Here is a 59596-nt window from a genome sequence, read left to right as displayed (position 1 = left end):
CTTAAAATTTGGATCCAATCATATATTGCAACAGAACTCTGAAAAGCCGGGAACCCTTTGCAAAATTTTTTTGGAGCTTAGTAGGGAATTAAGGGCCAAGGTCAAGTCTATGCATTGATATACTTTTCTTTTTTAACCCACAAATGCTAACTAGATTTGAAAAAAACACTTTTTTAATTATTAGAAAACTTTTATTTATAATAGTCTTAAGAAGAGAGTTTTGGAAAGGCTACTTGAGGTTAGTTCACAAAATTCTCTTCATGCTTAGGTTGTTGGTGTTACCTCTGTAAACTTGCTCAAAAGGCCCTGAGGTGCATCATGCTGGGGGGATAGAAGATGTGTCTGAGGGACAGTGGTAGTTCCTATGCACACCACGTATTTTATTGTTTGCCCTATAGTGTAGTGACCTGCTTGAGGGACTGGGTACAGCAGAGCAGCCCCTCAGCACGGACCTGTTTTGACTTCTTGTGCCTGTCAGTGCTTTTAGAGTGGAAGGTCATTTCCCTCAAAAGATGTTTTTGGGGTTGCTTCTTCAAGACAAGCTCAGCAGAACTCAAAGCACGTACAGCCCAAAATAGCCCTGGTTACAAACACAGCTGCCTTCCAGCTATTCCTACCCGTGCCTCTCTTTTCCTTGCTGCCAGACAGATAGCATGTTATCACAGTTCCAAACATAGCTTGTACTTCAATGTAACTTACAGGGCTTCTGAATTTATGACGTGCAACATTTTCCAGTGCTTCTAGAAGACTTCAGTCCCTTCTCTGAGGTTCTCAGTCCATTCCTCTAAGAGTGAAAAGGGCAGCAAGAGGAATCTGTTTTCTGTTTGAAGCATACTGAGGAAAAAAAGTCTGGTAAGAAGCTTAACAGTCAGCATGAAAATCTCCTAATTCTGAGCTACTCCCAAGTTTTCTGAGACTAAAGGAGAAGTTTGTCAGGAGAAGGGAGTATGGTTTTTGTGTGGGCTTTAACACCAAAGTGCAAACAATAGTAAATAAGTACTGATGGATTGTTAACTGGGGCCTGGTTTCCAGCAGTGCTTGAAAACTGGACAACACAGGTTATGTTACAACCCAAGATTCCTGAAGAACCTGTCATAGGGAAGCATTGAATGGAAGATGAGGGGTGTTTGGGAGGAGAGAGCTGCTCCAGCCCTTAATATATTCGAACAACACAATGATGTCTTATCTGTTGCTCTTCATTACTAAAAAGAGAAGATCTAAAAAATTTCATGTGCCCTTTTCCTTCAAATTTTGGTGGAATCTGGATTCAAAGTGGGTCTCAGTGTGGTAGCCATTTAGGAATATTTAGATTGTTAATGTGCTGATTATGCCTTTTTTTGCCACTTGGGGTCAGCTTTTCTAGGCACATGAAGCATAATAACCTGACACAAATTGCAGAATTAATGCAGAGATTGCTCACAGAGTACAAGTCATGTTTGCAGGGCCACTGTTCCAATGTAAGGAACCTGCAGTGTGAAGGGCAGAGGAGGAACAGTCCCACTACTGCAGTGACTGTGGCAGTGGTGACATACAATCGTGTGGTTGCACCCTTGGTGCTTTATGGAAGCAAGTGATCATGTTAAGAGTAAAGATGAGAAATCAGACTGAGCATCATGTCTGTGGAGATGTGCATATTTGGTGTGAGTGGATGGGAAAGTATGAAGGCAGCAGAGGGAAAAATTTTTGTGTTAATCAAGGATGCACTCCTTAAAAAAAAACAACAACAAACCAACTACAACAAAAGAAACCCCCAAATACCCACAAACAAACAAACAAAAAAACCACCACAAAAATCCATGAACTCCAAGAAAAAAACAAACCCACATTTCTACCTGGAATAATGAGTCCTTCTTATTAGAGTAGGTTTTAAAATCTCACTTGTCACTCTAGCTCTTTTATTACACTAGCTTTTTAATTGAGTTATGTGACTACTGAGTAACTAATTAAAAAGTACCATGTGATCTCATTGGGAAAATATTTCTCTGTTCAGAGGAAGGTGGGTTTTAATTAAACCTCTTTTGATGAAATAGTTTTGTGAATGTAACAGTGACAGTACTTTGCTACTTTAATATTTCTTGAAGTAATAACGTGGAAAATTTGAAAATAAAAATAGAAGAAAATCCATCAGGGGGAGTAAATGAGATCTGAAACTTTGAATATTCTTTGAGTACAGATTAATAAGTTCATTGCTATTTTAAACAAGCCGCTAAAAAAAGTAGGTGCAATAAGAAGGTACTCAAAGCAGTGCTAGCGAATGTTCTGGAAGTTATTGGCTTTATGACAGAGACCAAATGAAGCTGTAGAGTGTAAAACAAAAAAATGCTTCAATGATATTAGTATATTCTTGATTGTGATTAAGGGATATAGATTTATTCAGGTGGTATATTTTGATTTAAATGAGATCCTGCCCAGTTGTTTGCAGAAATGAGTCAATGGGTTTGTCTCTGGGGAAGAACAGGTAATGGAAGTGAGTAGGGAGATGGGGAAGAGGAATGGAAACATCACCAAAGGAACCAGGGGAAGTCAGGAGCAGAAACAACGCGAGCTTCTTACAGAAGCCAGTCACTAAAGTGTGTCACTAACAGGGCTCAATTTTTGACAAAATGTGAAATGGGCACAATCTCTGCAGTTGGACATATGAGACAGGATGTGGCTGTGAAACCCTGGAGGAAGTCCACGTGGCTGTATGTTTATAACTGGGTTTTATTGGAAGAAATCATCCTGAGGGAAATCTTCCTATGAACTTGACTAATTCAGCTACAGTTAAAGGCTGAGGAATTACAGGGAAAGGTGTTCATTCTCGTCTTTTGGGGGGATGCTGAAAGAGGCTCTGTGGGCTGAATGAGAACCTGTGCCAGAAGAAGCAGAAGGATCTCACTGGTGGGAAGATTTCTCATCATATGGTGTAAGGAAGAGATTTGCAGCACATGTCATGGTCTTTACACCTTGAGATTTTTTAATACTCCTGCTGTAGAGCACTGGAGGGCACACACCACCAAATAAGGGAAGAGCAGCCTTCTGTGGCAGTTTCTTTTTAAGGGAATGGGCGTACTGTGTCGGGGAGTGTATGCTGTGGTGAGTAACACTACACCTAAGAGTTGGGAAAGGATTTTCAGCTGGCCAGTTCCTGCTTCTGTCCTCTCTAGCAGGTTGTTCTTTTCATGTCATTCTCAAACATGAATGCAGGACAAACATAGACTATGGAAAGCATGGTTAGTTGTATGTGGATAAATTCTGTGTAATTAGAAGATTATTCAATTGACTCTTCGATCTGGTACTGTGTATTACAAGGTTCTGAAACTGCGAACCGCGTGGCAGTCACTACTTTACAAAACTGAACCGAGAGGGTAATCTATCACAGCTGTTTGTTCTCACAGTGCAAAAACTCTTTGTCCTGAGTTGTCACATAACTAGTGATACGAGTTGAGCTTATAATCACGTTCCTCTCTCACATGCCTCTCAGCAGGAGCCTTCTCACAGTGGAAAGCTGAGTCTGGCAGAAATAGATTAGCTAACCTGTTTGCTGCCATATCTATCATACATACATCTGTGAAGTCCTGTACCATTATTCATTTTAAGTAATGACTGTAATTTTATTGTCTGTAATGCTGTTAGGGCTGACAGCAAAGTAGCAGAACAGTATCAGCCTTTATTCACTTATGTGAAGAAGAATGCAATTTTAAAGCAGTACTATAAAACCAGAGTGGCTTATTATAGTATGCAATGTTACACATTCACTTGTACAAGGAGAGGACACAAATACTGTGTCATGGAACTATGAAAATGTATTTATCCACTTGAAATAGCTGGATAACTTTTCTGGTTGACAAGGAGCAAAGCAGAACAGGGGCATTGGGAGCCTTAGTAGGAACATGCTTGCTTACAGAACCCTGCTTAGAAGATGAGCCAGAAAGTTTAGTTGCATAGGAAAAGTCTTCCCTATATCCTATCATTTCCCTGGATGTCTGGCTCCATCTTAAATCCACACAGTGCTGAAGTGGCCACATGTGTGTTGTAGATAGGACCTAATCCTTCTCCCTGCTGACAATACCTTTACTGGTACAGTAACAACTTCTGCCCACTCTGATACTCTGAGAAAAATCTCTGCATAAAACATTTGGTGTGGGCTTACGGAAGTTTGCAACTAAAAAACCCATTTCTTAACTGTCTCCACAAAAAGCAAAAAACCTCATTGAAATAGGATCTGTGAACCCTGTGACTCTGGTTACTCAGCATTGTTGGATGATAACATACTGCAGCTAGGAAACAGAAGTGCTTCAGATTTCCAGGACTTGTGCAGTCATGGGGCACTCTTTTGCCACTTAAGGCACTTGTTTGCAAATGGGTATTCTCTTCCCGCCTCCCTCCCCAGCTTCTTCCCCCTTCCTTACCCCCTCCTTCTCCCCTCCTTCCCCCCCTTTATATTCAGAACAAACCAAAAATCTCTTTAAGTAATGAAGGATGATTTATAGCATCATTCTATGTAGTTTATAACAAGCAGCTCATGGTCTAGTTTAATAAATGTTACGCTGTAATCTACAGGCTTTCTTTTTCCTATTAGCTCTTCCCTTTTCTGAGCTGGGTAGTGAATGAAGCTGAGGAAGCAGAACATCACAGGAAGGGAAGTAATGATGACATCTTTGGAATGTTTTTAAATTTACTCCCACAGGCTCTCGTGTTTTTGATTGCTGTTGTAAGATTCTTTTTCCATACAAGGCTTATGCATCAGCAGAAAATGCATTAAGCATTTATTGCACAATATTAAGTATTAAGTAAATGGGGTTTTTTGGGGATAATGGTGATATTTGTTTTCTTCCCTCTGTAAAAAGAGGAATTCAAGAACGAAGAAAACTCCCATAAAATACACTCATACATTCACCGGAGTCTTAATCCATACATAGATGGTATCTGTAACACAGGGATAAAAAATATAAAATACAATTCTGTACGAACTGATAGATTGGACTATAAATTTTGTAAGGTATTCCTTGTCATGAATACAGGGGAATACACACCACTGTCAGAATCCCTATGTGATACATCCAGAGATGTCTGGTATGCTTTCCATTAGAATAAGAAGCTCTGAATGCAAACCCTGACTAATTGCTGACATAAGTGGACAGCCAAGACGTGACTCAGGACTTTTCAAAACCTTTCATCCGCTTGTGAACTGTGGCTTCTCATAGTTTTATTCTTACAGGCAGTAGGTGCCCTGGTAGTCTGTTTTGCAGAGTCCTGATTAGACTTCTGGCAGGTTGCCTACACTGCTGTCACAAAATAAGTTTCCTAAACATATTTTTAATTTAGTTCTAGAATAAAAACTGTACATTGTTTTGAAAATGAAAAGAAAGTCTTATTTTTCCAGTCACCTTTATTTCACTAGAAAAGTATAAATTATCAACATAAATACAGATATCACCAGTATAAAAGTTAGATTCTCGTTTATAAAATAAATATTAAAAGACAAAGCAACATCTACCTTCAAATCCCAATACCAAGATTATTTGAATCTATGCCACAGAAACTGTTCATTCATCAGCTGTTTAGTTAAAAATTACGTTCAAAATGTAGTAAATACTACCTATTCAGTGCTTGCATTAAGTGAGTTATTACTGACTCAAACCCTGCAAAGTATTTGTTCTAACACTTACTTGGAACTATCAGACTACCCTGTCAGTACAACTCTCAATGTAGTGTAATCTGGATATGCTTTCCAGAGGGATAGCGGGTACCTGCTCCAAGAGAGTTCCTTACAAGTCACTAGTAGAGTAGTTTCAGTTTGTTTACCTTCAGTTGTCTATATTCAAATATAAATAGACCAAGTTAATTTTATCCAAGAAGTGCAGAAATAATAGTAGCAATTTTGTCACATCTGAACTAACAGATCATTTCACCAGTTAATAATATTAAAAGGCAGATAAATACAGGTTTTGTTTCATAGAAACAGAATGATGTTCCTTTAGTTAGGTAAAGGACATGTATTTTTCAGAAGTAGTGTTCTTTCCCCTCACAAGTACCGTAAAGCTGTACCATCTTCTGGCTCAATAAGGCCATACTGATCAAGCCAAAAGTACCTTTAGTTCACAATCCTGTTTCAGACAGGACAATAGAAGTGGCTTGGGAACAGTCTATGACAAGGGTTGAGCTCTCTGCAGAGAGACCATAACAAATTAGAGAGATGAGCAATCACCAACCATATGAAGTATAACAAGGGCAAGTGCTGGATTCTGCACCTGGGACTGGGCAACCCTGGCTTTGTTTATAGACTGGGGAATGAAAGGTTGGAGAGCAGCACTGTGGAAAGGGACCTGAGGGTCCTGATTCATGGCAAGTTGAATATGAGTCAGCGGTGCCCTGGCAGCCAGGAGGGCCAGCCCTGTCCTGGGGGGCATCAGGCAAAGCATGGCCAGCTGGTCGAGGGAGGGGATTGTCCTGCTCTGCTCTGCACTGGGGCGGCCTCACCTTGAATATTGTGTGCAGTTTGGGGCACTGCAATATAAGAAAGTCACTAAGGTGTTAGAGAGCATCCAAAGGAGGGCGATGGTGAAGGGTCTTGAGGGGAAGCCATATGAGGAGCAGCTGAGGTCTGCTCAGCCTGGATAAGAAGAAACAGAGGGGAGGCCTCTTTGCCGTCTTCAGCACCCTCATGAGGGGAAGCAGAGGGCAGACATTGACTCTTCACTCTCGTTTCCAGTGGCAGAACTCAAGAAAATGGCATGAAGCCAAGTCAGGGGAGGTTTAGGTTGGATATTAGGAGGTGGTTTTTCACACAGAAGGTGGTTGGTCACTGGAACAGGCTCCCAAAGGAAGTGGTCACAGCACTAAGCCTGTCTGAGTTGAAGAAGTGTTTGGACAACGTTCTCAGGCACACTGTGTGTGCCTTGGGGTATCCTACACAAGGCCAGGAGTTGAACTTGATGATCCTTGTGGGTCACTTCCAACTCAGCATATTCTACAATTCTATGATTGTATCAGATCACCAGAATGCTCCTCCAGCCTCCAGCCACTAAAATTTGGGCTTCAAAATTCCTGTTTCAGAGAGCCTAAAAAGCTCCACCCAATTATCCAATTTATGGCTTTTTGTTGTAGTGGTTTTTTTGCCTTGGTGCTGCCATTAGTGTCCACGATACTTTTTCCTTAGACACCATTAAGTGGTTGCTTTTCTCTCGCAGCTCTTACTTTCTTGCGTTTACACAGAATCACTGGTAGGACAATGGCAAGAGTGATGACTGCAATTGCAATCACTGCTATGATGATAAAGACTTCTGCTCCATATTCTGTAGGGGAGGAAAAAAGTGCAAGATTCAGTTATCAGAATCCATAATGACACAGTGCTACAAACTCTTAGCACTCATTCCACTGAATGAAAAAAAGGCTTTCTATATTTTACAGTACCACAGAATTCAGTGTGAACTAAACACTTTTTAACATGAATTTGCTGAACTGAGGTGAAGCTTTATTTCACCTGGTTCACACTAGGTTTTAATCTAGTTTAGTTAGTGCACTAAAATACCATGCTAACACCACAAGAATAAATCAAACTGTTCCCCCTGTCCCTACATCATTTCCGTCCAAGTAGGAATTTATTCTAGGTTATAAGCTAGAAAACACCAAGAGAAGAGTTTTCTATTTAAGTTGTAATTAAATTGTAATTTATCACTATTGTGATAAACAAAAATACATATTTAGATAGGGAAGTTAATCTGAGTTCATCTGCCAATTTTAGAAGAGATTTTCTTATCTGGGGGAGAAGAAAGATACAGTACAGCAATGTGATATTATTTAAATAATATTGATGACTTTATATTGAAGAAAGTTTTATCCAGATTGTTTGTCTAAAATTTGACTGGCTGATTCACTGACCACTCCTTAACTTACCTACTAGTAAAGAAGTCAATCTGCCAACCTCTGACCTTGTAATAGTAAAGAAAGTCTTAGTCTCACCATCTGCTTTAGGGGTAACTAAAGGTCAGTTCAAACTAAAGTCAGTGGATAGGTTTCCAGCACTCGTATGTTTTAGAGCTAATCCTTCAAGCACTTACTATGGAACCTCCTATTGGAAGAATCTGAGGGAAACAATAGTGAAAAAAAACAAAGCTGAAGGCTAGTGATGAGATCTGAAGCCTCAGTGACCAGTTATCAATTCAGACAATTTAATCAACACAGTTGAGCAAAACCCTAAAACAAACTCTAACTAGCTGAAGATGGTGGACTCTGACTTGAAGTGAGTTCTTCGAATGAGTTTCCATGTTCTGACTGTGTCTTCTAACTTACACAGTAAATGGTTTATAACAGGCATCCCAATTTAAAGACATGTCTTTTTGTTAGAATGATAAAGACTGTGGTGTGACAAACGTCACCCGGTACCCACCGTCGAAGATGCCCCTTTCTGCAGTGGTGCAGTGCATCACGCTGGTTTGACCGTTACGGTCTTCTCTGCGGGACGGAATGAATCCCTGGACATAGAAGCAATAGTTCTTTGTGCTCTCAACACTTACTTCAAATGTATGGCTTTTTGTTGTTGCATCTTTCTAAAAGGAAAAAAAAAAATATTTCAAGTGTCAGCTCTTAAGGTAGCACAGAAATTGTGTAACTATAATACAGCTACAGAATATTAAAATTATTACAGAATGAAAACTAGAGTTAGACCTTACCTTTCCAGAACTTTGATCTTTCCAGTAGTAGAGTTTGTATTCCAGGTCATGCTGGAAAATATCTCGAATACTTTGAAAGCTTCCATTAGGAAACGTATATGGTGTAAGTGGATCTTTGATCACAACATTCAGTTCCGAACCTTTTTGTGTATAATTCTTTATCTCTGGTTTTCCGATAACAGCTAAACAAAGATTTTTAGAATTAAAAAACTGATATCATCTTTTCTACGCAACATGCTCTTCTTTCTTCCACTCTTTATTAACTTCCCGTCTCAAATCTATTCTGACTTTAAGAAGCCAAAGTAATAGGGTGAAGTCCTGGGTTGTAAACAAGTATCTTCATCTAGTACACAATGTTAACAAAAGCTTTATGCCTGAATGTCTTCTGCAGTATCAGCATGGCTATTGTAAGAATCTATAGAAAAAAACCTTTAAGCTCAATCTAAATCTTCTTTAGGTCAATGGAACTAGTCTTGAAAGGAAGTTTATAATAAGATTTAATTGGCAATCCTACTTACTCTGACTATAAGGAGTAAATTTTTCAGAAAGTGCATAAGGTGGTTCTTCAAAGTTATCCATCCCCGCAGGCATTACAGACAGTACGTGGGCTACGTAGGTCTCTTTTACATCCTTGAGCGCATCAGTAACATCACACTCTGTTTCTGTTGTCCGTATGCATTTTTTTTTAATGTCAGATGTCTGTCTGAAAAGAGCGAGAAAGAAGTGTCAACAGCTTCCAACCAGACACTTACATATTTAGATACACTGAAAAACATTTTCCCCTTAAACTGTATAGATCTCCCTCATCCGGTAGAACAGTCTTGCAGGGGTATTAGGCTGAAAAGAAGAGAACACTTGAAGAAAACCTATTGTGTACAGCTGTATTTCACAATTCAAAGTAGAATCAAGCAAAGTAAGTATGATCCATATGACAGAAATATGTTATTGGACCCATATATGAATTAAACATTAAATTTTTTATATTAATGGATAGAAACCATAAGTAGTTCTGATTTTGCATTTTTCTGCAGTTGCATAATTTATTTTAAAAAATGTAAGATGCATAAATTACTTTGAATGTGTTATCCTTGATGCATGTGAAAACTCTTGCCTTAAGAAACATCAGTTGCTATAGGAAGCTCTGTTGACACAGTTTAATGTGACAACAACGTCTCCGCATATATGTCACTTGGTTTTGCAACTATGCAGTGGCAAATGTTACTAAGAACCAAACAGTAGCAGCAAATTTCATTGCAGAATTATGATTTTAAAAACATTGACAAAAAACGCTTATCTTGATTTTTAAAGAATAGAAAACATGTCCATTTACCTGAGAACTAGTAATGAGATCAGGAAAAAAGTGTTAATTCCCCATTTTACTTCCTAACAAGAAGGATTGAAAAAAAACGTTATTACTCCATTTTTTTCCTTTTTTTTTTTTTTTTTGCTGGTGAATTAAGGAAAAGCAAAATTGTGTGATCTCAGCTGGAAGAGCAAGAGTGGTGACTTTTGAAATTAACAAATGAGTTTTTCTCAAAATAGATCACGTTTTATTTTCAAGAGTCACCTGAACTCCCTTCTTACTTCACCAGATTTCTTATGTCACAGATCAGTTATTGATAGTGTCACATGAGATGCTTTGAAAAGGGACAGAGATTTGATCTTTGGGATGAAACAAATGTATTCTGTAAATGTACAGACATGAGAAAGCAAACATTTAAGCACACTTTGGAACAGCAACTTGTTTAAAGAGGTGCCTGTGTTGCAGAACTACACCTGATTCTACACTGAATCTTGGGCAAACAGATTTCAATTTTTTGCAAGCAAAACCACTGGAAAGAAACTCCAGATTCACGAATTTAATAAAATTTGTTCTGCTAAGTGTGTGCTTTTAAGTCTACTAATCTAATCACTCCCTTAATGAAAGAGCACATTAGGCCATTGCACTGGTGTTTCATCCATTAGTCATGAGAGACAGCTCTCATGCCACTTTTAGTTAGAGACAGAAGAGACTACAGTACCACTTTTTCATTAATATGTAGGAGGTTTGATGATGCATTTTCCCTTTGGGACAAATTTAATAATATTCTATGTATTAAAATGGGAGCTAAGAACAACACAGATTTATTACTGAACTTCATGGAAGTTTTTGTGCAGTTCTGAAAGGTGTGTTAGACACTTTACATTAGCTGGCTACCTTTTATGTCCACAATATTTTATAGTTTACATAAAACATGATGACAGAGGACGTGTCGACAGAGGTAGAGGAACAAAGGTGATTTTTAGTGTTATCCAGCAAGACAAATTATTCATTTATTGTGATTCACCAATTAGAATAAAATGCAGATTCATTTATTAGACACCTCCCAAGACTGAAGACAAAAGACTCAGATCAGACACCTTGAAAAACATAAAAAAGGTAAAATTCTATCTAATACATGGTGTGTCAGACTGAGCATCAACTTCTTCGAAGTATCCTGGCCTAGATCTCTCATGCAGCTGGCCTGCACCAAACCCCAGAACTGAAATACTGATCTCTAGCTCAACTCTCCATTTTTTAGAGTGGGCAAAACCAGAAGCCTGAACCACATATTCTTATAGTTGGATACAAAAAATTATTAACAGCTGGGTAGGGAATTCTCTTAAGTCCTAATGTTTGGGCTCTTTTCCTGTTACATTTACTCTCGAACATATTCAAACATGGTCTATTTGCATCGTCTTCAATTGTCATTAATGGATATACCCTGGTGTTATCTACTTACCCGTGTATTTCTACAGTATAGAAGTAACCTGCTGGTTTTGGCTGCCACTGTAGTATAGTTTTAAAATTGATTGAAGACCAAGTTATATTGACTGCTGTCGGTAGCGCTGCATAGCCTTTAAATACAGAAAAGAGAAAAATATCAGTCATATGATATGTAATTCCTGTTTCCCTGCAGTTGCTGTTTAGTTAAATGAAGCAGTTGCTGTTAATTGCTACTCCGAAAAGTTGTTTTTGGGGAAAAAGCTCAGTCCTACCATCTGGGCTCATGCTCATCTTTACTAAAGGAATGTGTCCTGGCAGAAGTGAGAAATATGAGAATAATATTATTTTCTGTTTTACAACTCTCAAATCGATGAATTAACTTATTTGGAATTCTGTCTAATTAGCCCTTTTTGATTCAAGACCTCTGAAGACGATACAAAAGCCTGAACATGCAGAATGTTCAAGCAGCAAATAAATGTGGTGCAGTTCACCAGGACTCTTGGCCCCCACAAGCGGATGGGTGTCCGCCGCGATGATCCACGACAGCCACAGCTGCTTCGGGGAACTGTCTGGGAGGAAGCTGGATGGGAAAACCCCTCGCGCCTCTGTAACCTCTGGAAATCCAGGGTTTAACTGAGCGATATCCTACTCGTTTTCAAATTACCACCTTCTCTACCTCTTCGGCAAGCTCGGAGCTGGGGCAAGGGAAGGAAATCTTGCAAACCTTACCTGCAACCTACCGCGACCCCCGAGCCTGCCCCCGCTCCCCAGCAGCGCCCCGGCCGTGGACAGTGAGGAACATCCCCAGAAGCCATCCTTGGGCCCGAGCAGGCGGCCGCCGCGCCCAGGGATCCCGTGAGCGCCGCTGTCCCGGCGGCCACAGGCGCGAGTGCGAGAGCCGCTGCCCGGCCCAGTGCGCTGCCTCCTTCCCGCGGCTTTCTCGGGCTCCCCGGACCCGCCCAAGGGCCGAGGTCCGAGGGACCGAGTCAACAGGAGCCGATCCGCGCCGCCGCCTCCCCCCCCTGCCCCGCCGTCCGTCACGCACCGCGCGGCCAGGCGGCACAGCAGGCGCTCAAGCAGGCAGGCCGTCCCCGGGCGGCGACGCAGCACCTCGGGGGAGCGATCTGACGGGTCCCGACGGGTCTGAGGGCGATAGTGCGGCGTGACGGTGTCTAGTGTCATGTTGGCCGTAGCACGGTAAGCCGGTGATTGGGCGAGAAGCCGGCTAAATCGCAGGGAGAAGCGGGGACCGCGCTCGCCTCCCGCGGTGCAGCCGGCGCGAGCCGCGGGGGAGCGGCCGGGGCGAGCGCGGGGCGGCGGGACACGAAGGGGCAGGGAGTGTGGGCGGCGGAAGCGCCCGGGTTGAGCAAGCAGAGCCGGGGATCTTCGAGGAAAGCCGTGAGGAGAGGGGCCCTGAACCGCGACCACGGACACTCCTGGACGTGCCTGCAATCCGTGTCCCCCTGCCTGTTTGGTGTCCCCATACATTTGTACCTCCCCTCGCTTCCCCTCTTGGAATAGTGGTGAAACTGGACACCACTGGATAACCAGTTTCATCCACTGCCAACCTTTGGCTTGGCTGTCAAGGGGCAAACAGCACCCCAGCTCGGAAATGGCTGCTCTGTGAGGCAGCTGGTCATGCAGAAGTGATGTTGGGTTAATTAGCTTTGATTCTGTACATTCTGAAGGTCTAAATATGTCAGTCCTTGCCTCTCCATGCAGAACGTCGGACACGGGTGCTCAGTTAGATGACATGCTCTATTCCCTAAGGCCTGAGAACGCGCACCCTGTCAAGGCTCACCTGTCACACCAGACACCAAGTAAGTTTCAAGTGTTCAGGGCTTAGTACCTCACCTCTCCCACAAACCAGGGGCCTGTTAACCCTTTTCCTACAAGCTCACATTGGAAAGGTATGCAATTTTAACTGGTAACAGGGAATCTGCCTCTGACAGAGGGTTGTCTGAATCTCAGCCTTTGTGCCAGGCTCCCTGGCCCCTCTGGGATGTGTGTGGCTCTCACGGTGCTCCCTTTCTAAGCAGTTTAACCGAGATTCGGAGCCGGAGGGGTGCGCGCTGTAGTTCTGCCTAATACTCAAGCTCTAGAGGGAGCTGTGTTCGTAATGAGCTCAGGGATCTGCCTCAGGAAGGTGGGAAACAGACTATGCGGTAGAACCTGTGTCATAGTTCAGGCAGATATATAAATTTACAGTCTTAAGCTGACTCTTCTTTTTATTTTGATGCTGCTTTGTACGATGTATTTGGAATATATAGGTAAGAGACTAATTGGGAAGTTTCATATTTAATTGCCTTTAATTTTCATGATTAACACATACTTAGATGCAAGCAAGCAGTTCCATCTCATAACGCAGAATAAATGCATATGGACCAAACTACAATATCTATTCCAACCACAGCCTGCAATTCATATAATGTGTTTCAAGGCACACCTAAGCCCTGGATTTCTAAATTACCGAATCCAGCCATACACCTTCTCATTTTTCCTGCCCTGCTTTTGATCAAATTTCAGCCATGTCTCTATGTAGTTGAATGCCAGCATTACATCAGCCAAAAATATTGCATGCTTTTAACCTGGTGTAGAATACAGATCCTGTGTGTCTAGCTTTTCAAGATTGTGACCTTATAAGATCACAGTTGATTTTCAGAGGACTTTACAAGGAGAAATAGTAGTCATTTAAAGAAAAGAGATGCTTATATGAAACTTTAAGATCACCTTTAGGCTTTAATTTCACCTAATTTCTTTGTAGTTTGGCCACAAAAGATAGAAAATGGGTCAGCAGGGGTTTCCAGTTTTTATGTAGGTAATCTCAGGATCCCCTTCTCTTTCTCACCTTTCTCATTACCACCTCTTCTGCCATGAACTCCCATACTTGAAATAGGTGAGGAACCATCCAGATGCTGTCCAGACTAACCGGTGTGACCACTGTTACCTTATTCCTGTTGCCAGCAAGATATTTCAGTGTTCGTTAGCACTAAGCTTTTAGATGTCCTTCTCCATGCTGCAGAATGAGAGGCCAAAAGTTTGCCAAAGTAAACAGTTTAAACCAGTTTACCTACCAGCTGAAAGGAGTTGTGTGTGGTTAGAGGAAATTGGATAACTTTACCGAGGTAACCATTCTGAGGGAATGAAGTTGAAGAGGAAATTTGAAAGATGGGGGAAAGACAGCATGCCAGTGCTGCTAGATCAGGCCGGCAAGGGAAGGGTGTGACAAAAAAGGGAGAAGTACTGAGGTGAGGAGCTGCTGCAGCCTCTGCTCTTCTTGCTCCTCTTGGCCCAACTGCTTGGCACTGCCTGGCTCCAGTGAGAGGAACCTCACAGTACCTGACATGGGCTGATGCCCCTACATGGAAGTCTGCTCGGCAACTAGTGACTTAACTGTGACATTCTGGTTGCATTTCTTGCCCACTTCATGGTATTTTAGCAGCTCATTTAACACAAAAAAATTGCACCTTATTTCAAACATATGTTGCTACATGCAAGCAAGCATTCTGCTGATATAGAGTTTTGGCAATTTGTTGAGAAACTTAGTATTTGGCTCCCACAGTGTAACGTCAAAATGTAAGCATCATCTCTGTACATGTCTCTAACCATTTTAGTCATCCTCTGCTCATTTTACAATCTGCAGAGAAAAAAATTACTCCTACGATGAAATCCACATTTTCCTGATACAATCATCTAAATGAAAGTCAAATTAATTTATTTAAATGTTGAAATAAGTGGAACATTTCTATTGGTGGAGGATCTTCCTGTGATTTTTTAGAATATGTGGGAAACATGCAATAGCACAAGCCTGGCTGCATGTTTTGGGTTAGATGACCTCTTCCACTCTGTGACATCTTCACCCTGGTGAAATAAATGGAGTCAAGGTTGTTCACCATTGGGAAGGTTTGCCAGATTACAAGCAGATTCTACAGATTTTCTTCCCTTGATATGTATGTTACAGAACCAATTCACATATTGATTATGGGAAAAGTGAGGAGAAAACCAAAACTAAACCTGTATAACTCCTTTTTCTTTTAAAGAAATACATGTATTTATTTTTACTGTATGACCCACCAGGTCTCTAAACTGGTTCACTTAGAGAGAGCTACAAAATAATTCCTTGCTTAGCAAAGCAATTGCAACACTGTGTTTTCTGTACTGTCATATATAATTGTTGAAGTGTAATGCCTCAGGTGACATCAGTGACAAATTGGTTTCTTTACGCTGATAGTTTTGCAAGATTGTAAGTAAAATGTAAGTAAAATTTTGTAATACTTATTAGTGTTTTGAAATTTTGTTGTGTCACAAGACATGCATCGCTCCCTGCTAATATAAAAGTCAGCAATATTGTCATGCTCAATAGTGTAAAATTTACTCGTAAGATCTGAAATCCCTGGGAGCTTTTTCCAAAATGAAATTGCTCCTGATATTTCTCTGGAATTTTAGATCTTTGTTTAATTTGTCTTAGTGACCCATATGATAGGGTAATTAATGTAATTATACAGTGAATTGTATTTAATTACAAAGTTTAGATAGACAATCTCTGAGTTGGTACCTGCTTCTTTAAATATCTCAACATTTCTCTTGCAGAGCTGCTGTCTCAAATGCCATGTTATAAATGCACCCACAGACTCACAAATACCACAGTGTAACAGTATTTTTAATTAAGAGGCTTTGTATAATGATGTAAAATTGGCTACCAAGTTCCCTTTTTGATGCTTACTCTGTGGTAAGCAATGTCACTTAACTAGTGTAATGGAGTGAAGAATCAACATTTATACCTAAAAGTAGCTGTGTTTATTCCTGAAGTCTCCACACCAGTGAAAGTCCCAGTACGGTGAATCACTTGTGCATCCCTGATTTTCTTTTTGTCTAAATTATTGTAAATGTTTCTATGATTCTAAAATTACCTTGTGATTTTACAAGATCATATGTAGCTTAACTACATGTTAAGATAACAGAGTACCACTGGGATAGAACTAGTTTAAAATTTAAATCCAGTTCTGACATTAATGGATCTTCATTTCACTTTTAGAAAAAAAGTAATGAATACGCAAAGTTGATATAAAAATTGAAATCTGCAAAAGGTGTTTCTTACAGGTGAATTACATGGACAATATGAATTTCTTGTTGACAGTAGAAATCATGAAGCAAATATTTGTATGTTTTTTTCTGATATTCTGCTTTCAATATTTGTGTTGTTACCACATTAGTCATACATATATCTCTTCGTTTGTCATATAGATACTTTAAAAAGAGACACTAGCAAAAGAACAAATCTGATGTGAGTTTTTGGGTCTGGAGAGGCTTTGGGATCCTGTGTGGAAATGATGCCTGCTTGGGGGAGAGGCATCCCAGGGAGGGAGACTTTGAGCCTTTCCCACACTTGTCATCATTGCTTTGGTGTTAACTCCAAGTTTCTATTTCTTACTCACAGAACGATGTGTGATGCATTTATTATCCTTTTTGCAATTCTGTTTTGCAGCATTATTTCCTAAAAGGGAATTTGACCAGCAGATTTGTGTGCATTTAATTTCTGTGATCTTCAGGAACACCTTGGGGTAAATACTATTGTGTAAATGAAAATTTAAACTATGCTTTGGTTAGTATGATGCATAGAAGACTTCAGAAAGCGGATGTCGACAGCAATACCACAGCTGCGTTGAGAGGAGTGGTGGGGCACCGCTGCAGTGCTGTGTACAGCTGTGTTTGTTTACTACTTGCTAGAGGGCAAGCAATTACAGAAGTAATAATAAATGTCACTGAAGCGCAACAGAAACTATGGAGATAGAGACACTAAACTGTATCGATTCCCTCTGTGCCAAGGTGCTTTTGGCTGGCCAAATCAAGCTGTTGCTTGTGATTCTGTCTGTCTTCACTTTATTCCAGGTGTTGCACCACGATTGTGAAGTAGGTTCTTGGGGTACTTAGTTTACCCCATAATATCTTAATGACATCGATTGATCTTGCAGTTCTCATGCATCTCTCTTGTCGGATTTATCTTTCCCGAATGACGCTAGACACAACTGCAACTACCAGACCTTATTTACTTAGTTTTTTTTCTCGAGCCTTGGGTTTGTGAGGAAGAGACTAAACTGAAGAAAAGGCAATATAAATGTTAAGTGACAATAAAACCTGTTTAAAAGGAGGCAAGTACATTAACAGTAGCATCTTTTTTTCATATTGAATCCAGTCTCAGCTCATGACTCTTTACATTTGAGGACTGAAATAAATGTGTTTTGCTAGGCAGTTATTTGTAACTGTTAGAAAAACTTATTTCCCATTCTCACCAACTGTTAAAAACCAGTGATTTTTAAATATTAGATGTGGCATATATAACTTCTCAGTGAAAGTAGAGCTAGTCAAATTCAGTGTTCTTTAAAAATATTCGCTGTAAGCATGTCTTGAAGGTTAGGCAATTACATGGGTAAAATAAAGAAAGCTTAAATTTGAACAAATGTGATCTCTACGCTGTCATTAAACTTAGGAACTGTGAGAGAGGAAAATGTAAACAGCACTCTGACTTTGCTATTATAATGTTTAATCCTCTTGTAAAATAGCTTTCTCTTTTGGAGTAATTTGATACAACAAAAAACATTCTGCACTAACCAGCAAAATTAAATTGAGAATTTCTTTAATATCCTGCATCTCCTTGTTTATGCTGCCTTTATCACTAACTTGGGGGTGAGTAGATTAAAGATAACTGGAAAGTGGATCAGCTTAACTGTAGGAGAATAATTCTGGATTATATTATATATTATATATATAAGCCTGCTATACCAGTGCAGTTCATCTGTTGAACAGCCCAGGAGACTTAATTCTGAAATTATATTTCCAAAATCTGCTTATGTGTGTCAAACCCAAGGAGAGTCAATGAGCTTATCAAAAATAGATTTGACTTTTAAAAAAATATCAGAAGTTCCCAGTTAGGACTGGTGTATATGGGGAACTTTTTTACTATCATGCATTTTGAATTACAGTCTGTGCACCAGTAAGGACATCAGGTAGATATGGCTTTGATTCTCCAGCTTCAGGCAGTAGATTGCTGTGTCCTTTCTGTCATCTTTCTATTCCATCAGAGTACCCCATTTTTCTCCTTCCTGGGGAACACTAACTGAGTAGTGTTGCACACTGCATACTGTATGTTGCTATACCTCACCACAAGAGTCAGGATTGATTCCCTCCTTGATTGGAGGCAGCCTTTAAAATTCTGAAAGTTTTCTGTACAATGGGAAATGGCTGATTTCTAATAATTGTCATGTATGAGCCACAGTACAGTCTTTATTTTGAGCTTTCTAAGTTTCTATTGCAATTAATTAAGTGAAAAAAAATATGATCATAATCACTGGAATTTAATATACTTGTGTTTCTATTTTCCTCGGAAAATGAAGCATGTCAATGATAGCTGGAATATAATATTGAATATGAATTCATAATATATTAGTTACTGTATGTGATTAAAGAAAGGCTTTTAGTCAGAGATTTTGAAAATAAATAATGGTATGTTGTTCAGAAAAATGTATCTAAAGTTGTATCTTATTCTTTAGTAAAATCATAATGGAAAGAACACTATCCAAACACTACGTGTATTATCTATTTAACTTGACATAATTGCTCACAGCTTACTGAATAATTAAATATCACTGTAAAGTGACATTATTAAAAAAAAATGAAACAGTGTAAATAAGACATAAAATTTATTAAAATTAGTATACTTGTACCCCCAGTGTCAGAGTCAAAATTTTGTTTTCAAGGAACAAAGAAAATAATAAAGTGCATAAAAGGCTAATGCAGCGCCACTGATTTGAGCATTACATTCCTGTGTGTGGAGCAATCCTCCTGCAGCAGCCAGCACACAAATGCATTCTTTCACCATATCAGGGGGCTGACAAAGTGCACATCTAGTGACTGTGTGAATTGTTTTAGGAGTTAGTAAAGAAGGGAAGAGAGGAAACATCCAGTAACCAGTATTTAGCTAGAAAAGCTGTGTGGTTTGTAGCAAAGAGCTGAATGTTAAACCCTGCAAGTCTCAAGGATTTTAAAACAACTATGTCATTATATTTTATATTTTAATGTCTTAGGAGTCAAGTTAGGGTCTCTTGTAAAGCCTAAATGCTGGCATTCCAAACTGTTAACTTTGAACATGTAGCTGTTTGATTAGCTCAGTTTAGAGTTTTATGAGTGTATTTGAAAGGAATGCAAAGTACATAGAGGAAATATGTTCTTATGTTGAGTGTTTTCCTTAGAACAAAAACTAAAAATGAATAACATTGATCGATCTGAATTTCCAGTTCTTTTGCCCATAAAGAATAGGTACTTCCAGATTATTCTATTAACAGCGAGATAGGCTAGGATTTTAAGTTTGAAAAACTGATTTTATTTTAGTCCATCTTGTTCTTTCCCCATGACATTTAACTTCAAAATCACATCAGACTAGTTTTTGTTTCCTGGAATCAGTCTCCATCATCTAAACCACACTGACTCCTGCTGAGACCCACAGGAACATGTTGGACTATATATCTCTTCTTTTAATAAACTCAAAACTAACTTGCATTTAGACAAACATCAGAACTATTCACTTTTTAAATACAATAATGTAGTATAAGACAGAAGAGAAATGTAAGTTCTTATTAAATGAAAGTTTTCTACTCATTCTTTCCTACAAAACATAGTCCTGCCCTCCGTGTTTGCTCTTTTCTCCACAGTCTTTCATGGGTTGCAGTAAACTTGGCAAGTCCCTTTAGATCCTTAGAAAAAACTTTTTAAACTCAGTTAGGAGAGTTGGCTTTATATTTGTTCCCTGATCTTCTCAGTAATCTCCCATTCTCTGCTTTTACTGCAGGCTTCTTCTTCTCATTCATTCTTTTTCTCCTTTTCTTTTTAGCAGAACATAACATACAAGACAAAATAAACTGCAAAACATCTAATGAGATAGCATCTGTTGCACCATTAAGACAGATTGTAATTCTGCAATAAAAATTCCTTTGTAAGAAGGATTTTCCAGGTCCTCCTTATGAATAAACAGTCCCTAAACATCTTCGACATCTGGGATGATGACCTAAAAGAATTAGAGTTTGAGAATTGCCTCAAACTGTTAATTGAGAACCAGATTCTCTTGAACAGGATGCAGAGAAGACATCCCTTCAAAAGAGAGGCCTAACCATCACCAAAACCTAGAAGTTATAGTGAATAGGACAAACTGTAATTATTCTCCTCGGGCCTCTAAGTTACAATTGATTTTATTACACAGTACTTACATCTTCATTTCCAAAAATAGTTTCTAAATCACTATATGGCAAGCTATTTACTAGATCTGGTTGAAAAAAAACTAAACCCAGCATTTTCCATCACCACATTTAAGTGGTATTTCATATACTTTTCGTGTAACAGAAGTGCAATTAAATTCAAAATGCACGACAGAGACATACAAATTTCAGAAACATGATGCTTATCAACTTGAGAAATGACCAATTCATATGTCCTTGAGTTGTGCTCATGAAAATAAAATTCGTACTTATGTAATGAAGTTCAGTTTAATAGAGTAATAGCAGCACTTCAGCATATACAGGGTGCACTGTTTGAGAAGAGGGTTCCAAACAGGATGGCTAGATTTGTGTGTCTCCTAACTCCTCAGAAAACCAATAAGCCTAATGTTTAAACAGTATGCAAAGCAAGTATAATCTTCCCCTGTTAATCAAAGCAATTGCTACTTCTTTTTCACTTTGTCTTTTGGCAAGAGGATGCAAGAAGGGAGAAGTAAATAGAATAAGGTTGGGTCTGATAAGAATGCAGAAGCATATTCACGTTCATATGGGTACAGAGATACACACAGATACAGCCCAGTGTAGCTCACGCTGAATCACGTACAGGTACGTCCAACAGTTAATCTTGCTGGAGGTGGTTCCCATTTTCTAGTGCAGGTCCTATATGTAGGGGAAAAAATGACTGTACAACTTGCATAGTTTCTGCATAGGTGCCTTTGTGCCAATAAAGGTCATTGAGTACCAACTTAATAACAACTCTCTGAGCTAGCAGCATATTAGTCTTTGAAAGATATAGAAAGATTGGGAAAGATTTAGCTAGATAAACATAGCTTTGCCCTTCCCTGTGAATAATCTGTAGCATCAATGCTAATCTTTTTCTTTATCAAATATAATGCTGTGTGATATTGCAAGACACTAAAGGCAGGTAACAGTGGGCTGATCAATTAGCAGTCCCAAGAAGGGTAAAATAGACTGTGGACCTGCTGTTGCAGTCCTTGATAGTGTTTCCACTTTCCTGCTTTTTTTTTTCACGATCAGCCCTGATAAATTTTCCCAAAATGCTTTAGAAAAAAGAAGATTATATCATTATCTAGATTACCCAGTTCCAATTTTAAATATTACTCTATTTTGTTAGTAACTTTGTTAGAGTTTTAAGATCTTCAAAGTATTTCAATTAAACATAAAATCTGGCTAGGCAAACTTGAACTGCATTTTTCAAATGTTTCACAGGATCCTTTTCTCCCTCTCTCCTCTTATTCTGAGAAGCATGATTGACATAGGCACTTCTTGACAAATAGCAGAAGCTTGAGCTGAGATTGCATCACCTTGGCATTTTAAAATCTCAGGAGGAATTTGAACCCTAGGTGCTGCCTTTTCAAACACTTAGTACTGCCAGGCAGAGACAGACATTCAATGGGGGAGGTGAAATTCCATTAACAGAGGCTAGAATTGGTTGGATTTCAGCTTCCAAACTCATTTGATATAGTATTTAAGCTCTTATGGTATAATTCTGCTTATATCCAGACTTGCTATCTTGTGTTGAGTCCAAAGCTATGACCTCAGAATCTGAAAGATTGCATCCAGTCCTGTTTGTGAATATTTTACAGATTCTCAAACTCATTCAAATTCAGTAAGTGTTTATTCTTTTTTACTTGTTTGAAAAGACTGACTGAATTAATTGGGAATTCATGTAGTGGTGTGTAAAATACACAACTAAAAGTTTGGATTCTTAACAAGGTTTTTGAATTAAGCATGCACTAAGAATTTTCTCTTTCATTGGTTGTGCTAGTTCCTAAACCTTCCTGTGATAAAGATTATGATACTTCCATTTTTAGGAAAGAAAGGATGTAGCACTAGGAACTGGAACTCAGACATTTTCTGAATCTTAATATGGCCTGTTTTGCCCATGAATTGACTAATGCAATGCTCAGTGTTTCATCTGAAACAGGAATCTGAGAAACAAAAAATACTAGACTCACAAAAGCTTTTATGGGGTACTTGAAAGAAAGGATGGAGTCGGACATTTTCTTGGACTTAGATTCGATGGCACAGAAGAAATTTGAAGTCAAAAGAAACTAAGAGAAGTGCACAGGGAGGCACATTTTCTTGCTGCCAGAAAAGAAACAGGCAAGTTTTGTTCTGCTTCTTTGGATAATTTGCCAGTGATCAGCAGTGTAGACTCCCATTTGATAAAGGCAGGCAGAGAACCAGCTTTTATTAGTCTCTTTTGCCATCTCCTCTTTCTCTGTCTTCTGTAACTTACATTCGTAACTTGATCTAATTTAATTCTGAAAGAAAACTGTTCTTTAAAAACGAATATTGCAGTTAAAAATGCTGTTAAGTTAAACTGGCACTCAGGTTAGTGTCTATAATAGCTCTACATTTTGCCTTGATCACTTGGCAAATACAGCTTGTATTCCATATGTTTCCATAATTGTTGCTCAGCAACTAATTCCCCTATTAGTTGTGAGGTTTAATTGCCTTTACCCAGCTGAGTTCTCCATCTCCTTTCAGGTCTGTTCCACCAACTCTTCCAGTTCTCTCTCTGTCAGTAGAGAAGTTGCAAATAACAGAGACTGTTAAGTGCAATGGAGATATAATTAACATTAGATATTTTTGTATCCTTAACTTTATTTATTCCTCAGAACAGTAGTTCTGGTAAAATGTTTTACAATAATTTGCTTTCAGAGACGGGGTAATTAATATAAGGAAAAATACATATTCATTACATCTGTTCTTAACTTGCTTTTTTCCTGTATAGCTTAGTCTTTCCAGATAAGTGAACTCTAAGAGCAAGGCTGGAATATGCAAATAACTATACAGAAATCCTTTGACCAAGAAAGTTACACAGGTTTAACTTTATTAGCAAACATTTTCAGTGTAAATCCAGCTTCACTGTCAAAATATTTCTTTGTCCAGAGACTTCATTTTCTATCAGTGACATTTTTTAATTGCAAAAAATAACTTTGAGCTGGATATACCCAGAAACCCAACTCCAGCTTTATAAATATTTTTGTTGTTAGTCTTGGAATTATTCCCCAATGTATAATGATATTTTGGTTTTGTCTTCTTTCAAGTGTCTTTGATTTGAAGATGAGTGACTCAACCTTTTACTAATTTTGCTTCAACAGTGCTTTCAGAAGAAAGACAGTATATAAAAGTCAATTGCTTGTGTCCTACTTTAGGTTCAGAGATTTTCCTTCTACACTGCTAGTTGAATGCTGAAGTGTGTACTACTGAGGAAGATCAAAAACTATCTTCCATTACTAAACAGACATAAATTCTCTCTAGATCTGAGAGAAGTTGTCAGAAGATTTTTCAATTACAACCTAGATTTATAATTTGAAGGTATGTAGTTCATAACAAGTTTGAGCCTGTCAAACCTGGAACTGAGTTTTGGATCACATAGTTCTAATTTATTTGCAATCTTTGTATAGTTGTGCAACTCTGTTAAAAGAACACATATTCTAATCTTATTTACACATAGCACTGAGGTATTGCTAAGTGCCATTCTCAGCTTGACAGATGAGCTTAGTGCAAAACATCTATTTCAAATGTTTTGATTTGATGCTCTGAAATTCTACAGCGCATAATGTATTTGAAGAACCAAATTATTCTGCCTTATTGTTCTCAAACTCTAGCCAACACCAGAACAGCAGTGTGAAGTGAAATGTTTTACAATAATTTGCTTTCAGAGCCAGGAATAATTAATACAAGAAAAAATAAATATTCATTACATCTTTTCTTAACTTGTTTATTTCCTGTATAGTTTACTTGCTCCAGACAAGTTAACTGTAACAGCAAGACTGGAATATGCAAACAAATATAGAGAAATCCTGTGACGAAGAAAGTTGCACGGGTTTAACTATATTAGCAAATATTTTCAGCATAAATCCAACTTCACCAGTAATCAGCACCAGAACTGTGTGCTAGATTTTTGTTTCAAAACTCTGATATTTTTTGCTTTTCATTTGGTCTCTTTATAAGAGGCCAAGTGAACTTTTCTTTTTTTCTCCTTTTTTTTTTGGAGCAGAAATGTTGCTTGATGTATTTCCTCACATGCAGCAGCAGGTAAAAAGTGTATGAAAGATAGACACAGGATTTCTGAAGAAGAGGATGTAACATCAGAAATAGGGAAGTTTGGAGATTGTGGCTTTTCAGCACATTAGGACACTTTGTCATGCACTAATGCAATGCTGGATCCTACTTTAACTTGATCTGTGTTAAATGCCTCTTACCATTCCCTCTTCTAATCAACATGCTCTCAGAAACTCTAGTGTCTGTGTAAACTACCTAATACAAAGTTTTGAATACGAGATTGACAATTCTGAAGTGTTATCCCACACTTTTTAATGTGTAAATGGCTATAGAACTGCGAGGCATAGAAGAAATGGGCCTGGGTTAATTAATGCCTGTGACATTTAGGAAAAAGTGTATCTAGCTAATTCAGTTTGGACTATTTGGAATAGAAGTAGGCCACGAGGTCATATGAATGCTATTATATTTATTGTATTGGTGACAGTTGCTTATTTGCTGCATGATTTTATTGCTTCCTTATTTTTACTTCTGTTTACAACTATTAGTCCCCGTTCTCTTTTCTTGAAAGGTAGTTTTTAGAAGACAAAAAAGGACAACTCCCCATGAATAACATCTTGATTTATCTGGGTACTTCCAGACAGAAAAATAAACAGATATGATTCTATGATTCTAAGTGAAACTACTTTCTGTAAGAGATCAGATATCTGAAATTTTCAGAATGGAGAAGGTACAGTGAAAAGGGAGAGTACAGAAAAAGTGCAAAAAGGGAAGATATTTAAATCAGTGGGATGTTACTCCATTATAAAGAAAGACGTTTTTTGAAATACTTTTTTATCTAGTATAATGCTAGAATTCCATGTGTCTTTGCATCAGTATAGTTCCCTGTGACTGAAGCTTCTTAGTATCATCTAAAAAGAGGTTTAGTATCATCTAAAAAGTGGTTTAGTCTGAAGTCTGTGAAAGTTGATAAAGCTTACAGAAAATCTTTGTGATCTTGCAAGCATTTTCCACCTCTTTATGAGGCAGAGAGGTGATAATGCAGCCTTTTAGACTGTCCCCTAGGAAAATGAAGTTCTTCCAAAAAATAAATATGTAGTTTGAAATAACCAGTCACAGTCATATGGAGATCTGTAAAACAAAAGGAGTGTTGTTGGCTTTCCCCCCACAATGGTCAGGAGAGAACTTACACTGTGGACAAGAGGGTGAATGAGCTACACATCAGTACTTTAGTAAGTGCTTTTAAGGTTCACCTTCAATCCTAATTGTCAGCCAAGATTTCTAATTCTTCCATCTTTGCAGATAGGTAATACAGTGGTGAGACGGACCTTATGATTCTTCATACATCATTAGGATTCCTAAGAGGTACCACGAGCAGCAAATAAGATACTAAAAGCAGTACACTAAGTTAATAAAAGGAAACAATAACTTAATCTGCTAATGGTCAATAACTATTCCAATGACTGAAGATTTTAACAGAGCAGCCAATATAAATGGTACACTATGGCTATTACTAGATCAAGATCAAGTCCACCACTAAGCCATGCCCCTAAGCGTGACATCTGCATCTATTTTGGTGAACCATGAGGGGAAAAAAAGCCTGTAAAAAGGTGCTCAGACACTTGATTTGAATGTTTTCTCCTTCTTAGCAAATAATCTTTAAAATGGTACTTGTATCAACAATTCTTTTTCTTTGAAATGAGTTAATTTAGGTGTTATAATTTAGGTTTTATCTGCTCTACCAAAAGGAAACTATTATTGCATCTATAAACCAGTCCTCTTTCTCCCTCTCTTTTTTTTTTTCATCCAGTGTAAATGACAACTACAATTCTGTTTTGTGTCTTTTGATGCATATATTTCTGCTATTTCTTTATTGTTTGTCGTAGCCAGAGGATGAAACTTATTTTTTTGGTCCTTTATCTTTGCTCCATGCTAACATTTTATAAAACACTTTCTCTGATTCCTTACAGAATAACAAATGGTATCTTTAATTTAAAGATATTTAATAATGCAAATGTCTTTCTACAAAAAGAACGTAGTGAAGATTATTCCAGTATATGTATGAGAGCCACAGAATTGTGTTGAAGCCTTTAGAGGTATGGTTTTGTTTGCAGCAGGGGTGGGGCTTTGTGGTGGCAAACAAGAAACTAGTGAAATAAGTGGAGTTTACACTGCAGCTACCTTACATTTGTAAGTGGTTTTATCTAATCTATACATAACTTAAAAATTTTCAGTTCTATCAACAATTATATTTTTAATGGTCCACTGTAAGGACAGAGAAATAGAGCAATGAGCATGCAAAATACAAAAATATAGAAAAATCCAAACCATTTAGGATTTTATGTCTCTAAGATTTCTACTGACAGTGTAAAGAAGACAGAGTAAAGGTACTGATTAAAATGCAAATAACTTTTTAATCAGATGAATTTTACTTACCACTGTCATCCATCAAGTAATTTTTAGTGCAATCAAAGCTTGAGATTTGTTTCCTCTACAAAAACATTATAATTGCATTTTCAATGCTCTTCAGACTTTGTTTATCTCTACGACAACAAAAAAATCTGTATTGCCATGACTTGAAATATGAGAATAAAGGCATAGCCTATAGCTCCCATTTAATTTTCTGTCACTGCAAGATGTGCACAATGATTGTACAACATTCTTGGCTGTATCCTAAATAATCCTAGGACATCAGGCCAAAACCTCACCATACTGTAAATATGCTCAGATCAGCAGAATGTAATCAAAAGAGGATGAGCTGATCTTCTGCCAAGACAGCTAGCCAAGTAGGTAAGGATTTTAAGAAGTATTAATTAATCTTTTTCTAGGAACATTAAAGATCTGCTAATTGTTCAGGGAACTGGAACAAGGGATAGTTATAGCCAGCCAAAGGTTGTTCTTCTCAACAAAATGTTTCCCCCCATACCAGCTTTTACACCAAGGCTCCCTGTTGTTGTTTTAAAGGATCAAATTTTAAAGAAGTTTGTTATTTAGGAACCTGTCTGCCAGTAGAAGATACATAGTACATTTCAATTCTAGATTGCAGGTTTATATTATAGAATTAGCACACTTATTTCAGTTTTCTGTTGTACTCTACTATGACCACTGTTGTAGAATTATTTTACTTACCTAAAGCAGGAATTCTTGACAGATGTGCAATGGGAATTTCAGAGTGTTGTGATTTTATTTTTTTTTAATAGCTTAAGTTATGCAACAACGTGTACTGGGTAACAGCCAGCCCCAGTATTTCTTATGGTGAATAATGAATTATTTGTTATATAATAGATATATTAATAAAATATTTGTCAAAACCAGTTTACTTCTTTAAGAAGTATTATTTTTAGCAGAGACTGCAATGTCACCAGACGGACAAGATTCTGAAGCAATGTTGTAAGTCTTTAATACACAAAGGATTTTACTAGTATGAGTTGAGCCTCTGTAAGGCCATGGAGAGCAGGTTAGATATAAATCTGAGCAGCAAAATTTTACAAGGTTTTGAGCTTTGAGGTTGGGGAAAAGATAACAGCATTGTAGGAAAAGAACCGTCCACATCATCAGTTTTGGTCAGCTGCTGCCCCAAGAGCTCTGCCCCTCCAATTTACAGCTGAAAGGTTAGGGCTCAGTCATGGCAGTTTTCTTGCTTCAGTGAGCAAACTGTCACAAATTTAAATTCAGTGATAACTTCAAGCATTTCACCATATTAGGAAACAGCTTCAACCAATACTGCAGTTATAGGGCTTTTGATGACTTCTGATAAATCTAAATGTTAACCTAGATAACTTGCATCATGATTGACACTTGAAGTTCTAATCTTAGCACGTTGATAAAATTAAAAACAAAATTTTTCATCACTCTAACAGAAATTATATATTTGTAGTCAGTAAATTGTAGTCATTTGATCTGTGTGATCAAAGTGGGCTGAAGCCCAAGGAATTACTCATCACCTGAAATAAAATACTAAAGTAGTATGACAAAAGAATGAGCTTGTGTCTCATTGCTCCCATGAGTCAAATAGACCAATATGAAATGTTTCACCTTAGTAAGATAAAAGAAATTTTACTTATTGTAATGCTGATTGGGATTCATAACCTCAGTGAGACGCTTCTGGGTGTGTACTGTTATAATAAATACACACAGGTTTCACTGAAGAGATTAAAAGCTCTTGGCACTAATAAGGGAAATGATCAAGGTAGCATTTATTGCTTAATGACACTTGTGTGCTGCGTCTGCTCATAAAGTACCACCTTGCCCTTCAGTAAAAATTGCAACAGACTATTTTAGAGATAAGTATGGGTGGGTACAGAGAGCGAGTTTCTTGCACAAGGACATGTCGTGAAGTGTAGTGTGGGGACTCAACATATTTTTTTTTCCCCAGTGAGCTAATAATAATGTACTCCAGACAGACTAGGTCTTGTCAACTCCATGTACCCCAGCTTTCCTCATCTTGGGGGACAGGATGAGAAATAGGGATAGTTTCAGAGCTGCAAAAAGACTATGTAACTATAATAGACAGTGTGGTGGCAATTGCTTGATAAAATGTGGCTGAGTCACACCTTCAACACAGACCTCTATGTAAATTGTGCAGTCTAGCCCAAAACACCTGGCTGGAGTTTGCTGACTTGAGTTCATTCCTTGGTTTATTCCTTGGTGGTTTGTTTGTCGCCTATCTTCTGTTTGGTTTTTTTATAGATTAACAACAGTAGATACGTCTAGCTAGCTTCATAGTGGTATGGAAACATAAGCAGCCATACCTGCTTATATATCAAATAATCACAGAGATTTTTTTGGTCCTCAGCCTTTTATAGTCATAGCAGAATGAAGATGATTTTGTTTTTAATATAGCTTTCAGATTAGTCAAGCAGAAAGTAAAAAATGGAGTATCTAAGTATCTCATCTCTCCTTGGAGTACTTGAGACAGCCTGGTAGATAAAGAGAAAACAAATTAATCAGATGACTGGAATGATTCATTGGAAGGTCAACAAAGGCTGGTCAAAAGGAGTTAATCGGAACTTGTCCTGAAATACACTTCCGTGCAGCAATCCCCAACTTAACCAGACTAATTGTCACTAAAAAGGACTTAATGTAATCATATTGTTGATTTAATTCCTAACGTACACTGTTGCCTTTGTCTGCAGTATCTAGGGAATTACCTTTTGTCTTCAAGTATCTTCCTTTCAAAGGATTCTTCAGCATAGCCTAACTATGACCACAGCACCGAACTTTATTAATGGTAATACTTTAAAGGCATATGTTGGAAGAAGTCTAACAAGACTTTGTTATAATACCACTTTTCCCTTGATTTGTAGTTTCATTTTACTCCTAAGTATACTTTCCCTAAAAGCTTTGACAAAAAGGCAACAGTAAGTATACTTGCTGTGACTATAAGCTAGTGATGAATATACTGTTATACAATGTTAATAGCTGGGATGTATATAAAAAAAATTCGGAACATAGAGCTGTGGGAATTTGAGACTATTGCAGATGGCAAATCATGTAATCTTTCATAAAATGCTCAATTTCATGAGGAACATTTGGTTTGGGTTTTGATTTTTTTTTCCTTATTATAGGACTGTTCTAACGTATTACTACTATAATAGTTACCTCATTCCTTTGAGAATCAATCTGAAAGTACTAATAGTCACTTTGCACTCATTTGTTCTTATGCATAAATTTGGTTTTACTCTGAATAGGTTTTTTACCTCGTCTCTTAATTTTAATGGTTCTACAGGAAGAGATTAACCTCACAATTTAGGCTAAAGTTGAATGCTAATTAATCTAAATACACACATCTGTGTGTTCAATCCACTTGTTTGCAGTATTGACTTTGTAATGTAAGGCAGGGCAGACCAGGGAGTGAGGTATGATTTCTATTCATGTGCAGTTCCACAAACACTGATAGACCTTGGAGGCATGTAAAAAAGACTGCGATAAGAATTTGGTCTGAACTTTCAATGTCAAAATTCAAATACATGTGTCCTTTATAAAACAGCTGAATTGTATCTACAACCAAGAAAGAACTTATTTAGGTAAAAGATAAAAAGATGTTATGACTACCTTTCTAATCTTCATAAATTCCTGAAACTTTCTCAGAGTTACAGGTGTCTTAGAGAAGTTCTTATCCTTACCTTCTTAGGTATTCTAGGGAACATCCATAGGAATTACCTGGAGAGCAGTAACATGAGAGATCATAACATGAAAGCATTTGAAACCAAAATGTATTGGTTCTTCAGTCCTAACTTTTGCAGTTGGCTATCTGCCATCACTATGAAAATTACATCATTTCTGAAATGAGGCTAAAGAACAACTGCAAGAAGTTTCAGGAAGTTTGCAGGCTGCATGAGAAACAGCTCTTTCATTGCTTGTGATGATGTGACACTGTGAGCGGGGTCCTTTTTCAGGGGAAATTTGTTTAACTCCGAAGTTTTTTTTATTTCAAGCAGTGAGGAATCCATGCTAGAGGGCCATTTGTTTACTAGTGCTGTCAACTGACACTAGTTACTACTGTGAAAAGCACTGTGGAAACTATTTTGCAAGCGGTGTAGGTAGACTATTGCTGCAAGATGCAGTCTGCTTTAAGGGCACTTGTTATACACAGAATACTCTATTGTAACCAGTGTGCTTAATTTCCTAATGATGAGAAGCAAAGACGCAGAGGTCATAAAGTTTCACTGACTCCTCAGTCTTGGAATATAGTAAGAAAAGGGGTGTGGCACTAAAAAGTGAAGTGAAATAGAAATGTGGCTGTGGATACCACTACATGTGTTAAGTGGAGTTTCTAACACTGGCTGGGGTTGAATGTGGCAGGTCACATGCATCTACTGTCTAATGAGAACAATGTGCTCAAAACCAAAGGACTTAGCAACTCCACAAAACACAACTTGGCTACCAAACCTGTGACCCTGCAGCTCACATTGGACAATGTTATTTTAATGACTAAATATGGCAAAAAGTGAAAGCTGTTCAAATACTTAAATTAAAAATGTCAAGATATCTTTTTTTAAACTCTCTAGTGATATTGAGAGGATGAAGGCTCACTCAGAGAGGTGAGTATGCCTGTAATGCTCATCAAATTTTCCTCTATTTAAAAATCTGAAGCCTAGAAGTTCTTTTCTAAACTGTTTTTCAGAATGCCCGAGCAAATAAATATAGCAACTTCATGGTTTTTCCAGATGAAAATATAGTAATATTGTGGAAGTGATGTGCTGATCCTCAGATTCCTTTGTTTAGAATTAGAAAATAAAGTCTTACGCGAAATGTTAATAGTGCGACTGCATACATAAACACAAAGGCAATAATGATATTGCATGTGAGCACTGAGAATGCTTTCCAAGACCAAACTGAAGAGAATCATTTTCTCTCCTGGACTGGCCACTCCTGAGAATGGTGTCACTGGGAAGGCCAGGTCAGTGGAGTCACATCTCTGAACAGCAGAACTGTCTGACACATGGCTTTCTAAATGGGGAAATTTGCACAGTTTCTTCAGAAATGTGCAAATGTTTTCATTTAAATATTGTTCTTCTGCTTTCAGTATTCTGTCACAGAAGATCAATGCATACAAAAATATTTTGAGATTGGGGAAAGTTTCACAATTTCAAAATATGACCAGATTAAAAAACCAACAAAATCTAAAGTCACAGGTGGCTATTTGCCTGTATCATTATCATCTTGATCCTCAGATTAACTAAATTCATGTTAGTTCCATTGTCTTCAGCAGTTATACAACTTCTTATGAGTTGAAAATTTAATTCAATACTTTAAAATAGCTCTAGAATTTTAAAATTGCTCTGTAGTTGTGTAGTCTTTTGAAGTTCTTGTTACTGAAACAGTCACTTTTTGGCCATTCTTTATCCCTTTCAACTGTCTCAAACACTTGTAATAAGTGCTGCTAATACATAAGGTATTATGTATTAACATGATACATAATATAAGCATATAAGGAAAAATACTAAAAAATGTTTAAATTCAAAAGCACTGAGAATTTTGGTTAACTTACCTGTGAGTGAACAGGTGGTATTAAATGGAGCAGCTGAAAACTAATTGTGTCAAGAACTTGTAGCCTTCCACTGCATAGATCTGTTCTATAAATATTTTGGAGCAAGGGATGTATGATGTACAAACACCATGCAGCAAGTGTTTTGTTTAGTTGATAGGCTGGGTTGAAGCCCAGTCTGACACAACGCACAAATTCTATGCAGAAAGATTTTATGATATTTTCTTTAGTGGATAGTTTGGGCAGAAACCAAAACTGGGTCAGTAAAAAGCCAATGCCAGCCAAGCCTGGCTTTATTTTTTCCCCTGTTTTTCTATAATTTGTGTTGATCCTATCATCTCTGTGTAAAGCTTGAAAAGGTTCTTTTTGGCTACAAGAATTCCCCTGGCTCAGGCATCCACAGCTTTTAGAAAGCAGAACAGAATGCTGTAAACATAACAGCACTAAACCCAGTTGTCACTGCTGTGTTTTCTGTTTCCAGGTCTTTCACAGGGCTAAGCAGCTGCTGATGTGTGGCACGTGAGGCCTCTGAAAGGGTGCAGGAGAGGGTGCTGAGGGGTTTTGGGGAGGCAACGCTCAAGTGGGGCTCCAATGCCTGTGCATTCCTCCTGTTCTGCTGATGGTGTGTGACACCTCTCTGAGCTGTTTGCACTGTTCTGGTTGCACTGGTTGCATAAAGAGCCACCTCAAATATAATCACAAGCTTTAGCACTGTTGAAAGAGATCCTTGCTTCCCATGGTGTCTCACATGCTGCCAGTGGTGGAAGGAGCCAGCGGAGGAAACGCAGCAGAGCTGAGCAGGGCCTGGGGCACCAGTGGGTGATGTGCTACAGCAGGGAGACAAGGTGGGTGATAAAATAGTAGGCTGGGCTGGGGAAAAGTCCTGCACTGTGGTCTGGAGAGGAGGAAGATGTTGGGAGGCAGTAAGGTAGAGGTGGGAACCCTAGAGCCCCTGTTCAGTCACAGAGCCACAGCCATGTCCACAGTTGTGCTGTTCATTGTGAGTCTAGAACAATACCTCCACCTCCAGCCTGGTGGAGCTCTCTTAGCTTGTGTCACTCCCCTGACAGCTCCTAGCATGCTCCAAAGACCCCATGTACTGCACCAAGACTGTTCAAACTTGACTAGTCCCTCACCGATTCATTCTTGGAATCTTCTTTGCTGCCGCTGCAAAGTTGAATGTTGCCTTCATCCCTGAAGCCATTAAAAAATAATTTTGACGTAGCTTTTTTTCTTAAGTTTGGAACTTTCCTAATATGCTATGTTTCTTTAGTTCTATAACATCATTGCTACATATACACTGAGAAGCAAGCTTAGCGTTAACTCGCACATCTCTAGCTGTTTGCTGGCTGTGTCTTGCTGAAAATAACCTATAAGTCTGGGCATAAATTATTGTCATCTGCTGCAAGGGCATTCTTGTTGCACAAAGTAAATAGATTCATAAGAGATGCTTTCATTTGCAGATGTTAGAATCAGATCAATCCTACAGTGAAAGTGCAGCTCCAGAATTACTTCAGCCAAGGTAATTTAGTTTTGCTACAGCCCTATTTCCTTATATGTTTTGGCATAAGCATTTTGCATAACAGTTTGACAGCAAAACTGCCAGAAAACTGATAATATAAAATAATATAAGTTTTCTACTAGCTTAGCTCCCAGAGTTGACTCACCATAGATCAGATCATGGTAGCACCAACTCACATTTAAAATGTTTTGGTACTGCATTAGAGACACAAGTAATGCTAGTGATTACAAGAGAAATAATTGTAGTCCTTCCTTCCAGCTGAAGAGTAAAAGGAAAAATAACATAGCATTGTGTTTCATAATACCCTCAGTCTCTTTCCTGGCTAGACACATGAACTGATTTGACTCACAGAATCAGAAAAATTATGATCTCTTCCAATTGTTCTACTTTCTTTAATTACTCAACTATTCCATTTGGTTTTCGTCACTATCCAGTGTCACTTTTAGAAACAATAAGCAATAAATGGAGAGTTTACTGTTTCTTTTTAATGTAGTAACAGAAATACTTAGTAGAATAACAGAATAATTTCAGAATAGAAAAACATGCCCTCCTTGGTTCAATAATAAATTAATTCTCCCTGTTTTCTTGTTTATGTGGAGACCAAGAAACAACTCCTGCTATCCTAAAAGAAACTGCCTGCAGAAGAGGTGACTCTCTTAAGCCTACGTATGATGCCAGATAGTGCTTGGTAATTGAAACTAGACAATCTAGAGATCAGTAATAAGATGCAAATTTTTAACAGTCACTGCAAAGCAGAACATTAGATGTAAATATTATTATAGGTTTTATAATGCTTGAGATTATTCACAATGGCAAAATGTCTTTATGAGGCAGATGCTATTACTCAGACACTTCTTTAAGCTGGAAGTTTAAAACCTCTAGGACTGGTCTGGGCTGTTTCCTTTGCAGAAACAGCTTTAGTGGCACCTCTCATGTAACTTAATCTCAGATGAAAGAAAAAAAATTCTAATCATGCATCTTTGCATTCTGTCTACGCATCTAATGAAACCTGTGTCATTTGGACAAAGGTACTATATACAAATAAAAAAGTTTCACAATTTATGGGCAAATTAGTCAGAATGTTGTAGAAAGGCAGATTGTAAAAACAACTTGTGTTGATGAAAGCTTCATAATAAATACTGAAATCTCGGAAATGTAATTTAGTAATAGTTTATTTTAGTCAGGAAGACATGGCACTTAGTGCCATGGTCTAGTAACCACAGCGGTAGTGGATCAAGGGTTGGACTTGATGATCTTAGAGGTCCCTTCCAACCTGGCTGATTCTATGATTATATGATTCTAAGTATGAAAGGCTTAGTCCTGAGGTAATAAGGTTCAAAAAGTTAGTGAATTAGAATTGTAATGCCCTATGGCATCCCAGCTCTCTGTTGAAAATATAGTATTGGTTTAGGCTTTATTCATACCCCTTTTTCCTCATAGCTTACTGGTACTCTTCTCTAAATGGCAGTAACTTGTTCAGTCTTGGGCAGCCTGAATCCCATCAAGCAAAGAGGAAGGACAAATCATTAGAAATCTTTTCTTTGTACCATCCTGGAGAGGTTAAGGCCTGATTATACTTTGCTATCTTTCCTCTGCTCAGTTTTCCCCTACACTTTGGGAAATGTTCCAGTCTGTCTTTCTGTGCCTGCTCATAGGTGGGTACAATTTGTTCCTTTTGCATAACTGATTCTGTGGAATGCTCCTTGACCTCTGATGGTTTGCTTTACCCATAAAGATGAGCTCATATCAGTTTATTTTTCAAGGGATTATGAAGTCCAGCTGCATTTGAAGTTGTTTGCTGTTCCTATACTGATGACTGATGTATGTATTGACATAGCAAATGCCAGTCCTCTTGGCATGGTCAAGTTTCTTGTTCTTGGTCAAATTAATTCTTTGTCTAACTCTGTTTTTGAAAAATCTCTAGAGTGAATGTATCATAACATGCCCTGTTCACAAGGAACTCTTTTAATAGCTTAATTTCTGCCAAAATTACTTATTCTGGCTTTAATTGTTATTTGTGCTAGTATATCTCTGCTAAGACCAAGTGTGCTTCATTAGAGTAAGCAGAAATAGATCTAAGTAATTTCTTCTTCCTGTAGCCAAAGTGCAATGACAAAGTAGAAAAAAGAAAAAAGAATCAATCATAACTAAACCCCCAAACTATCAATATATTATCAGCAAGATTTTCCCATGTGTTGAGATTATTAAATAGCAGCACAAAGTCAGAATTAACTGCAGGACTCTGAAAGGTCACAAAGTGACCCATCTGCAGCACAATATTATGCCAGAAGGGTGAACTGCTCAGAAAAATAAAATGGACGTTCTTTAAATTTTCAGAAAATTAATTTTTCTAGACAACTCATTATTCATTTTTCAGGACTGTGTTACAAGGTTTCATGGAAGAAAATTTAACTGCTAAAGGAGAGCAGTATGAAGAATATTTAATTCTTTTTATGAAATAGAAACTTGGTGCATGTCCTGATTTTTTTTTTTGTTTTTAATAAGCGCAGATTTTTAAAATTTTTGCTCTGTCAGAAGTATATCTCACTGGGCTTTTTGGTGTGTTTTTTTTTTCCTGTTTGTTTTCTTGATTTGGGTTTTTTCCTTTTTCTTTTTTTCCCCATGAACATCTAAAAGTAGAAGCTCAGTATTACTATCTTGTGCATAACCAGAAACTTTTATTCTCTTTACTTACATCTGTGACAGTATAACCCCAAAAATAGCCTTAGCAGAAGTAGCTCATGTCTGTAGCATTCTCAATTATTGACTCTTTGCTCAAGAACAAGTAAATTAAAAAATGTATTGCGGAAACCACTGAGCAGGGGATCTCACAAGCCATTCCTATAGGGACTCTAAAAACATATTTACAGGGCAAAGCTATATGTGGGATATGGAAAATCCATACTTGTTAATTTAATGGGAAATAGGCATTTGTATCCTTTGGGAAAATTGCAGAATTCTAGCTTATGGGTTTGTTTAGGTATCCTCTCAATCTTTTTGTGTTGTTTTGCTGAATATTGTATGGCATGCCATACAATTGCTGAGAGAGCATTCTATTTCTGTACTTGTTAAATTCATGCCAAAATATACAGCCTACTGTGCAGTCAAACCAAAAGGGATTTGATAATTTGAAATTCCTTTTGCTGATATGCTATCCCATCAGTACAGTCTTTGCCAAAAGGAAATCCCAAAAAAGTCAAAAATATCTGACAGTTGTATTACCTAAAATATTTGCCATCCTGAGAAATCTAATTTTACCTGACATGCCTTGCCATGGGTGAGTGTATTTGCATTCTTAAGGAATGGCAGGTGACATGTGGTAGTGTACAGGTACCAGAGAGAAGAATGTTTTCGCAAAGTTTAGAAGAATACTTAGCTTCAAATTCTCCTCCCACTTCTCAGTACACTCCCATGTTGCTTTGTCCACCTTAATGACAAGCTGCTGTTCATTATCAGAGACCTTGTGATAGAGGTTATGAGTTCTGCTTTGAATAGACCTCAGAAAGATACAGTTTGTCATGATTGTGTATCTAGAAACAAGCACGTGAACAGCAGCATTGCTTGGAAAAACTGTAGAGTTCAGAATTTGGGTCAGTCATAAAATCTGGCAGGGCAGGAGGAGGGAGCTGCAACCTAGATGGGATATCTTAAGACCAGTCTATGCAAATACAAGGTGATTAGGAACCTTATCTTCTCGGATCCCACCTTTTGTATTCGTGTGATCAAATTGGCTGTGCAAGGGCAACAAGGCTCAAGTACTGATGCAGTGTTAACAGGAGACCAAATTTGGGAGTTAATACTCCAGTTGCTGGAGTCTTCTATTACTGACAACAAAAGCTTTTAAACTGCAATACAGCTTGTTCTCTTTCCTTCATAAGTGACTGAGATCAAAAAGAAAGTCATAATAAAGGAATCAAAGTTGTTTCACTGTAAAAACGGAATCAGATAAACACATGTTGATTTCAAAATTTTTATAAAATGCATTTGCATTCTTTTAATTAAATAAGTTCACATCTTGTACTGTTAAAAAGAACATACGCTGAAAACTCTCTTATCCTCAGATATGAATTCATGGAGAAGATTTTTGACACTGCTTTCCTATAATACACACCTTCAATAGTCAGGATGTAGAGATAGTTCCCTCTCAGTCTGCTCTGAGCTTGCCTTTCAGTGCCGGAATTTCCATTTCTCATTTCCTTCTTTTCTCATCACATCCCAGAATGAATGGTGAGAAGCTAATTACACAAAAAAGGTCAGGAATTTATTATTAATACTAAAAGCACTTTCTTTATGTTTGCAAGTTTAGTAATGCAGAGGAATAGATCTTGAATATTGTTACATATGTAGCAGTTCAGAATTCCTGGGGTACTGGTTCATTAAGGAAAGGACAACATGGCTATTCTTCAGGTGATAGACAAATCCACTTACTTTGTTACAGTCTGTAATCTTATCTTTTCAGTAAACTACAGCACATGGTTATAGAAATAGCAAGACACAATATCCAGTTGTGTCAGAGATGTGAGGAGGAACTGAGGCCCTACCATTCCATATATGCCTTTTCCTTTAAGATGGGTTGTAGATCGTTAGAATTGTATATAATAATAATGAACCATACAAGTGTGAATCTGTAATAATAGAAAACACTGCTTTGCTGGGCATAAGAGTCTAAAAAGATGACTTGTAAACAAATATATCGCTAACTCAGAGCACACAAACTGGACTCCTTTCAGATAGAACTGAAGTGCAAGATTTGCTCCACGACACTCCATGTCTTCCAACTACAGTTGGGCTTTTTGGTCTCAGGACTAGTCTAGAATGTGTCTGTAGTAAAACCACTGTAGATATCTGGTCTACAGGACCATTTGAACAGATCCACTCCTACCTCACATGTTATTGCAGTCAAAGCTGCCTCCTATTCACACTGGCACTAGAGCTGCTCCTGCAGCAGGTGAATCCCCTTCTCACTCCCAGTCTATACAGTTTCTCACTTACTGTCTCCCTCTGGTTGCCTCAGGCTGTACCCTAGGAGTTTTTCCACTCTGATCATGTCCAGTTACTCTCAGGATGAAGTGCTCCCCTTTCCCAGGCAAACAGGCAGCTGTTCTTCATCCAGTCACAGGACTATTCAATATGCCTCTCCTAGAGACTGCATAGAAACTTATAATGTACACTGGTGTTCTTCAGAGACACTGGGCATTGCACCTGAGAATGAGATAACTGAAACAATTTGGTGTCTGTACACCTTGTGGTTTCTGAGAAACCTAAAAACTTAAAGAAAGAAAATAGTTCGACTGCTGGTTAGACATGTGGTTTCCTGTCAGGTGAAAGGTGAACTCACAGACTTCAGGGTTTACTGCCCTGGAAGCACTGGTAGTGGATGAAGTTTATAAGCATGGTTAGCAGATATTGCAGTGTTGAGAGGGGAAGTCTGATTTTGCATGCACCTGTTTCCAGGCATGGTGAGAATGGGAATAATGAAGCACTCTTGGCAAAAACATTATGGGATGAAGAGGCTGTTGGGATCTGTACAGCTGTCTTCCAAAATATGGCATTACTACAAACTAGCTTGGCAATACCCTGGAGCAGAGCAGTGGGAAGCAATGAGTAACACCTCTGCCAATAAAGAAAGGAATTGGAAAATAATCAGCCTGAAAGGTTGACTACAAGCTTCCATAAAATAACATTATATCAGAGGAACTTATTGGGCAACCTGGGTATTTCACTATATCTGAGGAAATGAGTGAGCAGCTGAGAACAGCACATCTGAAGAAACAGAGGAGCGCATAGTTGGCCTCTAACACAAGGGATCAAACTGTAGTGCTTAAGTCATTGAGGGTAACTGAAAAATAGGCACAACTGGTATAGAATACATTAGCAGGTACAGGTTTGTGAAAGTAGTTATTTTCACCTTCTGCCTTGTATCCATAATCACTAATGCATACACCTGAAGTCTGTAAGCTATGTATCTGTGCTTCTTCAAATAGAGGTTGTTTCCCCAGTTTAAAGGGTATTTTTACTTGTATCATGTAGACTCTGACTAGAATATGAAGTGGAACTTCATAACATTTCCTTGAGTCCTGTCACTCATTACAAGAGTGAAGAGATCAGTATCTGCCCCTCTGCTTCCCCTCATAAAGGTGTTAAAGACTGCAATGAGATCCCCTGTCAGTCTCCTCTTCTCTAGGCTGAACCTGTGACTCTGTTTATTCTCTGAAATCTTTATTATTTTCATTAAGTGAAATAATGAAGACTCAAGAATCTCTCATAAGGAAGCATATTAAGGCATGTCACTGGAGACTATTGATGGCTATTTTTGTAGTATATCTGTTTAAATCCCCACATCACTTAATCCCTGCAAGTCTTTTCCTCATTGTTGATCTGCAGGTTTTGGATTACTTAACACTTATTTCATATAAATCATGCAAAAACATCTCAGAGTAATATGCTGAAGGCCAAGCCACAGCAACACCTTATAAGGCATTTCATACCAGTTTCAACATGTGTCTCAGAAAACATCTGTGAGCACACGGAGTGCTTTCCGCTGATCATCATAGTACGTGAGTCAAGCCTGCAATGCCTAGGGAGAGGAGTTACTTCTTAAAATGTGTGTGAAACTTAAGTGGATTTGAGAGAAACTGTTCTCTAAAAATGGAATTATTTCTCTGTCACTGTGAAGATCATTTAACTACTATCTCTTAGCAAAAAAAAAAAAAAAAAAAAAACACAGAAAATTCAAACTGATGTTTAAACATTAACAAAATGTCTTCAGATATTTTATTATGTTACCTGCCTAGGAAAATATTTCTTCTTATTTAAAAAGGAAGGAATGAAGAGATGCCTGAATTTGCCTAAAACTGAGGGTTTCATTTAAACAAACTGAAACCAAATAATGTTTAGTTCTATAATAAAAACTTTAGGTTTAGGTAACCAAAACTGGAATGTTACTGACTTGAATTTTCTGCTTTTAATTGCAGGCAAACCATTGGTTAAACTTTTTCATTTACAAGTGGCTTTCCCGCTCCCCCACCCTGGTGCATTATATGTATGGCACTCAAATAGGTTAATTTTTTAAAAAGGCACAAATAACCTATGCCCTTAAGGTGCCTGCAAATTAGATGCTTGATTCAGTCATTAGTGTGGGGTCAGCTGCACAATTCAGACCTCAGTGAGTACATCCTCAAAATATGTGAAGAATTTGGAACTGGAATTTAGGTTTGGGTCCCTTTCAAATTCACCATTTTTCAGAAAAGAGAGGAAGGACTCATGCACTTCAGGCTGAAAAGAATCCTTCAGAAGTTAACATTAGTCTTTTTCCAAATATTTCCTCAATTAGTTTTAGACCAGACTGTTTCATAGTCTTTTGAGTTTCTTTACGGTTTCTGGTAAAAGCACAATGTATCCGCAGTGTGATATCATCGGTGACATGCTGAGAATAATGCAGTGAGCACAGGGTTAAGAGAGACTCCTTTCTGCTGTGTTAAGAACTGTTCCCAGCAGAAACCATGGGAATCTGATATGATTACCAGGGTGATTTCTGCAGAACTGTGTCATTATTGTTAACAGATTTTGCAGTGAAGAATACATGTGGCAAGTCCCAGAAGAAGACAGACTAGGCAAAGGGCTGAAACTTTGACTAGTAATTGTTACCAGCTCCTTCCTACCATTGCCTCCCACACCAACCACTAAAAGCTAAACTTCTTTGTGGGAGCTCAGGGCAGCAATTCCAAGAAATATTTTTTATTTTTTTTTTCAGAAACTACCTGATATATTTTTGTAAATTTTAACAGCTACTATTTCAACCAGCCATGTGTTCAAGCTGTTGTTAATTCTTTCAGAACGATCTTCCTGTGAAAGTGGCTCATGAATGTTGCTGGTTAAAAAAATAGTAAGAATTAGACTATTTATAGCTCTAGTGACTAAGCATATAGACTGCAATAGTCATACAGGAGAGGAATCTCATGATGTGAGACCATCTGGTAGTCTGTGAAGGAGGCCAAAGGCAGTTTTCAGTGCACATCTGTAGGCCATCAGGTCATGCATATTCCTTCCAGAAAGAAGAGCTGCTTTTACAATAAAGCATGCAGCTTCTTTTCAGAAATGAACATTTTGTTATTAGACTGCTATCCACATAGGATGTTTTGTCTATCTGACAGCCTGGGGTTTAAGGATGGGACTTCTTTGAAAAAAGGTTTAGAACTGAGTGAATTTGCATATGCTCTTAAAATAGAACACAAAGCAATGTTAGAGGTTTATTTCTTGCAAAATGTCTTTAAAGTCAATAGATGTTGCAGGTCTTGAATTGTGTCTGTTACAGATAACCTATAAGAGATTAATAGAGTCTAAAAAATTGATGATTTTGGTTTCATAACACCAAAGGAGGACATGGAATGTGAGTTTTTCATTCCTTTCCCTTTATCTGACTAGATTTTTATTGCTTTAGCCTTTTTGTTTTAGCTGGATCTGCTATATCTTATTTTGAAAGACCAAGTGGAACAAATTAAGTAAGAAATAGTGTTTCTTCCAATTGTGAATGAAAACCTTTAAAAAAATTACAGTAGGAATGGTCATCAATTTTCTATCAAATAAATTTTCACTAGTAAACTGTGATTTGTTTGAATGAGTTATATTTCATTAATTTATTTTTTTAAAGGGCTTCTGTTATCACGCAGTACCTTGTTAGAGTGGCTTGGCTGCTTCCGTTCTAACTCATTCAGCCTGCTTCTATGGAGTCCTGGCTTTCAGGACTTCTCATCTGGGGAATATCTGCAACATAATCCATTTCAGGGTTGAAGATTGCTAAACTGCAAAGAATGGTCTTAATGGTTTTAGTTCCCAAGCATGAACTTCCTCCTCAGGTGTGCTTCTAAGGATGTCCTGGTCCCTGGGACTCAACTTCTCAGTTGGTCATGTCTTTCATAGGGGTGAAAGACCACAGGTAACCCTGCACTCTAGTTTGCTCTGTTGTAATAGCAGCATGCACTTCCCAGTATTTCTTCTGGGTATTTGGTTTTTCTTTGGTTCTTTTAGTTGTGCAATAGAAATGGCAGAAACATCCATCAAGTGGCAGTGTTTAGCCCTCTCAAAATTAGGAGGAGAAGAAGTTTTTTCCCACTTAATTTCTTTTTTCTTATTTTTGAATTCTAGGTAGCAAAATTCCTGCATTTTTGTATTGTGAAACAGATTAGAACAACAAGCTGAAATTTGTATTTTAGCATGGGTATAATTCTGTGTCTTGAAGGGAGAGTTTGCTTTGAACTTCTTCCTTTGATAGGTTGAAAAGGGCCTTCACTTTATGTAATAGGTTTTGCATTGAAAAGGCTACAATCTTTTGCCCTAAGCCCTCTGGAAAATTTAGGCAGCTCTATTAGATAGACAGTGATCTTAGATGAAGTTAAAATCACCTGTATGTGTATTTCTGTAACACAGATCTTTTATACAAACCTGCATTTCTTTCCTTATCACATGAAATGGTGGAGAAGAGTTTCTGACCAGCAGTCATCATCTAGCAGTTTGCAAGCAGTATGCTGAACAAAAGTACACAACCCTTAGCAAAACTATGCCAAGGTTTCATACCAATGCTGCTTCTGGCTTGTGAGCACTATTCCAAGCAAAACACTGTCAAAGAACCCAGTTCTATTATGTATTCATTGGAACAAGGAATAAGTTCTCATTGTAGCACTGAACTCCGCAGCCTATTCAAAACCTTTTACTAATAAATTAAAAGGCAATAGAATACTAAGAAATACCAGAAATTAACTTTTACCTGTAGCAAAGCAATTATATGTCTCTCTTGAAAGAGTTATGTACAAGTTTTTTCAGAGAGTTTATACTGACCACATTACACACACATGCTAAAGTAGTAATTAATTGTGTCAGCCACTGAGTAGTAACCAAAATCCCCCAGGTGTAATAACACCATTCAGAAGCACTCATCTACAGAGTAAAATCTAGAATACTATACATTTGGCTTTGTATCTTGCCAAATGAATCTATACAGATATTCCCTATACTGTAGTGGACTTTCTGTTTCCTGTTCCAAGTAAATCAGCTAATGGTTTCATGTTCATTGAAACTATCTCAAAAGTTTCCTTTGTTGCTAGATGGAACAGGAGATTCCAGCGAAAATCTTACCTAACCTAAAAACGGCTTATCTTAACTCTTGATGAAAGGCAGTTTAATTCTTCAGGATTTTCCTCATACCTCGTGTTTTGTCTATTCATGCCTGACTCAACGTCTAGGTGAACTGACATGGAGACTCCCGGGCAGTTTGCACATTCTGCAAGAGCTCTGCTTTGCCCACAAAGTGGTTGTTAGAGACATCAAGGTGTATCACCTACCTGCAAATCAATTTCTCTAAACAGGAGGCTCTGAACCTCTCAGGGCCCAGAACGTGCAGCGAGGTGCTCTGAATTCTGGGCCCTGTGCTGTTTGCCTGTGTTGTATCAGGTGTGGCTATATAAATATCGTCCCTTCCTGGACTCCTCTCATGTTTCATTAGTCCAAGACGTTGAGTAAACATTAGATTTGGATGCTTCACTTACTACCAAAGAACAAACTTCGATCATATTCCCGGAAGAACTCCAGTGTTTTGTTGGGCTGCCTTCCACATAGTCATTCAAATGGTGAAAAGCCCAAAGAACATATTGTTTCTTTTTGGGTGCTTTCTATTCCCTGTCCTGCCACTATGTTGGGGATTATCATCCCCAGGAAAGCTTAGAATAAAGGAAGCTGATCAACCATCTGCTGAACAGTGTGTACAAAACACAAGGTTCTCTGACCCTGGACAAAATCTGTCTTGATATTGGAGAATTTTGGACAGTCACAGAGGGTTTGCAGGAGCGGTCTGCTTCCCAAATATTTCCCCAGAGCTCTGATACTACACTGCACTCCAAGGCGCTTTCTTTCCTCCCTCAGGTTCCTTTGGGCTACAGACATCTCCCTGCTGTCTCAGCTCTGTTTTCGGCAGGATATTGGCTGATGATCAACAAGTGAGTGTCAGAAGGACAGTATTTTTCCATTAAATGTTCCAAGACTCTTTCAGGAGCCAGGCCCATGCAGCCCAAACTTAGGTCTATATTACTAGGTACCACAGTTGCTTAGTAACAGTTAACATCTTACTTGTCTTCCTGTGCATAGGCTAGAAATGTATATCATCACAGAGGCAGCCCAACTATGTACATGGACATGACAAACAGCATTATCTGGTGGATCTTCCCTAGGTTCTGAATACAGACTGAGGCGCCACACAAATGGGCAGCCTCTGTTCTTGTTACCTCCTGAACACAAGGCAAAATAAGAAAAGACCTCTCTGTTCATCCATGTGCCTCTTGAAACTAAGTATTCATGTTATCTGACAACATGTAGAATAATGTAAGCCAAACTATGCCAAAAAGGGTTCAACATTTGGGTTTAACCCTTACAAGATGCATTACTCTCACCACTCTCAGTTCATAGCCCAGTACCATTTTCAAGTAATTTTTCATCAGAGAGTTTGCCTCTTGTAGCTGAAATACAAACCACTAGTGGGACCAAATTCTATCTCAAAGATACATCAAGGTTGTTTCAGTTTGCTTTGCTCCGTGTCACCTTTGCCCAAGTTTTCAGTCTCCATGTACATACAGAACTGTGAACTATTAAGCTACTGCTCAAGGCTGGTTTTCCGGGTTGTTTTCTGCCTGATTCACCAACACTAAGTTTTCTTACTTGGATCAGTGTTATCTGGATAGGCTGCATAGACATCTATCTATGGTGGCTTTACCACCCTGCACCTCATACTCACTGTGTAGCATTTCCCAGTGAGACAATAATCCATCTGGGTGGCTCTTGCCTCCCTTTGCAAGTTATTGAATCTCAAAAGTTTTTGCAGTGACTTCTGAGGTGACTTTACTCCATTTTAAGAGGACTTCCATATTTCCTGTAGCATCTCCCAGTGCCACAGTAGGGACTTCAGCCCTCATGGGTTCACATGCAGAAATTGCTTTAAGTTCTCCCTTAAATTGCTGCTTTTCTAACTGCAATGTTAGGCAAGGCATTGCTATAATTGCTAAAAGCACTGCTTTTTGTGTATTTTCTGTTGGATTTGCTGCTTGTTATTAGTGGAGTTTAATAATTATTCATAGGATTTGTTATTAATTGTTGCAGTTGTTGCTCCAGCAGCATATACTATAGAGTTGGTTTTGCTGCTCCTTCTCCTTTTACTGCATCTTCTGGATCCACGTTTTCCCACAGTTGTCTGTGTTGTTCATGTTTTCCATCACATACAGGTAACCCAGCCCAAGCAACATTTGTCACAGCTCCAACAGAAAACTTTTCTGCCCCTATTACTAATCAAATCGGAAAGAATGAAATGTTTTAGTCCACTGCATGAAAAAAGGAATAATCTTAAGCACCTATGCCCTCTAGCCAATCTGGGGTCTAATATGGAGGGAACAAGCCTCAGTGTCTGTCCCCATATCCACCATCCCTCGCACTGCTCCTGCTACAGGTGACGTGACTGTCCCTGAGGGCTGGGACCTTAGCCAGCACTTGTCAGTGTCTGTGCTGCTCCTGTCTCCATCAGGCCTCTCCACCTTATTGCATTTGGAGACATCCCCTATGCCCTGCTGAATTCTCACAGTAATGACACCCTGGTTACTTAAATTCTCATGTGCAAAGGAAATATTTTGAAATCTCAGCTGTCGATCCATTTAATAAAGAACATCACTGTATAAACTTCTGCTCATTAAAAACAGACCTCCCATGTATACAATAGAGGCAAATAAGCAATAAAAGGTATCTAGTAATAAAAAAAAAGATGATACCTTGCTTAAGTCACATGGCTAACTTCAGTCTACTATAACAGATCAAAAAATCAAAAAGGAGTTTTTTCTTTTCTAAAACAGAGTTGTCTTTGAGCACAGACTTTTAATTAAACAACTTTTGAGGATAAAAATGGATTTTCAGTCAGAACAAAACTTGTTTTACTTATGTAATTATCAATCTTATTAATATTTACAGAAATACACACAATTTAATATATAAATATCCAAACTATTCTTTCAAATACAGAGAGGCCCTAGTAAGTTTGCATTTAGTTTAATTGGTTTCATTAATTCAGTCATTATTTGTGTCAGTGTGTCTCACATTAATTTTAAATGAGTGTAGCTAAGTACATGTTTAGAGCAGTACACCAAATACACAGCTTCACACAGACCTACTGAACGCAGTTGGCGTTTCTTGTTTCCAACAGCTAGTTTTCATTTTTCCCAGGACATTGTACCTCCTCCTTGCAGAGTGGTTTGGCCATGGTTTCTAATTGCGTGAGTCAGATGTTCTTCCTTTTCCACAGCCTCCCACTTTTGTATCAATCTTTTCCAGATTCATGGAGCAGAGAAATGTAAAGCATTTGAGAATCAAGCAATGCGATGAAAGATTCTAAATTTAAAAAATAATAGTCTTTTAATCTCTGCAAACAAACTGGCTGGTCTGTGAACTGAAAATGTATAACTACCAAAAAACAAAAACCAGATATTTTTTGATAGAAAGGGATTTTCTTTCTGTAGAATATGAATTTTAATTTAAGAACTTCCCAGTCATCTTCTTGGCATAGATTTTAAGCCACGGATGAGACGATTAATAATTTTTTCTATTCCCTAGCACACAAAATTCCAGTTAAAAAAAGAAAAAGTAAATCTAATTACTTCCCTGTATCAAATAGTCAGACTCATGAATAGTCAGACTTGGACACCAGTGAGGCCACCTGAACATGTTTCTTTTCCCACACTGGAGAAAGGAAAATCTTAATTACGAACAAATTATTACGGCAGAATGTGTTTCCCCTAATATGTGCAGTAAGTGTCTGGTTAAAAGAAAGCTGAACAAAGCAATTTGATCCCTTCTTTTGCCAGCTCTTTAGGGCCAGCACTTCAGCCTGTTAGTTTCTTAGAAATCAGCTTCACTGAGTTTTCCTAACTACTGTTGGTCTGACCATAATTGTGAGTAGGTACCAGGAATACCAGTCAATACCAGGAATGTGCTGATTTATTGCAGCTTTATTGCAAACAGAAAGCAGATAAGTAATGAGGAGACAGTGCACTAGTAGAAACTATTTTGAAAAATGAGGGGTTTGGCATCCAGTGATTTTTTTTTCAATTTCTTAAAATATGCTATTCGAATACAGACTTGGAAATATGTAGGTGAACTGATAAACTCTACTGCTGAAAAAAATGGTCTGGCTTCTGACCTATTATACTTGTGTCTGTTCTAATGAGGAAGTCATAAAGCTCTTCATTCAGAAACTGAAAAAGCAACAGCCAGCAGTGGAGAGCCCAACACTGCCTCAGGGGACCAAGCCCCACCAACAGGCTAATGAGAGTCATCTGTCTCAAATTAAATAAATATGCTGGAAATGGATGAAGACAGATGTTTTTTAAAGTCAAAGATACGGATGAAATCTTTCCAAACTCGAAGGAACTTTGCTCTCAATGTGTGATTCCTGTGTACCCAGAACTCTGCCAGAGGCCTCCCACTCCAGCAGTCTGTTCCAAGACCCTACAGGAAGACAGAATTTCTGGTTCTTCCAGAGTATTTGGAAATAACAAATTTCAAAACAAAATCTATTGGAAATATTGCAATTTATACAGAAAGATCTCTTCTTTATTTATTTGCAAACAGGTATGAAACAACCTCTAACCCTCTTTTCTTATGCAGCCCACCTTTATTCTGCCAACGGAAATACGAGTCTCAAGGCCAGGTGAGCTGTGAGCCTGATGTGCTCCAGATACCTGCTCTAGATGTGCTCTAGATAGGCTTGGTAACATCCATTTCTGGTAAGGCACTTCTGTTGAACCGTTAAGTCATGGAACAGAATAGCAACCTGGCTGGCATCTGATATTGCTGCAAAGTGTGACGGGCTGTGCAGTGGCAGACCTGGGCTGAGCAGGCACAGCTATGTCTGTGTCTCTTACCCACACTACCAGTAGTCCTGCATGGCAGGGTAGAAGGCACATGAGTAGTCCCTTTCCAGTGCTGGCATGCTCACCCCGAGCCCATGTGTGAGCACAGACTCATGTTCAGAGAGTCTGGATACACAGTTTAATTATACACACATTTAAACCACTACATAAGCAGAGCTGTCAAAGTGTAGTCTGAACATGTGGATAAATATTTATACTTAAAAGATGCCACTTCAGGAGAAGTCAACATAATTCCCACCAACAAACACTATGCAAAAAGCCCATGAAAACAGATTCATGACTTCAAAGTCAACAAGACTAAGTTTTCTCAGAGCAAATCTCTGAGCTGAGAGTTCTCTAAATCTATGACATCTTCATTGGCAAAAACGTGCTGGATGATTCTGAATGTCACGATACTGCAGAAAGACAGACATCCTGTAAGCAATCAGGCTCCAAAATGTCTAGCACATAGATAGCCTGAAACACCACCTGAAAGAATGCTCAAAAATTAACAAAGAGAATGAACCCCATGCATTCCTTATGGTTTGCATCACCAGGCAAACAGGCACACATCTTACACTATCATTACTAAACCACATAGCTTAAAAATTATTTAGTAGCTTAGAAAACGAGTCCATGAAAAATTACAATCTTAATTATAAGAGGCCATGACTGTGCAAAATATGTGTCCATATTTGTAGTGTTGTTGGCCAAACTGAGTGCGTGGTAGCTGCATTTAGTATTCTCTATCTTATTGCTTGCATGTTCTGGGCACAATATTATTTGCTAAACACAAATATTCTTCCTGTGTTAAATTTAAAACTGCTTGTGTATGCAATCCAAGTAGGATTTTAATCAAGTTCCCAAAGCTGAAAATCTTGATCACAATATTATTGAAGTTGAACTATCTCATACCATATTTACATATGCTACAAAAAGGATCAAACAGCCTCCTAATCCAGAAACTTAAGACTTCTGTCCAGCATCAAAACCAAAGGCACTGAAATTCCTTGAGAAATACTGTGTTATGTTATTTCTATCAAAAGTACAAGCAAATAGTCAGAAACGCTTTGGGGAGTATAATCACTTTTCATAAAGTAACCATCATGATTTTGAAACCTTGGTAGGTTCATAGAGTTTAAAGACACAGTTAAATACATACTCTTCATTTAAAACCAACCCCAAGTTTTAACTTTTTGGCTGTCTCTGCCTCTGAACCCAAACTAATTACTTTCAGGTAGCTCAGCACTGTAGTGGTTACTGATCATATTCCATAAAGTGTTTCTTTGCTGTGGTAATGTATAATAGGAAACAATGAGATGTAAGGGTATTTAGTATTCTTTCCCTACTACTAAACCACTATAAAGGAGAATGTGTTTATATTTGTTCTTATATTTCAAGGTATGTTGGAGAAAGCAAACCAAAGTACTGATACTAACAACAATATTTTTCATCTGAAAAACACCACAAAAGGAAAGTAGAGGTCTAGGTGGTACTGTCTTTCATTCTCAGAAAAGGGAACTGGGCCATGGGGAATTAAGTGCCTTGGTCAAAGCCACCTGGAAACTTTATCTGTCAGTTCTGCTGAACTGAGCTATGGTGCATCTATTTATATTTATAAACACATATATATTTATATTTGCTGTAAGGATAGGGCATATCTTTTCAATGTTAGCTCTGTTCAAATGTAGTTGTGAGAACCATGATTTTTTCTGAAAGTTTTGTAAAACAAACGTTCCATGAAGTGATAATAATATTTAATTGACTGTAGTGACACATCAAAGCAAGTGGTGCAAAGTAATGTGCATAATAAGCAAAACTCCTGGGTCAGTGGAGAAAGGCCTTTGGTAAAGGGATTGAAATCAACAAATATATGTTGATGTAGAGATTAGACAAAGTTTCTCTCATGTAAGAGACAAGGCCTAAAGGTTATATGACTTCAAAAGGTACTTTATTAAAATAGAAAAGTGTGTTCTCTTATTGTCACAGCTTTAGTTGCTGTTTTATATTTTAATACTGTATATTTCACTGCATTTTCTGATAAATGATAGAAAATTAAGTTCATATTTTTATAAACTCACCTCCAGTGTATTTAGATGTTATATACTAGATAGTATACTATCATAGTTTCCACATCTCAGTGTGTTTCTGGATACCTTTAGTCATGAATCTGTTTAACCAGCAAAAGAAACAAGACATGGGGGATCACCTGATTGTACAAATTCTTATTGTTACACTAAGATCTGCTTCTGAGGTAAACAAACTTTCATTTCTCCATTCTAGTGTCCTAAAATAACTGCTGTACTTGTGTCAATGTTTGTTCACAAACCTGTGTGAACAGATTTTTAAAACCAGCAACTTTCACTTTATTTTTCTTTATCAACTTTTATAGGAATTTAGGGTTCACAATGAATGCAGAATTAAGATATGGTAAGCTTTTACTGAAGTAGATAGAGAGCAGCTCCTCCCTTTTGATTTCATAGTTTTTTTCTCTATTAAATTTTCTATGACACAAAATTAACTATTTTGGTATTTATTTCTATCTTGTTACCAGTGGGCATTAAACCCTAAAATGTGTCTCTAATGCAGCTTGGTTGTATCATTTTTATACATAATATATTCTATTTATATTGCAGGACATGTGAGCTGTAACATTCAGAACTGCTGTATTTTGTCTCACAGTATGTACATGTATTAGCAGTATGTATATGTATACGCATGCTTGTCAAATACATACACATATGCGTAAATATATATGCACCACACAGGGGGAAAAAAGCTCATTTTCAAATTATACCTCTTCTTTCTAAAGGCAGCTTACTGCTCATTGCTAAGGAATGTAACAGTCCTATTCATAGCAATTTCTGACACAGCATTTAGTGTAACCATACAGAGACATAACAAGCAAAAGAACTGGAAAATATTTGTATAGTTATTAAGTGCTAATAACGCTGATAAAGAGCATGACTGCCACAGACATTATGCAACATGGAGTAGTAAGTTCTGTTTCTAAAGGATGTGGTTTGAAAGAATAGCAAATAGTTTGCAAGAGTTAGAGTAGAATTTTTTTTAAGGGGTAGCATTACTCAGCAAGTTTTACATGTAAGAGTCAATTTGCTTCATTTCTTTGGGGTTTTCAGATGCCCAATTTTAGCTGGCCACAGGGAGTATATCGTTCATGTTTTTTAAATGGGAAAAGGACACATTTAGGAGAAAGAAAAGCATAATAAAAATAACAACAATGACAACGCCACGAACTATTTAACTTCTGAAGTTTAAAATAATTTAGAAATGTGATTCATCCCATGTCAGAGGAGATACTAAAGGTAACTCTTCAGCTAAGTAGATGGAGGGAGGGGGGGAAGAAAAGGATGACAAACTGTTCAATCAACTTTGCCACAAAGAAAAATATATCATCAGGCTGCAGTCTCCTGCCTTGCACAGCAGTGCTCTGCAGAGAGTTTTTGGCCTCTCAGGCATGTTGCTGCCACTTGACGCAAATCACTCTAGACAGCAACCCATTTTTTGCCAAGTGTTTCCAGGGCGGATCATGGGACAGAGCATGTTGCCACTTGCTCTATGTGATTTCTTTCTTTCTCCTTCCTCATTATGGTTGTCTGGGCACAGAACCAAGGTCTGGGCATTTCAACACTCCATAGCTCCTGTGCTGTTCCCTGTTCTCACAGCACCCTGGTCACCACACCTGTGCCTGCCCTGTCCCAGGTCGGCAGCATCTGCGGGGCCTCGCAGCCGTCCCCTGGGACCCGGGGGCTCAGCAGGCACCCATGCTACAGAAGCTCTGCTGGAGACTGTTTTCTCTGTAGCCATGCAAGGGACTCACTGTATTTCTGGCCCATCCTTAACCTGATAGAATTGGTGGCCCGCTTCAGCCCCAAGCCTCACACCTCTGTGCCTGCCCTACATCTTAAGTGGTGCCATGAGCTGCACCTCCTCATTATGCTGAAGGTTCATTCTCATGTTCCTCCCTTGCCCCAGGTCTCGCTCCTTTGTGCCTGCCTTGCCAGTTGTCTTCTCACCACACCTGGTTCCAATCATCCTTCCAGCCTCGAAGCTTTACTCCACCATGTTTACTCTGCTTCCAAAAGAGCAGGAGGGCACAGCTCCTCAATGCTGCCCTGCCTGTCCTACCACCTCTCAGCCCAGGTCCCTGAAGCTCTGTGCTGCCCCCCTGGTACCACACCTCCTCCCAGTACTCCAGATTCTGTGCCTCCTGTCTCCCTTTCCACTTTAAGCTCAGTCCCACTGTCCTGTGTCATGACTGCTAGGTGGCACATATAAAATTGAACACAGACACTGCCCAAACCTCACTAATTTGTGATTTATGCTCTTTGGATGAACATTGGGTTTCTGCTTTACTAGGTGTAGTAATCTATGTGTTCTGCCTTGTAGGCATGAAATGAAATATAGGACAAGACTTCAGGTATCAGATGGTTGCTGGGATGACAGGTCTCTGCACTGACCTGTTGTCCTCACTCTCTACCTTCTCTAGCTGACTTGACATGATTCAGTGCTTTCTATATTATCCTTTTTATGGCCTGACCTTCTTAGCCTTAAACTGAGTCCACTGAGTACTGTGGTTATAATTATTCCTAAACTACAAAGAAATGCCTCTCTCTGAATTTCTTCTTGTCATTATGGCATTAAGTAAATTTTACATATTTATACCTGATTTTCTTTCCTTTTTTTTTTTTTCTGTTTGATTATTAAGTCAAAGTGTGAAACGTGAACTCCTTTCTAGTTTCAGATCTGACATCATATTGAGAGAGTTCTCATATACTGTCTAAGCATTATTTTTTATCATCAGAAGAAAACAAACCACATTTTATTTCTGGAGATAGGGTCTCTGACATATACTAGAAAAACAAACACCTTCTCATCTTGCTTTGACATGTCCTTATGTTACTTTAAATTACTACTGAGGATTGTCAAATCAACTACTAGGGTTTGCAAGGCAGTTCCAGTGGAGTCTGGATACTTCTTAATAAATACCTATGGTTAGAATCTTAAAACTCAAATGCAAATCCAAATTTCCTTCAAACTCTGAGACTCATTTGGTAGAGGGGAATTTCAGTTAAGTTTCAGACTACACAGAGAGAGAGTATAGTCTGAATAATATAGTTTTATTTTACAGAAATATAGATGGGCCAAAAATCTCAATTTTTCTTATTTCATTAGTGCATTGAGAACATTTTTGTATTAACAGAAGCATTTAATGAATGTTTAACTCCTAAAATACTTTGACCACAGACTTATTAAAACAATGTAGATCCATGTCAACTCACCTAGTAATGCAAAAATCAAGACACCATCATTAAAACGTATATTTTTATCACAAGTGAAATACTGACATCTTCATAGAGTTCTGAAAAAAAATAAGAACCAGAATGCCAAAATGCTGCACTTCATCATCATCAGAAAAAAACCCCTCACATTGAAATATTAATGATTCTAAAACATTTAATATCCATTTGCTTACATTTCAAATTGGTTCAGAATGAAACAGTATTCCCTTCAGTGTCTTCAGGGAGATGGAGTTTGAGGAATTTCATGTCCCTGTTCTTTGCATAGTCTAGTAAAACATTTCTAGTAAAAAAGTTATTAAAATGTATCACACAAGAATGTCAAAGGGGCTCATCATTTTCAAGTTTCACCAGTTGCATCCTGCAGAAAACAGCACTGGCTCAGGTGCCAGAGCTCAATTTGGCATTGCATATTCCACAGCATCTACAGTGAACTGAGTGCCAGCAGGACTGACTTATAAACATGTCTTGTTACTTTGGAAAGACATTTTTGTCTTTACAGGATAAATACAATTTCTCAGAAGGCAGCATTACTTACATATGGTTCCTCAAGCCTCGCTTCCCACAGTGTGTTCAGATAGCAATGTCCTGCAAATGGAAAAGCAGATCATGGTTATGATCACCCTTAGTGTATGGCTGCATCTTAAGTTCATTATTTCATCTTCTCCACAGCACCACCTCCTCCATCTGAGACATTTGTGTCTGTTTAAGCTAGTCAAGTCAACAACTCAGTATTGTCATGACTTCTTCAGGGCTCCACACATAACATGAGATAAACATTTTGTATTTACTGCTAATCATCATTCATCAAGTTGTTATTCTTGGCAATTATGCCAAGTCCATCCTTCCAGAGGAATAAACACTTGCATTAAATTGAACAAGGTTGGCCCCTGTATAATATAAATGAAGGAGAGTTAATGGCATGGCTTGTTTCCACTTTTATGGTTTTCCTTTGTTTTGTTTTAATTTTAAGCCATGACCAGGGAAGGCTGTTTGGAGTAGCTGTTTCCTAAAGAATACACTTTCAAGATGGTTGTTAAGTAAATATTTTGTAATGTGAAGATACTGCATAGCTCCTTCCTACATTATTTGCAGATTTTCAGCCCCATTCACTTCAGGCATTTTTACACTGTTTCCTAAATCAGTCAGCAACTAATTGACAGACGGATTAAGATGTTAACTGCCAATTCTGGAAATGTCAATTTCAATGTTACAATACTGTAACAGTAAATAGTAGAATGGGAAAGAAAAAGATTACTAGGCTAATTCTACGGACAATGAATAATCCACAGGATAATGACAGATCAACATTTTGACTATCAAACACATATCCTGCAAAAGTGCCGAAACCTTGATCAGAACACCTCAGTCAAAATTGGTCCAGACTCAACTGTTCATGTTTGGCATTCCCTTAAAGCCTTAGAGCAGAACACTTAGCACAGCAGATTCATTTTATACAGTTTATTAAATGTATGTTCAGTTAGAATATCCAAGTTTACTAGATTTTGGACCAGATGCTATATTTTCAAAGCACTATGGCTTGGAGGAGCTGGAGCATGAGGAATCTTTCTCTTCTGTTCCAGAGAGGCAAAGTCAGGTCCTGGAATATATTCTGGGGCCCCTTCTCTGCCTCATAAGGACCTTTGCAGCAGGGAAAACATTTGTCTTAATGCATGGATGAACATACTATTTAGTCTAGATTGGTGTTTGCTGCCTTTTCTGGTAAGGTGGCTGCTTGACCGCGTTGAGGAAAAGCCATTCTGTAAACCACCACTATTTGGTATTTTGAGGGAAGATAAGTAAGTGTTAATTGTTTGGGTAAGCACAGTGTTATTACTTTACAGCACTACAGCTTAGCTGTTCTACACATACTAATGAAAAGTACAGAGGATATAGATATAATGTGACTTTGAGCCTGTAGGAGCCTGTAGGCAGTCTGTGTTTGCCAGGAAGCACTGACAGCTCTGCTGACTGCATGCACTGCTGTGCCTATGTGCAGTGGACAGAGGAATAGTCTTCTATGTAGCCATTTTGCTTATTGCCTTCTGATGTCCTGCTGTCCTGCAGCGGTGCCTCTCAGTAACAGGCTGATTCCTGCCAGCCTAGAGTTCAACTGGAAGTATAGGCATACGGACACAAGGTTTATTTTTAATAGACTTTACTGAGTATATTTGTCCACTTCATCTCTTATTACAACAACAATTTTAATTCTTGTAAAAAATCCAGTCTAGCAGTTCCAGAGACATTTTCTGTCTGTCCAATAGGCTGTAATTACAGAGCTATCCCAATTTAGACCACCTGAACTGTGCGAGCCCCCTTTGATGGGGCTGTGAATCCGAGTAAGGCAGTTTCTATCATTCATTACTCCTTTATCTGCTTTTCCTTTGTTTTCTCTTTTCCAACTTTGGTGCAACAGGCTAAAAAAAACCATGAAGTAAACCACAGGAGTACATTAGAGACAAAAAAAGAATGCGTTGCATATTCTATTTTCTGTCCTCATTATATTGCGTCCTTTCAGAAGAATGAAGTAATGAGTCTGCCCATCTCTCATTGCGCCTGGCGCACTCATTTCTATGAATCAAAGCATAGACAAATAGTTTTGCATTGTCTGCTCATCTGTCCATTGTCTGCTCATAAATCCACCCCTCCTTACTGCCCTTGGGGCTGTTCACATTCATACTGAAAGTTCACAATTTCCTTGTCAGTTTAGAGAATTATACATGGTGAACGTGGCCATGTAGCCAAGTGATTACCAGCTGGTTCGTTATGTTTGCTTTCAGGAATGCCCTGAAACTAAAAATATCTGGTCACCTGTATCCTCACAGTACTATTACTTTCAGGTTAAATATGTGGTCCCAGTATACCGGTAAACAGGCCTATATATCCCTGGAAAAGATGCTGGCAAGTTGGTAGCCCGAGTCCAAATAGATCAGACATCAATGGTTAGGTTTAATATAGTTTTAACTGTCAGTTATTCAACTGTAATTTTAAACTATTAATATAGTTGTATTTAACAGGCTCTGATATAATTTTGTCATCACTGTTTAAACACGGACAATTCAGGCAATTATATCCTCAGTGTTACTAACTATATGCAGTATATTGACAATTACATGCTAATTTGTGCTGCTACCAATATACCGGTTACATTTAAAAAAGCACGGGACAAGTAATGCATATGCTTTTATATTTCCAGCAAGATGAGATTATAAATTAATCAATTTTTTGCATCCATTTTGCATGCAAGAACACTTGAGCATTTCAGTTTACCAGTATGGAATGTCTATTATGAAACTGTCCATCTAGTATTTGTTTCATAAAAGTTTTCAGACTCTTATCATCAGTAAATAACAGCCACAGCTGAACAGACAAGTTGGGTTTAGACCTGGTGATCAACAAACAGGAAAAAAAAAGGTTAAAAAATATGTATTGATTGAAAAATAGTACATTAAAAAAATCAGTTGCTATCATTTCATGAAGAGAATACAAGGCTGAATCAGTCACAAAAATCATAATCAGTTTTGTTATAGGAGGAAAATGTATACACAGTAACTACTGTAACAGAGGGTATCTCAGCAGCTGTTATTATGTGGTCTGTACCCTGAGAACATCAAGGGTTGGATGGCACTGGTAATGAACAGTATGGTCAACTCAAAGTCCCTCAGTTAATATGCACAAACCACAGAAAATGGGGGCAGTCTGACAAAGGTGTTTCCATCCCTGGAGAGGTTCAGGCATGAGGTGTGACAGCTAGAGAATTAATTCGTTAAGCCATTGGGAAGGACAGCAAATATCAGCAAACAGTGCATGTTCTTCCCCACGTTTCCTTCCGCTTACCATGATGAGCAATGACAGATGAGAATTATATTGAATACCTGCTTTCAGTTTTGTCCCCAAAACTTACTGTTCTATTGTTTAATATTTTATAATCTTTCTGAATTGTCTTAATAGCCAATTTCGTCCTTTCTTAATGGACAGACAGGATTTAATCCATTTCTATATTTTGCCATTGAAATAATGACTGGGAGTGAGACTCATGAAATTTCTGAATTCGTTGTCTATAATATTCATTCTTACTTATAAGTAAGAACAAAGAAAAAAACTCAAGAGATTGTGTGAGAAACTTTGCTGTCCACACTCCTAATGTCTTTTTTCTCCCTGACGACCCAATCACTTAATATCACTATTCTGAGGCACATCTCTCCCCTCTCTCTTTCTCCTTAGTTTTCCTGTTGCAGAAACTTTTGCTTGTGACCTCTGAACTTTTGAGACATCAGTGTTTTTGTTTTCTCTGTCCCACCAAATTTTCTGTTTATACCTAGCACTAATTGCCTCAAAATATATATGGATGGAAACTAAAGAAGAATGGACAACTGAGACTGGACACAGAGAAAATCAAGGAGATTGCAAAAGGTAAATAGGATATTCAGAAGTGACTTAGAAGAAAAGCAAGTGGAAAGGAGATGCCATTTTCAATGTTTTTGGGAAAGATAATCTATCATGACTCCCTAGTCATGGAATGCCAAATACTGTGATAAATAAGTTGCTAGTATGCTAAAGCCCCAATTAAATAGTTTATCTCATCACACCAATGTCTAGTCAAGTGTCATACCCTGCAGTAAAACATTTTGAAAGAACAACATTTGTGGCTCTTCGTAGAGAGGGGATAGATATAAATGTTTTTAATTGCTTTACTGTGTTATGCATTAATGCTGGTTATCAGTTGTTACCAGAGCAATTGAGCAATTTGTGGATATGTTAAGTTACCACTGCTGCAGCACGTAGATGCCTTGAGTTTTGCCTGTATTTATGCAATTAAGTGGCATTTAAGTTTCCACTGCCAGAGGTGATTTCTGTGGTAATGTGTTGTGAGCTTCTCTCCAGAAAAGGTTTTCAACAGTACAGATCTTGATAAAGCTTTAGTGTAAACTCACAAGATCGGAGCACTGCAAATAAAGGCAGGCTGAATATCTGCCCCTTCCTTTTTTTTTCCCTCTGGCTGGCTGAGCAAGCTTCCTGAACAGAAAGCAATCTAGTTATGATTGTAATCAGAACTGCGTTTAGTGGGCTATACCTTTCACGTGTCTCTATGTATTTTCGCTTGCTATAACTTTTTTATTGTTTTCCAACAG

The 59596-nt window shown here is 38.2% G+C and overlaps 1 protein-coding gene across 3 annotated transcripts; it reads right to left on the bottom strand.

Annotated features, from left to right (window-relative positions):
- Positions 1-6510: 6510 nt before the first annotated feature.
- Positions 6511-55053, bottom strand: F3 (coagulation factor III, tissue factor). 3 transcript variants are annotated; one of them, XM_029959692.1, is made up of 8 exons: positions 55003-55053; positions 54447-54526; positions 38322-38445; positions 11417-11531; positions 9173-9357; positions 8655-8836; positions 8372-8531; positions 6511-7277 (listed from the first exon to the last, which is right to left on the bottom strand). In XM_029959692.1, the coding sequence occupies exons 3-8, from the start codon at positions 38401-38403 to the stop codon at positions 7138-7140; spliced, it is 864 nt and encodes a 287-aa protein (XP_029815552.1). In that variant the 5' UTR covers positions 38404-38445; positions 54447-54526; positions 55003-55053; the 3' UTR covers positions 6511-7137. The 3 variants fall into 3 exon arrangements, with proteins under 3 accessions (XP_029815552.1, XP_017927756.1, XP_029815553.1); XM_018072267.2 differs by lacking the exons at positions 54447-54526; positions 55003-55053 and adding an exon at positions 51225-51262; XM_029959693.1 differs by lacking the exons at positions 54447-54526; positions 55003-55053 and adding an exon at positions 42883-42973 and having other exon boundaries at positions 38322-38449.
- Between the last annotated feature and the right edge of the window lie 4543 nt (positions 55054-59596).

The sequence above is a fragment of the Manacus vitellinus genome, unplaced genomic scaffold, assembly GCF_001715985.3.
Source record: "Manacus vitellinus isolate BGI_N305 unplaced genomic scaffold, ASM171598v3 scaffold_21_pilon, whole genome shotgun sequence".
NCBI lineage: Eukaryota > Metazoa > Chordata > Aves > Passeriformes > Pipridae > Manacus > Manacus vitellinus.
Note: the sequence above shows the minus strand (reverse complement) of the source record. Positions and strands in the feature narration are given on the sequence as shown.

Coding starts and splice junctions, on each gene's coding strand:
- F3 (XM_029959692.1), bottom strand. CDS start 38,403: ATGAGAAATGGAAATTCCGGCACTGAAAGGCAAGCTCAGAGCAGACTG. Junction 11,532..38,321: donor CTACATCCTGACTATTGAAG/GTGTGTATTATA, acceptor CTGTATTTAAAG/GCTATGCAGCGCTACCGACA. Junction 8,532..8,654: donor AAGATCAAAGTTCTGGAAAG/GTAAGGTCTAAC, acceptor TTTTCCTTTTAG/AAAGATGCAACAACAAAAAG.